The sequence below is a fragment of the Gossypium hirsutum genome, chromosome A07 (genome assembly GCF_007990345.1).
Source record: "Gossypium hirsutum isolate 1008001.06 chromosome A07, Gossypium_hirsutum_v2.1, whole genome shotgun sequence".
Lineage (NCBI taxonomy): Eukaryota > Viridiplantae > Streptophyta > Magnoliopsida > Malvales > Malvaceae > Gossypium > Gossypium hirsutum.
Window position 1 is genome coordinate 16,240,193 of NC_053430.1, and position 72,089 is coordinate 16,312,281.

The 72,089-nt window shown below is 34.1% G+C and overlaps 2 protein-coding genes, 2 non-coding genes and 1 pseudogene across 4 annotated transcripts in view; 3 read left to right on the plus strand and 2 right to left on the minus strand.

Annotated features, from left to right (window-relative positions):
- Positions 1-10,125: 10,125 nt before the first annotated feature.
- Positions 10,126-10,232, plus strand: LOC121204341 (small nucleolar RNA R71). Its single transcript, XR_005899268.1, has one exon. It is a non-coding gene; the product is annotated as a small nucleolar RNA R71 (small nucleolar RNA).
- A 5,901-nt stretch (positions 10,233-16,133) lies between these two features.
- On the plus strand, positions 16,134-16,240 carry LOC121204190 (small nucleolar RNA R71). Its single transcript, XR_005899119.1, has one exon. It is a non-coding gene; the product is annotated as a small nucleolar RNA R71 (small nucleolar RNA).
- An 11,904-nt stretch (positions 16,241-28,144) lies between these two features.
- On the plus strand, positions 28,145-29,098 carry LOC107932911 (uncharacterized; annotated as a pseudogene).
- A 2,229-nt stretch (positions 29,099-31,327) lies between these two features.
- On the minus strand, positions 31,328-34,935 carry LOC107932930 (receptor-like protein kinase HERK 1). Its single transcript, XM_016865052.2, has one exon. It carries the CDS (start codon positions 34,230-34,232, stop codon positions 31,752-31,754), a length of 2,481 nt encoding a protein of 826 aa, XP_016720541.1. The 5' UTR covers positions 34,233-34,935; the 3' UTR covers positions 31,328-31,751.
- Positions 34,936-71,766: 36,831 nt separating this feature from the next.
- Positions 71,767-72,089, minus strand: part of LOC107932935 (ankyrin repeat-containing protein At5g02620) — a 3,011-nt gene continuing 2,688 nt past the window's right edge. Inside the window, exon 4 of the mRNA XM_016865056.2 lies at positions 71,767-72,089. This exon is cut by the window's right edge and continues 581 nt beyond it. Within this exon, the coding sequence (XP_016720545.1) occupies positions 71,792-72,089 (298 nt within the window). The 3' untranslated portion in view covers positions 71,767-71,791.

Consider the following 72,089-nt stretch of genomic DNA (forward strand, 5'->3'; position numbering starts at 1 on the left):
CTTCTCGCTTTTAATTCCATAGCTATTTAATCCTTATAACTAATAGAATTAAACTTTGACATTTTATTCAGTTTAGTCCTTTTTCCAATCAGACACATATTTGATAAATTTTTTCTATAAAAATTTTCATGCAATATTCTGATACGTGATATTCGTGACAGGTTTTAAATATTTATAATTATCATTCTTGAAACTAACTATTATCACGATGAATGCAAGTGTACCTACCAAACAGTAGTATAGCTTTAGCAAGACCGGATTGTCGAACCCAAAGGAACCAAGAGTACTAGTAATTACCTTCTTTTTATTATCTAGCCTAAAAATTAAAGGATTTGCTTATCTAAATTAATTACTAAACTAAGAGTGCACAGAGAGAAGATTGGGAAAAAGCTTTTGGGAAAACTCAATTGATTAAGACAATACTCAAGGAAAAATCTGCCTAGACTTCACTTGTTATTTAACTCTGAATCAGATGATTTATTTATTTGACTTGATCCGTAGAAATCCCTAAGTTATATTATTATCTCTCTTGAGACTAATAACATCTAACCCTAGGTTGATTAATTCAAATCTCTTTCTAATTAACACCTAGTGTTGCATTAACTCGATCTATGGATCCCCTTATTAGGTTTCACCCTTATCCGGCAAAATCTTATCACCCTATCTCTAGGCATGCAATCAAATCTGCTTAATTATGACAAATTTACTCTTAGACAGGGTCTATTCCTCCTCTGAATAAAAGTATTAACTCGAATCAATATCCTGGACTATTAAAACAAGAATTAAGAACACATAATTAAGAACAAGTCAAGTATTTATCATACAATTCAAATAATAATAACAAGATTCGTCTTAGGTTTCATTCCCCTTAGGTATTTAGGGGGTTTAGTTCATAATTATAGAAGAAAACATCTCAGAAGAATAGTGAATACAAAACATAAAGAAAATCCAAAACCCCTGAATGGAAATTGAAGGGAGATCTTCAGTCTTGATGATGAATCAGGCTTCTGAGATGGTCCAATCGGCTTCCCTTGAGTAATTCCTTGCCTCCTACTCTGCGTCTCCCTTCCTAAGTGCCCACCCAGGTGTTTAAACAGACTTTAAAATGCCTAAGAGCCCTCAAAATTGGCCTTTTTCAAATAGGGTTATACTTGGGCTCGGTAGGGACACTCCAGTGTGACACGCATGTGTGCAATTACTCCAGCCCGAGGTCAAGGCTGTTGAATAGGCACAGGCGTGTAGTCTACTCGTGTAAGTCGTGCTTTGATCCTGCCAAAGGGACACGGTTGTCGGACATGCCCGTGTGAGGAAGTCCAGGCCGTGTTAATTTCTCATGTGGGTCTATTTTCTCCGTTTTCAGCCTGTTTCTCGCTCTTTTTACTCTCCTATGTTCACCAGCATCGAATTCACCAAATCTAAGGAGAATCATCAATAAATGTGTTAAACATGGGATAAAAATATGTATAAATTACGGTTTATCAAATACCGCCACACATAAGCGTTTGCTTGTCCTCAAGCAAAATCCTCAACTCACAATGGAAACAAATTCTTCTCAATTTATAATCCCTATCAATAATGTCTCAAAATAATCCATCAGTATTCATACATTGAAAATTCAACTAAAAGTACATCAAAGTTTCAAACATTCCAAGTTGAGTATTTTATCATGAAAACATAGTTGTCTCCCCTTATTTAAGTGATTACCTTTGATCAAAATATCACAGAGTTTAACATCCTCACTAAAGATTCACTCAAATCACTCTAGGTGTTTAAGGACATCAATTAAAGCACTCATTAGTCAATATGAAAAGTTATGACCATAGGCTTGCTTGAAAATCAAATCCCCACCACTATATATTGAGCTGATACATCAATCAAAAAGGTCTCTAGAGGGTTGTAATGTGGCTTTGGTTAGGGGGTGTGGTCACAAGCTGAAGGAAAAGGTTAGAATCGAGATTGAATTGAAAAATTACCTAGCTAGAAAAATAACTAGTCATCAGTTGAATACAAATGAGCTTCTTCTCAGAATATGGAATTAACACTCAAACTCAAAAACGACGAATTACTACTAATATGTATTAAAGTAATTTTTTTTAGAACAAGTCAAATACATAGAAGAGCAAAACATAGCTAAGCAATTAGTTCAAATCAAATCTCGACAAAAATAGGGATCAAATTAGGGGATTTCAACAATAATGGGTTATGGGTTAATATTGAGGGTAAATCAATTAGTGGCTTGTTAGGCTCAAAGGGGTTCACTAAGGGTTAATTATGAAGGTAGGCTTTTGTGGAGTGAGTGGGTTAAACCTAAGTGCCTTTATCATCTTGACATATCAAATCAAATGGTGTGGTCTTGACATGCATAATCAAGCAAGTTCTAGAATAACAATTCAATATTGAAACACTCAAAGCAACAATAAAAGTGAGCATAAAAGAAATAATAGATGCTCTAAAGGCTCAAGATCTCACAAAAATTATGGCTTTTTGATGTTTAAACTTGTGAATTTCAACTCACGATAATGCCTAAACTTAGGGAAATAACCTAAAAGTTTATAATTCTTCAAAAATTAACTTATCATAATGTCTTAAAGTTTAAACAATCAATGCATAAATGCCTATGTTTTAATTCAAGACATATCAATAAAAATCATAAATTAATTAAAATTCGTTCTAATAGTGATATGAGTGATTCACGTGAGAATAAGACAAAATTCAGCGATTTCTAATGATGATATAAGAGGCCCCCCACACGTAAGATGTACATTGCCCTCAATGTACAAAGATATATATAGTGAAAATTATAGATAAATAATCATAAGATAGGGAAAAGGGTGAAACTTTCTGAATGATGAATGAATTCCTTGAATTAGAGTTATGGAGAATAATCGGGCAAGGCAATGATGAGAGCGGAGGAGGATATTCCGGTGGTGGTAGAGGTTTATTAGTCCATAAATCCTGCCATTGGAGTTTTTAGTTCCTATTTGATGATGAGCTTTGGAGCTCTTTATGACTGTGATAAAATCAGGAACTCTTTAGAAATATAATGGAGCATAATTACTCGTAATGAAATAGTCGAAATTAAAAATTATAAAAACTCAAGATAAAATAGTATTAAAAGGAAATAAAAAGTAATTTCAAAATATAAAGATAAAAATAAAATAAATAATAGGATTTTATAGAGAAATTGGGGCACATAGTCGTGGGGCACTCTCGTGTGCCTTCATTTCAGCCCGTGCATTTCGTGGTTTTCGAAATTGGGCGCATTGGTGTACACGGCCATGTTGCACATCCGTGTCAATCTTCGTTCACTTCTCCCACGCCCTTGTATGCAGGCACATGCCTATATTATTTTGACAGATTCGGCCACGATCAGTGGGCACGGTCGTGTCGCTCGCCCGTGTTAATTTGGCAGGCTTCCCACGGTCATGTCACACGGTTGTGGAAACTTTATCGGATTCCGTGTTGGGGAAACATCCTGTGCTCTATTTTCACATGGCTATTTTGCATGACGTGGTATGTGCACGGCCTACGGCACGCCCGTGTGCCTGGTCGTGTGGTTCTGAAAATCCTGTGTAAAGTGACTCAGTTAGTTAATTAAATGTTAATGACTGAAATTTGAAGAAGTTAACACCGTTGTGCTCGGGGTGCCTCTTGAGAATTGCTTGGTTATAGTCTAAGCTCGACTCTACCTTGTACGTATATTTAGGTAACTTCATGGAGCAGTACCTCCTCTTTATCTTCTTTGAAATTCTTACCGTTATACATTTTGAGATGATGTCTATTTACCTTAAAAGTACCTTGTGATGGATGAATTACCTCTACTGTGCCATATGGAAACACAGTTTGAACTATGAAAGGACCTGACCATCATGATTTAAGCTTTCTAGGAAATAATTTGAGCCTCGAGTTATATAACAGGACAAAATCTCCAATTTCAAATTGCCTTCATTGCTTCAAATGGGCGTCGTGGTGGCGCTTCATCGCTTCCTCATATAGGCGCGAATTTTCATATTTATTGGCTCGCCACTCATCTAACTTGTTCAACTGCATCAACCTGTTTTCACCTGCAAGTTTGGGGTCAAGGTTTAGAAATTTTATAGCCCAAAATGCCTTGTGTTCCAACTCAAACGATAGGTGACAACTTTTCCCATAAACAAGTTTGTAAGGTGATGTTTCTATAGGAGTCTTAAAAGCAGTTCTATAAGCCCATAAAGCATCATCTACTTTCATCACCCAATCCTTCCTATTTAATTCTACTATCCTTTATAGGATACGTTTAAGCTCTCGGTTCGCTACTTTGACTTGGCCACTAGTTTAAGGGTGATAAGGGGTACCTGTTCTGCGATGAACTCTGTATTTCTTGAGGGTCTTGTCAAATTGGGCGTTACAAAAATGAGTACCCCTATCACTGATAATTGCTCTAGGTGTACCAAATCGAGAGAAAAGTTTCTTAAGGAATCGTACTACTACTCTAGCATTATTAGTAGGTAAAGCTTGGGCTTCAACCCATTTGGACATATAATCAATAGCTACTAAGATGTATTTATTCCTGAATGAATGATCGAGATTTTCATGATGACAGGTTTTAAATATTTATAATGAATCGTTCTTGAAACTAACGATTATCACGATGAAGGCAAGTGTACCTATCGAACAGTAGTATAGCTTTAGCAAGATCGGATTATCAAACCCAAAGGAACTAAAAGTACTAGTATTAACTTTCTTTTTATTATCTAGCCTAAAAAATAAAAGGGGTTTTATTTATCTAACTAATTAACTAAACTAAGAAATCATAGAAAATAGAATTGGGGAATTACTTTTGGAAAAACGATTGAATTAAGACAATACCTAAGGAAAAATCCACCTAGACTTCACTTGTTATTCTGACTCCGAATCGGACGATTTACTCATTTAACTTGTTCTGTAGAGATTCCTAAGTTATGTTATTATCCCTACTCAAGATAATAGCATCTAATCCCTAGATTGAATAATTGAGACTTTTCTCTAATTAACATCCTAGGGTTGCATTAACTCGACCTATGGACCCCCTTATTAGGTTTCACCCTAATCCGACAAAATCTTGTCACCCTATCTCTAGGCGCACAATCAACTCCACTTAATTATGACAAATGTACTCTTAGATAGGGTCTATTCCTCCTCTGAATAAGAGCTTATCTTGAATCAATATCCTGGGATATCAAAACAAGAATTAAGAACATATAATTAAGAAGAGGTTAAATATTTATCATACAATTCAGAAAATAATAACAAGATTCGTCTTAAGTTTCATTCCCCTTAGGTATTTAGGGGATTTTGTTCATAACTAAAAAGGAAAACATCTCAGAAGAATAATGAATACAAAACATAAAGAAAACCCAAAACTCCTGAAGGGAAATTGAGGGGAGATCTTCAGTCTTGATGGTGAATTCGGCTTCTGAGATGGATCAATCGGCTTCTCTTGAACAGTTTCCTGCCTCCTTTTCTCTGTGTCCCCTTTTCCTCCTCTTATAGGGTGTATTTATAGGCTTTGGAATGCCTAAGAACCCTCAAAATTGGCCTTTTTCGAATTGGACTAAACTTGGGCTCGGTAGGGACACGCCCGTGTGGGATTACATCAGGCTGTGGTCAAGCCTGTTAAATAGGCATGGGCGTGTGGTCCACCCATGTGAGTCGTGCTTCGATTCTTCCGAATTGACAGGGCCGTGTGGTCTGCCCGTGTGAGGAGGTCCAGGCCGTGTTGATTTCGTACGTTGGCCCATTTTCTCCTTTTTGGCTCGTTTTTCGTTCCTTGCACTCTCCTATGCTCACCTAAGTATAAAACATGAAATTCAGGCATTAAAAGTATTGAATTCACCAATTTTAAGGAAAAATCATCCATAAAATGTGCTAATCATAGGATAAAAATATGTATAAATTACGATTTATCAAATACCCCCACACTTAAGCATTTTTGTTTGTCCTCAAGCAAAATTCTCAACTCATAATCAAAATAAATTCTTCTCAACTTATAATCTCTATCGAAAATATCTCACAATAATCCATAGGTAATCATACAATTGAAAATTCAATTAAAAGAACATCAAAGTTTCAAACATTCCAAGTTGAGTATTTTATCATGAAAACATAGGTGTCTCCCCTCATCTAAGTAATTACCTTTGATTCAAAATATCACAGAGTTTCACATCTTTACAAAAGATTCACTCAAATCACTTGAGGTATTTAAGGACAATGAATGAAGCATTCAATAGTCAATAATGAAAAATAACTACTATAGGCTTGCATGAAAATCAAATCTCCACCACTATAAATTGAGATGAAACATCAATCAAAAGGTCTTTAGAGGGTTGTAATGTGGCTTTGGTTAGAGGGTGTGGTCACAAGCTGAAAGAAAAGGTTAGAATCGAGATTGAATTGAAAAATTACTTAACTAGAAAAAGATTTAATCATCACTTGCGTACAACAGAGCTTCTTCTCAGAACATGGAATTTACATACTTAAGCTCAAAAACAAAAGATTACTATTAATGTATATACACCTCTTTTCTTTTTCTTTTTCTTTTTTAAGAACAAGTCAAATAACATAGACTAACTATTAAGAATAAGACATAGCTGAGCAACTATTTCAATTCAAATCTCGACAAAAATAGGGATCAAATTAATTTAGGGGATTTCAACAATAATGAGTTATGGGTTAATATTAAGGGTAAATCAATGAATGGGTTGTTAGGCTCAAGAGGGTTCACTAAGGGTTAAATGTGAACGTAGACTTTTCATGGCATGAGTGGGGTAATCCTAAGTGCCTTTATCATCTTGACATATCAAATCAAATGGTGTGGTCTTGACATGCATAATCAATCAAGTTCTACAATAACAATTCAATACTGACGGACTCATAATGAAAGTGAGCATGAAAGAAATAATAGATGCTCTAAAGGCTCAAGATCTCACAAAAATTATGGCTTTTTGATGTTTAAACTTTGTGAATTTCACTTCAAAATAATACCTCAACTTATCATGTTTGATTCCCTAATGTCTTAAAGTTTAAACAATCAATGCATAAATGCCTATGTTTTAATTTAAGAAATATCAATCAAAATCATAAATCAATCAAAATTTATCCTAAACATGATATGAGAGCTTTTTAAGAGAACAAAACAATCATTCAGGGATTTTTCTGATAGTGAAATGAATACCCCCCCACACTTAAGATGTACATTGCTCTCAATGTACAAAGATAGATATATAGAAAAAAATATAAAAATCAGATAGGGAGAGAAGTGAAACTTCCTGAGTGATGAATGAATTTCTTTAAACTGAAGGTTTGGAGAATAATCGACTTGAGGGTGGAGGAGGATACTCCGGTGGTGGTAGAGGTTCATTAGTCCATAAGTCCTGTGCCAAAAGAATATTATATCTGAAGTTGGTTATGGTCGTGGTCGACCAGGATATGGCAGTCATGGAGAACCTTTCCCAATGGAGTTTTGAATTCCTAAGTAATAGTGAGCTTTGGAGCTATGTCTGACTGTGAGCAAATCAGGAATTCTTTAAGAGGTATACTGAAGCATGCTTACTCGTAATGAAATAGCCGAAGAATAAGAATTGTAAAAACTCAGGATGAAATAGTATTAAAAGGAAATAAAATAAAAAATAATTTCAACATATAGAGATAAAAATAAAATAAATAATAGCTGTTTAGAGAGAAATTGGGGCACACGGCGTGGGGCACGCCCGTATGCTCTAAGCTCAACCCGTGCATTTCATCTTTTTTGAAATTAGGCGCATTGGTGTACACAGCCATATTGCACGGCCGTGTCGCTCTCCGTTCGCTTCTCCCACGCCGGTGTATGAAGCCGTACGCCCGTGTTAAATTGACAGGTTTGGCCACGGTTTCAAGGCATGGGCGTGTGACACGCCCGTGTTGTTTTGGCAGGTTCGCCCACTGCCATATCGCACGGCCGTGGCGATTTATCGTAGCCTGTGCTGGGGAAAATCTTTGCCCTGTTTCCACACGGTCTAAGGCACGCCCGTGTGCCTGGCCATGTCTATGTGGGAAACCTGTATTCAAGAGCTCCGTTAGTAAGTTAGATATTAAACACTAAAATTTAAAGAAGTTAATACAGTTAGTGCTCGGGTTACCTCCCGAGAAGTGCTTATTTATAGTGTAAGCTCGACTTACCTTTCCATTGAATGGTCATGGTGGTTCGAGGAGTTTATACTCCTCATTCTTGCTATCAATTTTATCAAAATAAGGTTTTTGACGGGTATTGTTTACCTTAAAAGTGCCGAACTTGCAATAACTTACCTCGACTATACCGAATGGGAAAATGCTAAGTACCGTAAGAGGGAATTCTTCATTCAGTTTGGTAGTGACAATGTGAGGATCTACGGCATCTAATAATACTTTATCTCCAACCTTAAGTTGATTTGGAAAGGTATTGAGCTCGTTCTGGCATAGTTTTGGTTTATCGTTTGTTCTCGGTTTATGTGTCTGCCATTCATCTAGCTCCTCAATTCGTAGCCTTCGTTCTTCATGAATAGGGCCTCTACTATTGCTTGAAAATGGCTCATGTACTTCCTTCAAACTCATTTCCTGCAAAGTAGGTTGCACCATATTGTCAGTTTTAGTAGAATGGTTTAGACAATCACCTTCAAACTCGTCTCCCACACGAAGTGTGAGCTCACTTGTGCCAACATCAATAATCGTTTTAGTAGTTGCTAAAAAGGGCCTTCCTAAAATTAAAGGAGTGTTGCTATCCTCCTCTATGTCTAGAACAATGAAGTCAACGGGAAATATAAATTTATCGATTTTAACTAGCATATCTTCAATAATACCCCTAGGAAATCTTATAGTTTTATCTGCTAATTGAATGCTCATCCTAGTCTGTTTGGGTTTCCCAAGACCTAATTTTTTGAACATTTTGTAGGGCATGAAGTTAATGCTAGCCCCTAAATCAGCTAATGCATTATTAACATCTAAACTACCAATTAAGCAAGGAATTGTAAAACTCCCTGGATCTTTTAATTTGTTGGGTAGCTTATTCTGCAGAATAGCTGAGCACACTGCGTTTAGCTCCACATGCGACGCCTCGTCCAACTTCTGCTTATTTGCTAAAAGCTCCTTTAAAAATTTCATTACTTTTGGCATCTGTGATAGTGCTTCAATAAACGGTAAGTTAATGTGTAATTTTTTTAAGAGTTTAAGGAATTTACCAAATTGTTCATCGGAGCGATCTTTCCGTGTCGCATTAGGGTATGGCATGCGAGTCTTATATTCGACATTCATTGATTTATTTTTATTATGAATTACCTTACCTTGACCTCTGCTGACCACAGTTTCTTGCCTCGGTTCTGGCTTAGGCTCAACGAATCCTTCCTCATCTTGAACATTAATTGCGTTGAGTTGTTCCCTTGGGTTGGGTTCAGTATTACTTGGCAAGCTACCTTATGGTCGTTCGGAGATTAGTTTGGACAGCTGGCTTATCTGAGTTTCGAGCCCTTGGATCGACGCTTGTTGATTTTTAAATGTTGTCTCGGTATTCTAGAAATGAGTTTCTGACATTGAGATAAATTTAGATAGCATCTCTTCAAAGTTCAATTTTTTTCCTGTTGATAGGGTGGTTGTTGAAAACCCAGAGGATTCTATGGCCTTTGATTCCCTTGACCACACCAGGAGAAATTTGGGTGGTTGCTCCAACCTGCATTATAAGTTTTACTATATGGGTTATTTTGGGATCTAGAGTTATTGTTACCCATATATTGAACTTGTTCCTCCTTGATGCTAGGGTTGAAGGGTTGATATTTTGTGCACACTCCTCCTCCATTCGAATCATGCCCCATCACTGGATGTAACTGAGTAGAACCAAGTAAAGCATCAATCTTTTTATTTAGAAGTTCTACCTGGTTTGACAGCATAGTAACTGAATCGACGTTGAAAACACCGGCTACTTTTGTCGGCTTTGTTCTCGTAACTTGCCACTGGTAGTTATTCAGTGACATCTCCTCAATAAATTCGTAAGCCACCTCAAGTGTTTTATTATTGATAGTTCCTCCAACGGCTGCATCAATCATCTGCCGAGTCAAAGGATTCAGGCCATTATGGAATGTTTGAACCTATAGCCAAAGCGGTAACCCATGGTGAGGGCACCTTCTCAAAAGGTTCTTGTATCTCTCCCATGCATCGTAGAGTGTTTCTAAATCCATCTGCACAAAAGAAGAGATATCATTACGTAATTTGGCTGTTTTAGCTGGTGGAAAATATTTTAATAAAAATTTTTCGGTCATTTGTTCCCAAGTAGTGATTGACCCTCGTGGTAATGAGTTCAACCACTGTTTGGCCTTATTCCTTAATGAAAAGGAAAACAATCGAAGATGGATAGCATCATCAGAAACGCCATTGATTTTAAATGTATCGCAAAATTCTAGGAAATTTGCCAAGTGAGCGTTGGGATCTTCGTCCTGCAAACCATCAAATTGAACAAACTGTTGTATCATTTGAATTGTGTTAGGTTTTAGTTCAAAATTATTTGCAGCAATAGCAGGTCTAACTATACTTGACTCAGTTCCTGTTAAATTAGGTTTAGCATAATCATACATAGTGCGCGAAACAGGATTTTGATTAACAGCAATTGCAGGAGGTAGCGAATTTTCTTGGTTTTCAGCCATCTCCTCGATTGTGGTTAAAGTATCGTCCTCTTGCTCGTTCTCTGTGTATCTTAAGCTTTGCCTTATTTCTCTCTAGTTTCCGCGAACTATTCGATCGATTTCTTTGTCAAAAAGTTGTGGTCCTGACGGGTTTCTTCTAGTAATAAACTATAAAAACCTGCTAAGAGAAAGAAAAAGTAAATTAATAAATAATAATAAAATAAAATTAACTTGAAAGACAAATAAATGGATAAAGTAATAAAAATTGAGTGTTCCTAATATCTTAGTTCCCCGGCAACGGCGCCAAAAACTTGATTGCAATTTTCGTGATGACAGGTTTTAAATATTTATAAAGAATCATTCTTGAAACTAACTATGACAGGTTTTAAATATTTATAAAGAATCGTTCTTGAAACTAACTATTATCACGATATAGGTAAGTGTACCTATTGAACAGTAGTATAGTTTTAGCAAGACCAGATTGTCGAACCTAAAGGAACTAAAAGTACTAGTAATGACTATCTTTTTATTATTTAGCCTAAGAATAAGGGGGATTTGTTTTAACTAACTAATTATCTAAACTAAGAATTCACAGAAAATAGAATTGGGGAATTACTTTTAGAAAAACGACTGAATTAAGAAAATACCTAAGGAAGAATCCACCTAGACTTCAGTTGTTATTCTGATCCGAATCGGACGGTTTATTCATTTAACTCGTTCCGTAGAGATCCCTAAGTTATGTTACTATCCCTACTCAAGATAATAACGTCTAATCCCTAGATTGAATAATTGAGACTTTTCTCTAATTAACACCCTAGGGTTAACTCGACCTATGGATCCCCTTATTAGGTTTCACCCTAATCTGACAAAATCTTGTCACCTTATCTCTAGGCCCATAATCAACTCCGCTTAATTATGACAAATGTACTCTTAGACAGGGTCTATTCCTCATCTGAATAAGAGCTTATCTTGAATCAGTATCCTGGGATATCAAAACAAGAATTAAGAACACATAATTAAGAACAAGTTAAATATTTATCATACAATTCAGAAAATAATAACAAGATTCGTCTTAGGTTTCATTCCCCTTAGGTATTTAAGGGTTTAGTTCATAACTAAAAAAGAAAACATCTCAGAAGAATAATGAATACAAAACATAAAGAAAACCCAAAACTCCTGAAGGGAAATTGAGGGGAGATCTTCAGTCTTGATGGTGAATTCAGCTTCTAAGATGGATCAATAGGCTTCTCTTGAGTAGTTTCCTGCCTCTTTTTCTTCGTGTCCTCTTTTCCTCCTCTTCTAGGGTGTATTTATAGGATTTGGAATGCCTAAGAACCCTCAAAATTGGCCTTTTCCAAATTGGACTAAACTTGGGCTCGGCAGGGACACGTTTGTGTGCTATTACTTCAGGCCGTGGTCAAGCCTGTTAAAGAAGCACGGGCGTGTGGTCCACCCGTGTGAGTCGTGCTTTGATTCTGCCAAATTGACACGGTCGTGTGGTCTGCCCATGTGAGAAGGTCCAGTTCATGTTGATTTCGTACGTTGGCCTATTTTCTCCGTTTTTGGCCCGTTTCTCGTTCTTTTTGCTCTCCTATGCTCACCTATGTATAAAACATGAAATTCAAGCATTAGGAGTATCGAATTCACCAATTTAAAGGAAAAATCATCCATAAAATGTGCTAAGAATGGGATAAAAATATGTATAAATTACGGTTTATCAATAAACTAAGGAATGGACCCATGAAGTCGATACCCCAAACGTCAAATATTTTACATGAGAGCATATATGTTTGAGGCATTTCATCACGTTTGGATATATTACCTGTCTTTTGACATTTTTCACAAGAAGTAACATACCTGTTGGCGCCTTTGAATAGAGTGGGCCAATAAAAACCTGATTCGAGGACTTTATGTGCGATCTTTTTTCCACCAGAATGTCCTCCAGCCAGTCCTAAGTGGCAATGTTCCAAGATTTTCAATGCTTCTGTCCTTGTAACTCATCTCTTAATAATTTGATCTGTACATTTACGGAAAATAAAAAGGGTCTTCCCAAAAGTAGTTTTTCACATCAGTGAAGAATCGCTTCTTTTACTGATATGTCAACCCTTTTAGGATAATGTTAGCGGCTAAAAAATTTGCAATATCTGCAGACCAAGGTACCTCAGAATCAGATATAGCAAAAAATTGTTCTTCAGGGAATGAATCATTTATTTCAATGTCATCTGGTTCTTTGGTGCTTGAGTTTTCAAGCCTAAAGAGATGGTCAGCCGCAAGATTTTCAGCTCCTTTCTTATCCTTAATCTCTAAATTAAATTCCTGCAATAATAAGATCCATCGAATGAGTCGAGGTTTTGCATCAGTTTTAGTCAAACGGTGGCGAAGAGCGGAATGGTCAGTATAAACGACAACTTTAGACAATATTAAATATGGCCTAAATTTATCGAATGAAAAAACCACAACTAGCAGCTCTTTCTCCATGGTGGTGTAGTTTTCTTGTGCGGCTGTCAAAGTCTTGCTAGCATAGTAGATAGGTTGAAAATGTTTATCTCTTCGCTGTCCCAAAACTGCACCTACTGCAAAATTACTCGCATCGCACATTAGTTCAAAAGGTGAATTCCAATCAGGTACAATTATAATTGGAGCTTTAGTCAGTTTATCCTTTAAAGTATTAAATGCTTCTAAACACTCCTAATCGAAATTAAAAGGCACATCTTTTTCTAGTAATTTAGTCGAAGGCTTAGCTATTTTAGAAAAGTCTTTAATAAATCTTCTATAAAACCCAGCATGTCCTAAGAAGCTTCTAATAGCATTAACTGAATTAGGGGGAGGTAGTTTTGCAATGGTTTCAATTTTAGATTTATCGACCTCAATCCCTTTACTAGAAATTTTATGTCCTAACACAATACCTTCTTGAACCATAAAGTGACATTTTTCCCAGTTAAGCATAAGGTTTGTTTCCTCACATCTTATTAACACCAGTTTTAAATTTCTTAGGCAAAGATGGAAAGAGTTACCGAAAATCAAAAAATTATCCATAAATACCTCCATGACGTCTTCTACGAGTTCGTCAAAAATGGCCATCATGCAGTGCTGAAAAGTAACAGGAGCATTACATAATCCAAAAGGCATTCTACGATAAGTAAACATACCGTATGGACATGTAAATGTCGCCTTTTCTTGATCTTCAGGGGCTAAGAGAGTCCGTCTAAAAAGCGGTAGTACATGTGTCCTGACAATCTTTCCAACATTTGGTCAATGAATGGAAGGGGAAAGTGGTCTTTTCTCTTGGCATCATTTAGCTTCCTATAATCAATGCACACTCTCCAACCTGTGACTGTCCTTGTTGGGATTAATTCATTCTTCTCATTGGCTACAACAGTCATGCCTTATTTCTTAGGAACAACCTGTACTGGACTCACCCAAGAACTGTAAGAAGTAGGATAAATAATTCCAGCATCTAGGAGTTTAATTACCTCTGCTTTAACAATTTCCTTCATGTTGGGGTTTAGTTGTCTTTGGGCTTGCACGCATGGTTTATATTCGTCTTCCATTAAAATTTTGTGGGTGCAAAAAGAAAGGTTGATCCCTTTAATGTTAGAAATTTTCCAAGCTATGGCTCTTTTATGCTCTCTAGTAATTCCCCTTTCTCCTTGGGTTGCAAGTTGGATGAAATAATTACCGGTAATGTAGAATTATTTCCAAGGAATGCATATTCCAAGTGATTCGGTAATTGTTTAAGTTCCAGTTTGGGAGGTTCTTCAATAAAGGGTCTTTTCTTAAGTTCATATTTTACCTTAATTCCCTCATATTCTACTAGGTTTGGGGAGGTTTCATTGGAGTTTAGTTCATTTCCTACCTCAGAATCATCATCCACCCCCTCTCCTTAGGTGAGACACAGTTCCATCGTGTCCTTGTGCACGATTTCCTGAAAAGAATCTTGAGTAGCATGATCAATAAAGTCGATAAAATAACATGAGTCATCCTATTCCCTAAAAAATCTTATGGCATCATAAATTTTAAAAATAATCTCTTCGTCACCTACTCTAAGTACCATTTACCATCATCCACATCAATTACAGCTCTAACAGTGGCTAAAAATGGTCGACCTAAAATTAAAGGCACCTCAACATCTTCATCCATGTCAAGCACAACGAAATCAACAAGGAATATAAATTTATCTACTTTTACAAGTACGTACCTTATAATTCCCCTAGGATATTTAACAAATCTATCAGCTAATTGAATACTCAACCTAGTGGGTTTAGGTTCCTCAAGACCAAGTTGTTTAAACATTTTATATGGCATCAAATTAATGCTGGCGCCTAAATCAGCTAGTGCTTTATCAACATTCAAACTACCAATTAAACAGGGAATAGTAAAACTTCCTAGATCTTTCAGTTTGGTTGGTAGTTTATTTTAAAGTATGGCTGAGCACTCCTTATTAAGTTCCATTGTGGATAAGTCTTCAAACTTCCTTTTGTTTGTTAGAAGCTCCTTTAAAAATTTTGCATATGTAGGCATCTGCGATATAGCTTCAACAAAAGGTAAATTAATATGCAGTTGTTTAAAAAGTTCAAGAAATTTACCGAATTGTGCATCCATGTGGTCTTTCTTCAACTTTGCTGGGTATGGGATTGGTGGTTTATATTATTTTGGCATTAGATTGTCATTATTTTCGGGTTCGACCTCCTTTCTATCAGCTTCTTGTGGTGGCTTCTTTTCAGATTCAGCTAACACTTTCCTACTCCTTAGTGTAACTGCTTTCACGTGCTCTTTTGGGTTGGGTTCAGTTTTACTAGGTAGACTTCTTGGTGGTCTTTCAGAAATTAATTTAGCGAGTTGACCTATCTGATTTTCGAGCCCTTGGATCGATGCTTGTTGATTTTTAAGTGCTGTCTCGATATTCTGAAAATGAGTTTCTGACACTGAGATGAATTTTGTTAGCATCTCCTCAAGGTTCGGCTTTTTCTCTTGTTGGTAGGGTGGTTGTTGGAAGCCTGGAGATGGTGGTGGTCGTTGATTTCCTTGGCCTTCCCATGAGAAATTTGGGTGGTTCCTCCAACCTGTATTGTAAGTATTACTATAAGGATTATTTTGAGATCGAGGATTATTACACATGTAATTTAACTACTCGTTCTCAATGTTGTGGCCATAGGGTGGGTAATCTGGATTGCTCGATCCACCCCCACTTGCTTCGCACTACATTACTGGGTGAACCTGTGAAGAACTAAGAAAACCGTCAATTTTCTTATTCAAGAGTTCTACCTGATTAGAGAGCATGGTGACCGAATCAACATTATAAATACCAGCTGCTTTGTTGGCTTTGTCCTCATGACTTACCACTGATAATTATTCAGTGACATCTCTTCTATAAATTCATAAGCATCTTCAGGTGTTTTATTATTGATAGTTCCACCATTGGCTGCGTCAACCATCTGTCGAGTCGAAGGATTCAGGCCATTATGAAACGTTTGAACCTGTAGCCAAAGTGGTAACCCATGGTGAGGGCATTTTCTCAAGAGGTCATTGTATCTCTCCCATGCATCGTAGAGTGTTTCTAAATCCATCTGCACAAAAGAAGAGATATCATTACGTAATATAGCCGTTTTAGCCGGCAGAAAATATTTTAATAAAAAATTTTCGGTCATTTTTCCCAAGTAGTGATTGATCCTCGTGGTAACGAATTCAACCACTGTTTAGCTTTGTTTCTCAATGAAAAAAAGAATAACCAAAGGCGAATGGCATCATCAGAAACGCCATTAATTTTAAATGTATCACATAGTTCCAAAAAGTTTGCCAAGTGAGCGTTGGGATCTTCGTCCTGCAAACCATCAAACTGAACAAATTACTGTATCATTTGAATTGTGTTAGGTTTTAGTTCAAAATTATTTGCAGCTACAGCAGGTTTAACTATGCTCGATTCAGTTTCTGTTAAAGAAGGTTTAGCATAATCATACATAGTGCGTGGAGCAGGATTCTAATTAGCAGCAATCGCAGGAGGTAGAGGATTTTCTTGGTTTTCATCCATTTCCTTGGTTGTGGTTGAAGTATCGTCCTCTTGCTCTTCCTTTGTGTATCGTAAACTTTGCCTTATTTCTCTTCGGTTTCTGCGAACTGTGCGATCGATCTCACAATCAAACAGTAATGCTCCCGACGGGTTTCTTCCAGTCATACACTATAAAAACCTGCCAAGAATGAAGAAAAGAAAAATTAGAAAAGAAAATAAAAATTTAAATTACAAATAAAGTAGAACGGCTAAAGTAATAAAAATTGAGTGTTCCTAATATCCTACTTACCTGACAATGGTGCCAAAAACTTGATACGTGATATTCGTGACAGGTTTTAAATATTTACAATTAATCGTTCTTGAAACTAACTATTATCATGATGAAAGCAAGTGTACCTATCGAACAGTAGTATAGCTTTAGCAAGACCGGATTGTCGAACCCAAAGGAACCAAGAGTACTAGTAATTACCTTCTTTTTATTATCTAGCCTAAAAATTAAGGGATTTGGTTATCTAAATTAATTATTAAACTAAGAGTGCACAGAGAGAAGATTGGGAAAAAGCTTTTGGGAAAACTCGATTGATTAAGACAATACCCAAGGAAAAATCCACCTAGACTTTACTTGTTATTTAACTTTGAATCAGACAATTTATTCATTTGACTTGATCCGTAGAAATTCATAAGTTATATTATTATCTCTTTCGAGACTAATAATGTCTAACCCTATGTTGATTAATTGAAATCTCTTTCTAATTAACACCTAGTGTTGCATTAACTCGATCTATGGATCCTCTTATTAGGTTTCACCCTAATCCGGCAAAATCTTATCACCCTATCTCTAGGTGTGCAATCAACTCCGCTTAATTATGAAAAATTTTCTCTTAGACAAGGTCTATTCCTCCTCTGAATAAGAGCATTAACTCGAATCAATATCCTAGAATATTAAAATAAGAATTAAGAACACATAATTAAGAACAAGTCAAATATTTATCATACAATTCAAATAATAATAACAAGATCCGTCTTAGGTTTCATTCCCCTTAGGTATTTAGGGGTTTAGTTCATAATTATAGAAGAAAACATCTCATAAGAATAATGAATACAAAACATAAAGAAAACCCAAAACCCCTGAATAGAAATTGAAGGGAGATCTTCAGTCTTGATGATGAATCCGGCTTCTGAGATGGACCAATTGGCTTCCCTTGAGTAATTCCTTGCCTCCTATTTTGTGTCTCCCTTCCTAAGTGCCTCCTTAGGTGTTTAAATAGGCTTTAGAATACCTAAGAGCCCTCAAAGTTGGCCTTTTCTGAATAGGGTTATACTTGGGCTCCGCATGGACACGCTCGTGTGACACGCCGTGTACGATTACTCCAGCTCGTGGTCAAGGCTGTTGAATAGGCACGAGCATGTAGTCTACCTGTGTAAGTCGTGCTTCGATCCTGCCAAAGGGACACGGTCTTGGGACACGCTAGTGTGAGGAAGTCCAGGCCGTGTTGATTTCCCATGTGGGTCCATTTTCTCCGTTTTCGACCCGTTTCTCGCTCTTTTTGCTCTCCTATGCTCATTTAAGTATAAAACATGAAATTAAAGAATTAGGAGCATCGAATTCACCAAATCTAAGGAGAAATCATCAATAAATGTGTTAAGCATAAGATAAAAATATGTATAAATTACGGTTTATCATATTCCTATCATAATACCTATTATTTTATGAAATTTAAATAATTTCATTTTTTAGACTCGGATTTGTGGTCTCAAAACCACTATTCTGATTTCACTGAAATTGGGTTGTTACAGGTTTGTACCCAATTGAATGAATGTGCAATTTTATGTGATTAGGACTAAATTGAATAAATGTGAAACTTTAGGGGCTAAAGTGTAAAAATGCTCAAATAGGTATTTTTGGATGAAATTGAATGAATAGGTGATTAAATAAGTTAATTTTGAATGTGTATAGATCAAGAATGAAATAAATCGAATTTAGATCGGGGGAAATCGAAAGTTGTCGAGTAGTCGACCTGATACATCAATCCCTAATATGTGGTAAGTTCATATGCAAATAAATGTCTTTAAATTGAATTATACATGTTTAATTGTCATTGAATCATTATGAATGTTGAACGAGCAAATACGAGAAAGAATACAAGCAAGAATCGACAGAGATACGACATCCAAAAGTCTCGTACGAACATTAAGAATGGTATAGGAGACGAATGTCGTGACATTAGGTTACAGAGATGTGATTACATGTAAGACCATGTCTGGGACATTGGCATTGTATTGTGATTACGTGTAAGACGATGTCTGGGACATTGGCATCGTTATTTGATTTCGTGTAAGACACTGTCTAGGACAGTGGCATCAATATGTGATAACATGTAAGACCATATCTGGGATATGGCATTGTACAAGCTTTATGTGATTTCTGAGTATCCTTAATGATTCTGAATGGTTCAATGAGAAAAGTCAAGTCGAGAAAGAATTTGTGAATGAGTTAAATTATTCAGGTACTTACGAGATTCATACGAGTATTGAAAAGGGAAGTATTTGATGAATTCAATTATGATATTGAATATGTGTACAATGAGAAAGGTTTGTGAACTTAAATGTGTTTAGCTATGCTTAGCATATATGAATTGATAAGCAAATATTCATATGATGGCTTTATTTCTATATGGCTTGCTAAGCTTTTAAAGCTTACCATGTTTATTTTTCACTATTTTATAGATCATCGAAGCTAGCTTGGACTCAGGGATCGTCAGGAAATGTCACCACGCTACCGATCATCTTGTTGGTACTTTTGAAGCTTTGTATATATGGTATATGGCATGTATAGGCTAGTGTCATTTTGGTATGTTTTGAACTTTGAATTTAGCCATGTGAGTTGGCTTGTAAATGGTGTTGTTGATGAAGTTGAATTTGACTTATGTTATGAGTTAATATGTGATATGTAATGTATTTATGATGCCTTATGTTTTGGTAGACATGATATGATTATTTTGATGGGTTGACGATTCAGTAATTAGAAAATTGTTAATGATGTGTTATGGTTTGAGAAATGGTAAGTTTTGGTATAATTTAAAATGATGTTTGGATGCCATTTTGGTTTAGTAAATGCTTGATGATTTTGATTATGTCTAAATGTGGATATTAGTTAAAGTATCGATTTGATTTGGTATGTTTTTGGTTGTGGAATTGAGTAGTGAAAAGGATGATGTATAAATGGCATGAAATGTGGATGAAATAACATGTTTTGGTTGTCTATTAATGTATTGAAATGGTACTATTTTGGTTGCTAGGTATGCATGAGGAAATGGTGGCAAATTGGCTTTGCAAATAGCCTATTGTTTCCACACGGGCAGAGACACGAGCGTGTGTCTCAGCCGTGTGTGACACACGGTCATGCTACACGGTCGTGTGTCCCCTAGGGTACCCTTTGAATTTAAGTTAATATACCCTACAGGTTTGACACGGTCTAGACACACTAGCGTGTCTACTGGCCGTGTGTGGCACACGGGCTGGCACATGGGCGTGTGGCCGACCGTGTGACCCAAGTCAATAACCCTTGCAGTTTCCCATGGCTAAGGCCCACGGGCGTGTCTCCGGCCATATGGTGCAAGTCAGTATGTATGCCTTGTTTTCACACGGCTTATGACACGGGCGTGTCTGGTGGTCGTGTGACCTTAAATGCATGAAATTTTTCTAAGTTTCCCAAAGTTTTCAAATGTTATCGGGTTATTCCCGAACCTCTTCTAAGCATGTTTTACGGTACCGTAGAGCCTTATAAGGGACAATGTGAATGTATTGGATGAGTTTTATATATGAATGCATAAATGTATGTGTTATGTATGTGAATGATGTGTATTGATTGGTAATGCCTCTTAACCTTATTCCAGCATCGGATACAGGTTAAGGGTGTTGCAATATGGGAAAACATACAAAGAGAAACTCTCGAACCAATAAAACAGGTGTATTAGATCGCTATGTAACCCAAGATATCAAAGACAAAACATGAAGGATGAAATGAAATGAAAGGATCATTAATTTAAACCAAATTAACAATTTTCGACAAAAAGACCAAAAAGTAATCAACCCGTAGGTTAACTCTCTTATTTATCCCCAGCAGAGTTGCCATGCTGTCGAAACCTTTTTTTGAAATCGACTATTTATTTAAAAAGAAAATGGAGTAGCCATCAATCCTTTTTAATTAAGTGCGATCGGATCACCTCAAAGTTTGGTCATTTTAATAAAATGTTAGATTTATTAAAATTATTTTTGGTCTATAAAAATTCGAGAAACATATTCGAGAGTCGGTTACGTATGAGGAAGGATTAGCACCCTCATAACGTCCAAAATTGGTACCTAGTTGATTACTTGTTGTTTTAATGTCGGAAGATGAAAACTCGAAGAGAAATTAAAATACGATCCCTCTTTGCACGATTTTTTTTAATCACTTAACTAAATTAGAACTTATGTAAGAGGTCTTCTTATCTCGAGGTAACCAAAACAAAAAAGTCATGTCTCGTAAGTTAGGGCAGGACATCTCGAATTCTCAAAAACAAGATTGCTCATTATTTAATTATTACCTAAGTCTTATATATTTTGAATTTTAAAAGGATGCTCGTTTATCTTGGTTTAAGGAGAAAATCATACCCTGTAAGTTAGGGCATCATTTATCAAATCCCTAAACAAAGAACATCGCCTCAAAAAAATTCATTTTTTATGTATCAAGTAAAACGAATATAACATTTAATGCGATGTACATTTGATTTATTTAGGCATAGTATAAAAATGGATAAATATATTTAAACACGACTCGTGGCATAATTGTAGCAAAATAAAATACAATGGAAATGTGTAAAAAAAGAAACGATGATATACAAAAAATAAAAATAAAAATGTCATGCTAGTAAATGACAATGATATAACTATAATAGTAATAAAGCACCAATTCATAATAATAGTGGCCTTAATCATATTATAATTACTATTCTAATACTAATATAAATAGTCAAAGAAAGATAAATAACAATAACAACAACAACAACAACAATAACAATAATAATAATAATAATAATAATAGGGGCAACATATGTACAAATAAAAAGAAAAATGAATAACATAAATTTTAAATATAAGAATGGTAAAGAAACAATAAATAAACAGTTCCTAAAAAGCTGAAATTAAATAAATAAAGGACTGAATCGAAATTTAAATGAAATTAAAAGCATAAATTGTGATAAAATAAATAAACAAGTAAATAAAGGACTAAAATGTGACCCACAAAAAAGAACAAAGACCAAATGGGAATTATTCTTAGCCCCATTAAACGCTTCATTCATTTGCCAAATCAAGGGACTAAATTAAAAGTAATTTAAAATTAAATGGTGCAATCTAAAAAACAAAAAGAAATAAAGGAATTAGGACCATATTAAAAAAGGTTCAAAAGCGGAAGGACTAAGGAGCAAATAGACCACTTTACAAAAACATGCAGATCCCAGGGGATCCTAGGTCGGGTCTGCGGGTTAAGCTTTGAAACGACACCGTTATGGGATTTTTGAACACCGGCCAAAACAGCGTCGTTTAGTCCTGTCTATATAAATCAATTTTTTTTCAAAAACTTCATTCTATTTAGGTTTTTTTTAAAAAAAACTTTGAAACTCGATTTTTTTTCTCTTAGCCTTTCCCTTAGTCCAGCCTTTGAGCCGCCGTGGGACACCATGGTGGCCACCGGGTCACTGGCGATGGTGGCTGCTGCCTCCGGTGGCTGGAATCCAAAAAATACCCTTTTTAGCCTCGTTTTAACCCTTTTTAACCTTTTTTAAACCTTTTTCACCCTGATTTGAAGTAAAAATGACAAAAAATTAGAAAATCTTTAAGAAACCTTTCCATTTCTCCTCCTCCAATGATATTGTCTTTCATCGAAGACAGTGGCCTTAGCCTCACACAGCGAAGAACAAACGGGGCAAGTAAGAAGAGATTCTTTTAATTTTATTTTTGCAAAAACAAAAGAAGAGATTCTTTTAATTTTATTTTTGCAAAAACAAAGTAGATAAAAAAACAGATTACAATAATAATAACAAATTACCTCTTTTTTTTTAAACTTGTTGATTTTTTTTTGTATATTTCTCTGTCTTTTTTCATTGTAAAAAATACATCTCCAATATCTGGCTTTTATAGCCAATTACAAATATATTTTTTTTTCTTTCTTTTGTTGTTTCTTCTATTTTTATCATCTGTCCTATTTTCTTTTTCTTTGCAGGTGTTTATGGTCAACGACGATAGGAGTTACTCCCTTGCCATTTTGGTGCAATTATGGCAGAGGAGGCAGTCCTCGGGTGACGCATCTGCTGACGTGGCCAGGAGCAGCGGCGCAGGGGTCTAGGGTTTTTATTTTTTTGAAAAAAAGTTTAGTTTGTGGGCTATTGGGCTTTGTTTTTGGGCCATTTTGTAATTGGACTTTTAATAATGGACTTTGTTTATTTATTTATTTTTGGTTTAGTTTGGGTTGGGTTGGATTGGGCCGGGCCGGGCAAAATTGGGTTGTTACAATATTTAATAGATTAAATGTTACAATTTTTCATTTTCAGTGAAATGAAAATTTTCAAAAATAAAAATTTACAATAATTTATCAAACGCACTTTTAGTCCTAACAATATTAAAAATCACAACTTGAATTTTTCTTCCTAAATTTTAAATATTAAGATATTAGAAAATAATTTGAAAAAATATATATTTGAAATATAAATATCATAAAACTAATTAATGATCATTAAACATATCTTCTATTAATGATCATTAAACATATCTTCTATCTCTCCTCAATGTCGTTTTTATTTGAATATGGTAAAATAGAAACTAATAAATAATCAAATTAATTAATTTTTTTATAATCAAAATCAACATGCCCACTAATAAGAAAGTTTGATTCTCCATAAAATAATGCAACATTTAAGGTCTCCTTGATATATCTTAGGATCTTTTTTACAACATTCCAATTCTCTTTACCTAAATTCGCCATGTACCGACTAACCACTCCCACTGCTTGTGCAATGTCTGGTATTGTACAAATCATAGCGAACATTAACTTTCCCACCACTGATACATACAGTACTTAAGGCATCTCCATCCTCTCTTCTTCACTGTTAGGATTCATATTGGAGGATAATTTGAAGTTAATAGGAAAAGGGGTAGAAATTGACTTACAAGCTTGCATGTTGAATTGTGACAAGATTTTCTTTAAGTAATTCTTTTGTGAAAGCCAAATCTTCCTATTACTTCTATCTGGGTTTAATTGACCCCTAGAATCGTGTTTGTTGGTCCCAAGTCTTTCATTTTGAATTCCCTAGCTAATTGTGCCTTTAATTTTTCAATATGATCTTTGTGTAGGCTTGCAACCAACATGTCATCTACATATAGCAACAATATAACAAAATATTTTTCATCAAACCTCTTGAAATAAGCAGAAGGGTCTACACTGAGTCTATTGTATCCAAGGCTCATGATGAAGGAATCAAATCCCTTGTACAAACACCTCGACACCTGTTTTAGACCGTAAAGAGATTTGTTCAACATGCAAACTAGTTCTCCTTTCCTTTTTATTCAAATCCTACAGGTTGAAGCATATAAATTTCTTCTTTAAGATCTCCATGAAGAAAAGTAATTTTAACATCTAACTGCTCTAATGTAGCACACATTGTCAAGACTACCCGAACTGTTGTCAATCGTACAACAGGAGAAAATATTTCATTAAATCAGTCTTCTTTCTGAGCATATCCTTTTATCACCAGTCTTGCATGATACTCTCCACTTGATTGTCACTATTTCGTTTGATTTTGAAGATCCACTTGCTACCAATTGTCTTCTTTCCTTGTGGTGGAGACACAAGTTCCTAGGTATTATTTTTATGAAGAGCTTCGATTTCTTCTTTCATTACCGCCATCCATTGAAAAGCATCTAAGTTATTCATTTCCTCCTGAAAAGTTAAGGGCTCTCCATCCTCCGTTAAAAGAAAAATATGCAATATTGCCTTCCATAACATAATTTGAGGGCCAATTGAGACGCCTTTTTACACTATTTGAATGGCGAATTGTTGGAACTTCAGAATTCTCTAGTTCTAATTCCTCGTGCTCAAGTTCTACTTCAAAAGAATCATTTTGTTCAAACTTCTTTCCACCTATATCATTACAGCCATTGACTTTTCTTTTGAATTGTTATCATATTTTTTTGTAGTTTATCTTTTACAAAGATAACATCCCTGCAGATTCTAACTTTGCGGGCAATGAGATCCTACAAGCGATACCCCTTTACTCCATAACATATCCCAAGAATTTATATTTTTTGGATTTTGGATCCAACTTTGTAATTTCTTGGGCATTGTACGTCACGTACACAATACTTCCAAATATATCGAGGTTTGAATAATTAACTGGTTTACCAGTCCACATATCCAACGGTGTCTTCAACTCAATTGCAGTTGATAGAGCCTAATTTACCAAATAACATGCGATATTGACTGCTTCTGCCCAAAAAGTTTTCTCTAGGCTCGTAGCTCCCAATATTGTTTTTTTTTCTTTCTAACAAAGTTTTGTTCATCTGCTCTACCACTCTATTTTATTAAGGAGTGTATGCCACTGTGAACTGTCGTTTGATGCATTCTTTTTTGCAAAATTCATCAAATTCATCACTTGTATATTCTCCTCTATTATCTGTTCTGAAACACTTGATCTTATTTCCAGAATCAAGTTCCACTCACACTTTAAAAGTTTTAAAGATCGAAAACCATATGCCTTCCTCTTAATTGGGTACACCCAAAATCTCCTTGAGTAGTCCTCAATGAATGGGAAAAAAATACTTTGCTCCTCTTAGGGATGAAACTGGTGCCTTTCATACATTAGAATAAAAACATCAGTTTCTAGAACAGCCTTGTTTCTACAATTTGATGTGTTGAAACTTAAACTATGTTACTTACTTGTAATACAATGTTCACACAAAAGAAGTGATACCTTTGTTAGACTTAGAAGTATCTTTTGTTCCCCAAGGATTTTCTTTCCTTGTTCTGACATGTGCCCAAATTTTCTAATGCCATAGCATTGCAGAATCTGAACTACACGAGGCAACAAATGCTACTACTTCTTTCAAAGTCTCTCCCTTCAGCATATATAATTTTGCAGCTATATTTTCTCCTTTCATTACCACAAGTGCTCCATGGAACACTTCCATGACTCTTTTCACACTTTCAATTTTACTAGCACTATTATTCAACAATTCGTAGGATAATACACTTTTCTTTAGGCATTCCACATGTCGCATTTCTCAAATAGTTTGAATTATTATATCATACATCTTCAATTTGATAGTCCTAATGCAAATGATCTCCAAGTCATGATCATTGCAACTTTACGTAGATTCTTCTGAGACAGGTTCATAATAATGAAACTATTTTCTTCTAGAGGTCATGTGATATGTGGCTCCCGAGTCAATAAGTCATACATCTGTAAATCTCCTTTGTTGTCTTCATCTCTTCTATGCTTGACAATACATCATCTGCTAATGTTAAATGAAGATATGCAATAACATTCCCGTCCATCTTTCTCCATTTTTTATCATCTGTAAAATTTATCAACCTGTCACTAGTAGTTGCTAGGCAAATTTTGTCTTTCCTCGAGATATCCTTTTATCTTTTAACTTCCACAATGAGAAATTACTCATGTTGAACCTTTCAATCTCAAATTGTGTTGTCATTGCTTCTATAACATATAGCTCCCACTATTTCACTATTTGATGTGAATAGTGCCCATCAACTTTAATGAGTAAGTATTAATCTAACTTATTTTCTATTGTGGAGGATCTACTTTCAGTGGCAACCATAGAGAATGTGATAAGTAGATATACATACTCAAAGTTGGCTCTGATATCACTTGTTGTGAATACAGTCGTTGAATAGAGCAAAATTGCAACTGATAATTTGAGAGAATAACAGTGAAAATAAGGATGACATGCATTTTACGTGGAAAAACCCTTAATTAATATAATGAAAAAAACCACGGGCAAGGATAGAAGAAATTCATTATGAGAAAACTAGGAGTTACAATTTCTCTCAATTGAACAAAGAAAAAACAATTAAAATTCTATCTCAATTTCTCTCAATTGAACAAAGAAAAAACAATTAAAATTCTATCCTAATAAAAAGAGAAACAAAACTCTCTAAAACTTTCTAACTTCTCAGTTTATGGAATGATTTTGGGATTGAGATTATTTTAAATGCTAAAATGGTTAGGCTATTTATAGTTGAACTTCAGGGACCAAACTTTAAATAACCCATTAATGTAAGAGACTAAAACAACAATTATCCCTTTAATAATTTTCCAACTTGCAACAACTAGCCTGGTGGCTTTTTTTTTATGGCTTTCAATGCAACCAACTTTATCTTGGCATTAATTAACAACAATGGCAAATCAACAACAAGATCTTCCCCAAAATTATCTAGAAACTAACTTTGATACCAATTGTTAGTGATGAGATGTTGATCGATTGTATTATGAGTTGCAACTAAAGATACGACTGAAATTGAGAAGTAAAAATAATGCACATAAGAACTAGTTAAGCAATTCAAAACCATTTCCTACGTCTGCAAGGCTTTGCCAATAGAGTATTCCACTATGAATCAACACTACAAGATGTGATTTAAACATAATTCACTCACCATGTTACAACCTCACTCCTATATATTCAACTAGATTCACTTCCTACTAAGTCTTTCCTTCTTGAAAGCTTATTTACAAACTGAACAAAAATAGTTTGTTAACAAGTTCCTATACTGAATAGAGCAGCACTGTCTCAAATTCGCACTTAACCCAATAAAATAAGTCATAATATATCGGTAGTGTTATACTTGTAAATCTCCAATTAGTATGATCGATCAATACTCCTTGAATTCCTTTCATGTAAGTGCTCTAAAAAGGCATAAAATAACGGTTTATCTTCTTTACTTCTTCAAAATTAGTATCTCACGAAATATGGTAAATAGGTCAGACTAGGACTCTTCAAAAATACTTTTAACTCAGTGAATAATTGTATTAATCACAAAATCTTGTATATTGTTGTTGAAAATCTTTAAAAATATATATATAAATGAATAATTAAGATATTTAAGTAAAAATATATCAACAAATAAGGCAAGCTGTACAAACTGAGTTGGAACCAACAATATTAACATTATTAAAATCAATTGTAAAAAATAAACATCAAATCAAAATCACTCAAACTCTAATTTGATAGGCTCATAAAGTCTCCGAAATTTCAAAATACTGGAGAAACATACATCAAATATCGTATTTAATATTAGATAACTAACATAGAACAATCAAATGAAACTAGCTTAGAAAGAGAACTACTTGGTTTATTAATAAATACATGGACCCAAAATAACAAATCGTTTTCTTCATGCATACATTCAGCAAATGATGTCGAATCATTACATTTTTCACATAAAAGAAACCACTGTATAACTATAAACCCACTCTAGGAAAGCTTCTCCCTTGTATCTCTATCTCTCAATATATCTCCATTATCTTTCATTTCAAGTAGTCTTTCAACTCTATCTATAAACCTGAAGAGAGGAAGGAAGCTAGCTGAATCCTGACAGCCTAATCCCAATGGCTAAAACCTGTATCTCAAACTGCATCAATGACACCAGGGTCCCTCTCCCAGTCAGGCCAACCTACGTGAACCTCTATAAGTGGCCGGAATCTGATGCTGAGTTTGTAAGATCACTGAGCTCTGACTGGCGCAGTAATGGAGGTCGTGCACACCCCACGGTTGTTGATAGCATTTCATGCAGGCAAATATACCTGAGGAGCTACACGTTTCATAGGAACAACCAAACCGAGACTGAAAACACAAATGTTTTGGCAGATCCTCAGTTAATAAGGAGGAAAGGGCCGGAAAGATCAGTCCTAGAAGAAAAAACAAGTCCGAAACTGTGGCCAAAAAGAAGTGTACGGCTCTCAGAAGGGCCAAAGAGGTCTCTTGTGCCGCCCTTTTGGCCATGTTTCGGAGGCTGTTGGCCTGCACATCCAAGGTTGATGTGGCTGATCATCATGGAGATTGAACATTTCTTTTTCCTTTTTTAATCAATTTCGGCTTTCAGTGCTTCCTCTTTTTTTTTTTCAGTTTTTAAATAACTTTCTAATAGTATTAAGTTGTTATTTATTTGATGCCTTTTTGCTCTTCCTATCTATGTTTTTTTTCTTTGTTAATGGCTTTTGCTGATATCATGATATGTTAATGGTTAAAGTGCGAAAAGCATTATCAGGAAATGGTTTAAAATTTAAGCAAATGTATTTGGTTGATGATGACCGGTATCATATGTAAAATGCATCCGTCTTGTAAAATCTTTCAGCTATTCAAAGTTATATGTCTAATGCATATATTCATATCCAACATTCAACTTCAAATCCAAGTATTGTATTTTCTTATGATCAAGTGAACAGGCCTTGCCAGGTTGAGTCACCTAGGAATTATGATTCAATGGCTGCTACAACATTCTTTATAGAAATCAAAGTCTACAGGAGAAATTAACTATATATTCGATTTTTTTTAATATATATACGGGTTATTATTTATTAATTAAAATTTATGGTTTCCAAGTCATTCATGTATGTAACAATAAAAATTAAGAATATATAAGCCTTGTTGGTCCATGAACTATGACATGGAATCAGATTACTCAAGGCTAAAAGTCTTTAGTCTAAGGTCAAAGAAAATCACAATTACTAATTCTTAAAGAGTAAAGCAAATTTGTGACGTAGTAAATAGAAATGATGGTGGCATGGTGGCTATAGTGATGGTGGAGGTGGGTGTGACAATTGGGGCCGGCTGAATGCTCAAACACTTTTAACTCTTATTTTTTTAATGTTTTACAGAGTTGGTATTCATTACCAGTAGATAAATTTATATATTTTCAGTGAATCATGTAATTATAATAAATTTATACAAGAATAATGTATTAAATATAATTTTTTTTATATTTTCTATTGACTCTTTCATGTCTTGAAAGGGATGGGGAAGGTCAGCACCAGTTGAGAAATATTATGAGCAGAAGAAGTAATCCAAAAGAAAAGAAGCAAAAAGAGGATTTGAGACTCAATCATAGTATAAGCAATCATGAAGAAGATAATGTATTTTTAGTGTAAAACAGATCAAAAGAGAGAATGTAACTTACAATGCAAGTTTTCTTGGATTAATCGACCATGGAATTTTATATTTTTCTTAATCCTGTTTATTTTGTACTAGTTATTTGGAATATACTAAATCATAACTTTGGGTTGTTATAGTAATTAGTTAACCAATCTGAATTTTCATTTCATTCCATATTTATGTTCAATATATATATTTAAAATATGATGTTTTTAAATATATAAAAATTTCAATATACACATATTTTGAACCTTAATAGGATTAGTGTTTAATGTGAAGAGTTGTAAGACTAAAGTAGATAAACAATTGGTATATAATAATCTAATTAAATGCATAAATAATAGATTAGTTATCACTTACCAATAATTCTCCTTGTATTACCCGAGTGTTTAGCCTTCCTTTTATTTTACCTTTTGTCACTCTCACTCTTGTGGGACATACAACAGAAATAAATGCCAGTAACTACCATGATGATTCTGGGAAAAAAAAATATTTACCATGATGACATTGACATAATTGCAATTTCTTATGGTGATAATAATGGGATAGTAGGTAAACTGTTTGAGGTACAATGTTCTGAAATCTGAGTTTCTAAACCTTTTAAAATAAGAAAATAATGAACTGCAAAAAGAAAAAGACTATGCAATATTTACATCACTAATAACACCATGTTTCTTCTGGAACAAAAGAGAAAGGAAGTGTATGATATTATCAAATATTTACTTAGGTGCCAACTCATTTACTGTCCGATCATGAACATCATTATAGTACTGGTGTTTTTGTTTTCCTTAATTTTGTCAATCGAAAACATAATTAACATTACTGATTTGTCTTGAGGCTCCTGGAATGTTCATGGATACTTCTTTTCAATTTTATAAGAAATAATTGGTAAGCAATAAATATGTTGCCATTGACCCTTTGATGAATCTTTTATCTACAAGTGAGGTGGTTACCTTGTATGCTATGGTTCAAGATATTCGAATATGAATGTGAATATGATTCTTCAAATATTCCAGTCGGAGTTACCTACAAGGTACCTGTAGAAGCTTTGAAACTAGTCTTGTTTTAAGCAGGCTTACATCATGAAATTGCTCGTTTCCAGCCTATTCTAGTCCCAAGTTTGGGCTGGATCCACAAAAATTTAAGACAAATTGGTGCATGCATGTGCATTCATGCTCCACCCATCATTTGTTGCTGTTGATGCTACTGCAGCCTGCTCTCTAATGGGTAATGGATTAAAGAGTGCTTTGAGAAATTAATTATTCTCGAGTGATGGTTATAGCAAATATACTAACTGGCCCGTTTATTGCCAACAGACTTTTATTTTGTTCTAATAATGTTTTTGAGTGCTTTTTATGATTATAATCTCTTCCAATATGAGAAATTCAAGGGTGATAGAGATTCATAAACAAATGAAGCATGGACTCAATGATTCACTCGCTGATTTACATCAATGCTGGAAGGAAAAAACGTAGGATGCTTCAAGCTAAAATCATGCATTGTCTCTTAACAGGCCATCAACCAGGAAGAACAGTTTTATCTCATGTGTTCATGTTGATGCAGAAAGATAAAAGTAATAAATTATACCAGAACTGTGGAGAATGGAATAAGAACAAGAAAACGACCAATCACTGTCGACCGATTAAAGTAAGATGTGCACCTTAATAGCAAATCCGAAACAAACAAGCAACGAGAACATTCTTAAAGCTCTCATTAAGATCCCCAACCCTGCTGTACATGAAAGAGTTCACAAAATACACGTCCACTTTAGAACAAAGCTTATGCCTGGTTTGTTTGATGACTAACCAAAGAGACCACATTATGGTGTATAGCATGACGAACCATTCCACCAAGCTTAGGTGGACCGGAGAAAACCATGTAATCTTTGGCCCATAACATATAATTCACCTGCCTTCAGACTTCACCAGCTGTGAGAACACTTTACTCATTGAAGCACCTGAGAGGTCATCCACACTTGACAACACAAACTGTTCAGAAGAAACTGTTGGATCAAGCTGACTGAAATTGTTAATTTGTGGAGAAAGTTCACCGATCATGTTCGTACTGTTCTTTACAGCCTCCTGAAGTTGAAGAGCATACTCCAGATTCCATAAAACATCCCCCATGGAAGGCCTGTCAACACCGAAATCAGCTAAGCATTTCTCGGCAGTTTCTCCAAACTTCCTAAGAGAATCAGGCCTGATCTTTCCTTTGAGATTAGAATCAATTATTTGCACCAACTGTCCTCTTTTCTGCCATTTCATTGCCCATTCAGCTAGATTTACCATTTCCCTTGGAAGAGTAGGATCTATTACTGGTCTTGCACAAAGAACTTCAAACAAAACCACTCCAAATGAATATACATCAGATTTTTCTGTCAGTTGTTGCCTTCTGAAATATTCTGGATCAAGGTATCCAAAACTTCCTTTCACGGCTGTACTGACATGGGTCTGATCAATTTCAGGTCCTGTCTTTGACAGCCCGAAATCCGCAACCTTGGCCATGAGATTCTCATCAAGTAAGATATTCGCGGACTTCACATCACGATGAATAACTGCTTTCGCATAGCCTGTGTGAAGGTAATGGAGTCCTCTAGCTGCTCCAATGCATATTTCAAGCCTTTGTTTCCAACTTAAACTTGGATGGCCCGAACCATAGAGATGACTCTTGAGTGTACCATTCTCCATATATTCATAAATCAAGATCATCTCATTCTTTTCATCACAATAACCAATTAAAGAAACTAAATGGCGGTGACGGAACTGGGATAGCATCTCAATTTCAGTCTGGAACTCAGCAAGTCCTTGTTGGGACTGGGGATTTCCCCTTTTAACTGCAACTTTTGTACCGTCATTCAGTTCTCCCTTGTATACCTTACCGAAACCGCCAATCCCAATGACCAAACTTTCATCAAAATTATTGGTGGCTTCTTGAACAGCCAGAAAAGGAATGTGATAGCCAGTATTCGAATTGAGACTAGCAGTTGTTCCTTCGGAGTATTTGCTCCCTATAGTGTGGGAAGTTCCTCCATTAGTTGAAAAAGGAATCCATGTCTTCGATTGCCTCCGGTGTGCCACACGTCTTCTTTTTCTACAAAACATAAATAGAAGTCCTGCCAACAGCAGTCCAAAAGCCACCCCAACACTGGCACCCACTATGGCACCAACTTTCTTCTTTGAACTTGAACCAGAAGTATTGGCAGTTCCCAAGCCAGTAAGACTGCCATCAGAATTGTTCAATTTCATGATTTCAAGCCCATTTAGTATGGCATCAGGGTAAGCACCACGTAAATTTGATGGACCGATGCTTACTCGAAGCTTGTTCATAGTAGCTGAGTCTGTAACAAAATCCATATAATATGCAGCAGCCAAAACATTACCCAAATAAGCACTCAGATCAAGGTCCCTCACAACCATTGAGGAGTCGATGAAAACATTGAAATAGAGCTGGTTAAGAGAAGTGCTGACAATATCACAAAAATGAAACCTAACTAGATGCTGAAAACCGGGATCCACATTGAATTCCCAGGTCACATTGAAGTTGCTATTGGGGTCACCTAAGGAGTTCATCTTGGTGCAGCTACCATAAACAGAAACTGGAGCAATCTCTGGTGTTGATCCACCATCAACATACTTGACAGCTCTAGTATTTGATACAGTTGATGCAAGATTCTTTTCTATAAGGAAACTCTGATCAGGCACCCATGTTCGATGAAGGGTATCGTTCTTGAAGGACACCATAGGTCCCCCCATATTCACCCTAGCAACCGTCTCCAGTGCCTGCCACATCAAGCCTTGGAATCCCACTGATGATTTAACAGTACGGGCGTGGTCTGGAATGAGCTGATCAGGAACTGAAACAACTTCCAGGGCATTTATAAAAGCAAATGAATTCTCTGAAGGAGTGAATATGATGGCAAGGCTATCGGTGGTGATATTAACAGAGAATTCTTTGACAAGATGAGCTCCAACACTGAAACTGCTGAGAAGGACATGGTTTTCAGTGGAAACATCGAACTTTGCCGAACTCATATTGTAAGTAGCATAAACAAATGGACTGAAATAAAGGCGAATCCAGAGTCTCCCCCGTTGGCTGATTGGAAATGTATACTTAGAAACACCGGTAAAGATTCTAGCTGTTTGATAGAGCCGTGAAACGGCAGAAGAGATGATTGATTTCGAAGTGTTCCCAACAACACGTTGTGGTGTAGAAAGGAGTTTAGAGGCTAAGTCATCAGCCATGAAAACTCGACCACCCACTGTACTATTAGCTAGTGATCCACAATCAATAAGGTAGTTGTCTGCTGGTGTAAACCCTCTAGCAAAGCATTGAAAACATAAGACTGAAGAAACCCAGATGAGCAATTCAATTATCTTACAACCCATCTTTTCAAATCCTAGCAAGTAACAGTAACACCAAAGCTTTGAATCTTAACAGGAACTGAAATCCTGGATTCTTACATAAACTACAAATGGATTAATAGCAAACAATAATAGAAATTAAAGAAACAACAACTAAGAGATCTGAATTAAAGACAAAAGCTGGAACAAAGAAACAGAAAGAGAACCGAATCAAAGAGATGAAAAGATGAAACCTTTGAATTTTAGATGAACCAGACTCAAAAAATCAAATCTTCTATGCAGCCGTAATGGAAATTTGGCAGAGTTTTCGTTGCAATTTCCAATGCAGATAGAGCAGGGTGCATACATAAGCGGGTTTAACTTCAAACTAGATTACAACGTCTCCCACTTAATTGTTTCTATTTTTTTTTCCCCATTTTGGTTCATATTCTTAAATAAACAGAACACAAAGAGGCTAAAGGTGGTGTAACAAAAATACGAATAAGCAGAACAAATAATAAGAAAAACACTGTTTAAATGTCTAATTTCTGGTTTGGTAAATCAACGATAGATGTAAAGTGAATACAATAAAAACAAAACAATAACATGCAGAAGAGATAAGAGCAAATTTAAAGTTAGGAAATTTATGGAGAGAGAGGCGTCTTTATGGGTTTTAATGACGGTGGGTAGAAAACAGAGTTTTAAGTTTTCTAGTAACATAAAGGTTATTTACTCTCCATCCTGCTAGTTGGGGGTGGTTTTGAGCGGTGACTGGGGAAAAGCAAATGCCTTCCTCTATAAACTTTAAAGTCTTTTTAAGTTTTAATGGATTGATGTCAATCTCTTTCCTTTTGTTTAATAATTGATATCAAATTTCAATAAATAAATTGAAACTGAAAATTATAAGAAATGAAATAAAACGTTTTGTGGGAGGGTTATGTAGCTACGTAAAAATTTATTTTGGTTGTTAATTGAGACGATTTTTGAAAATTTGAAAATTAATTTTCGATTTTATTAAAAAAGGGGAGTCGTCACTAATCTTTTCTTCTAGATGTGATCGGAAATCTAATAAATCTTCTTTTTAGAAAAAAATATTTTTGAGTAAAAAAAAGGTCGAGTTTAGGTCTACGTCAAAATCCAGAAAAAAATAGGATTCGGAAGTCAGTTACGCACGAGAAAGGTATTGGCACCCTCGCGACGCCCAAAATTGGTATCCCTTTAAACACGCGTTGTCTTTAATTTCAAAAAAAAAATGAATTCAATTTAATATTTAATCATGATCCTATTGAAACACGAGAATTTTGAAAACACGAAAATTTTGAAACTTGAAAATATTTTTTTAAAACCCGAGAGATTGTGAAAACACAAAAATTCTTGAAAACCTGAGAATCTTTGAAACCTGAGAAATTAAAAAAAACGAAAATTTTTGAAAACACGAAAATTTTTGAAACCCGAATTTTTTTTATAAAAAACACAAAAAATTTACAACACTAGAATTTTGACAAATTACATATCCTCATCTACATTTTGAAAATAAAATTTGATCACTTACCAATAATCACTAAAATAATTATCCTATTTCAAAACACGAGAATTTTTAAATTTTTCGATTTTTTTTAAAAGGACGTCCCATTTTTAACACGAGCCAATGATGTTCACCCAACATAGCGATGAAATCAAAGACTTAATGTTAAATCGACACGTTGCCTTATTTATTGAAATTAATTAAAAGAAAATAAAAATATTTCTAAAATAAAAAAAACTAATAATAACGTTGCAATAATATGTGATCTAAAATATATATTAAATTGGAATGGGTAAATAATAATAAAAAGGGTAAGAATATACCGAAGCCCAATGTTATGGGTTACTGAAATTAATTTCTTTTCTCCTCGGGTTGCTGAAATGGACCTTTGTTGGTGATCGTCACTGGATCAGATTGCCGCAAATAGGGTCGGGTTGACCCAGCTATTTTAAAATTTATTTTCGTCTTTTTTAGACTAAATTTTTGCTTGGCCCACATAAAATTTACATAAAGACAAAAGATTCAAATCATTTCAGCCTATTACAAAATAATCTCAGCCCAACTAACTTAATATTTCAAACCAAACTAAACCCAACTCACTAATTTAAAAAAAAAATAATACAAACCAACCCAACTCACTAACTTAAGAAACCCAACACAACCAACTCAACCCACTAATTAACCCAAACCAAATTTAACCCATCAAATCTAACATAAACCAAGCCATTAACTAAAATATTTCTTTTTTTCAATACTAAACCCCCTAAACAAACAAGTTTCCAGCAGCAAACAAAGAAAGAAAAAAGATATCCAAGCTTCAAGCAGCCGAACCCCTTCTCCTTCTACCGTGCACGCCACCAATAGCCATCGTGTGCGCCGCGTGAAATCAAGCTACAGGTAGTTGAGGTTTGGATTTCGGGGTGGCTGATAATCGATTGGCTCTGCTATTTGGAATGGGTTTCGGTTTGAGAGCTTGGTTGTTGTGTTAATGGTGGTTGGGTCTTGGTTGCTTGGTTGCTTGCCGGATATTGGAGTTTTTTTTTTACTTAGATTGCAGAATGTTCTTTTTTTGTTTTTTTGCTGGAGAATTTCTTTTGCTTTTTTTGCTCTTCACCGAATATCAAATGGGGGAATCCTCCTCCTCCTTTTTACCGAAAAAAAAAGCTCTCTTTTATGGTGTGGTTTTTTCTTTTTTATTTCTACCATTTTGCTTGTTTCTCATGCTATTTGCAGGTAGTGGGTGAAGAAGGAGCAACCACTCATGCTGATGGCCTGAAAATCCGGGGAGTGGATGCCCCAAATCACGTAATCTGTCAGAAGGACCAAATCACAAATGCAGCAAAACTTCTAGAGCTAAAGTGTAATTTTTAGAAAATTTAGGGTTAAAATGCAATTTAAGGAAAGTTTAGGGGTCGAATTGAAATTTAAAGAAATTTTAGGGTTAAAATGAAATTTAGGAAAAGTTTAAGGGTTAAAATGTAATTTTTTTATTTTTTAATTTTTTTTTTGAAAATTTGAAAATTAAACACAAACTCTAGTCGGACAAAAATTTAGTGCTTACAGCTGCCCCTTTGTTTCATGACATGATGCACAAAGAAATAGAAGTCTACATCGATGATATGATCGCCAAATCTAAGGGGGAAAGAGAGCATGTTGGGAACCTCAGGAAGTTGTTCGAAAGACTGAGAAAGTTCCAGCTGAAGCTTAATCCAGCCAAGTGTACGTTTGGGGCTACCTCGGGAAAATTGCTAGGCTTCATCGTCAGCGAGAGAGGCATTGAAGTTGATCCAGATAAGATAAAAGCCATACAAGAACTATCACCTCCGCGCACGCAAAAAGAAGTCAGAGGATTTTTAGGAAGGTTGAACTACATTGCTCGATTCATTGCTCAACTTACCAACCAGTGTGACCCAATTTTTTGACTCCTTTGAAAGCATAATCCAGGAGAATGGAACGAGGAGTGACAAATGGCTTTTGACAAGATAAAACAATACTTATCTAGTCCCCCGGTGTTAGTACCGCCAACTCCAGGAAGACCGTTAATATTGTATCTAACTGTGTTCGAAAATTCAATGGGTTACATACTAGGGCAACATGATGAGTCGGGGAAAAGAGAAAAGGCGATTTACTATCTCAGCAAAAAGTTCACAGAGTATGAAGCAAAGTATTCGTCAATTGAAAAATTTTGTTGCACTTTGGTTTAGTTAGTTCGGAGGCTCAGACAATATATGTTATATCATACGACATGGTTAATTTCAAAGTTGAACCCAATAAAGTACATGATGGAATCATCTGCACTCTCAGGAAGAATGACATGATGGCAAATCCTACTGTCAGAGTACGACATCATCTATGTTAGCCAAAAGTCGATAAAAGGGAGCGCAATAGCTGACTTCTTAGCAACTCGAACAACGGAGGAATACGAGCCATTGAGATTTGACTTCCCAGATGAAGACTTGATGTGCATTACAGAAAAAGAATATGAGTCATCAAAAGACAAGTTATGGAAGATGAGCTTTGATGGTGCGTCAAATGCATTAGGGCATGGGATTGGAGCAGTCTTGGTATCACCAGAAGGGAACCATTATCCGCTAACTGCCAGGCTGAATTTCTTCTGTACCAATAACATAGTCCGGCTTGTATCATGGGACTTCGTGCAGCCATTGAACGAAATGTCAAAATCCTATTGGTGATTTACCAAATCTACGGAGATTGGGAATGGGAGATCCAAAATTAGTTAAATATAGCAATCTAGTGGGGGAATTGGTTAAAGAATTCAAAGAAGTGACATTTAATTACTTCCCACGAGAAGAAAACCAATTGGCTAATGCCCTGGCCACTTTGGCTTCAATGTTCAAAGCAAACAAAGAAACGAAAATAATGCCTCTCCAAATGAGCATATATGAGGTCCCTGCACATTGTTGTAGCATTGAAAAAGAGACAGATGGATGACCTTGATTCCTTGATATCTTAGAATACGTCAAAAATCAAAGGTATCCCGAACAGGCAAATAAGAACGAAAAAAGAACAATTAGAAGAATGTCGACGGGATTTGTTCTTGATGGGGATATCTTGTACAAAAGAGGAAATGATCAAATGCTCCTAAGATGCGTGGATGCTGTTGAAGCCAGAAAAATACTTGAAGATGTCCATGAAGAAATTTGTGGAACGCATGCTAATGGTTTCACTATGGCTAGACAGATTATGAGACTCGGTTATTACTGGCTGATGATGAAAAGCGACTATATTAGTTATGCATGAAAGTGCCACAAATGTCAGATTTACGGCGATAAAATTCATGCAGCCCTTTTGCCCCTTCATGTCATGACTTCTCCGTGGCCTTTTTCTATGTGGGGCATGGATGTCATAAGGCTAATTTCCCCAAAAGCTTCTAGTGGACACCGGTTCATTTTTATGGTTATAGATTACTTCACAAAATGGATAGAAGCTGCTTCATTTGCTATTGTGACGAAGATTGCAGTTTGTAGGTTCTTGAAAAAGGAAATCATATGTCGATATGGTTTGCCTGAGAGAATCATTTCGGATAACACCTTGAACCTGAACAACAAGATAATGAAGGAAGTGTGTGAGCAATTTTAAATAAAGCATCATAACTCCTCACCCTATCGCCCGAAAATGAACGGAGCTATGGAAGCGGCCAACAAAAATATTAAGAGGATTATTGGGAAAATGATCGAGACATATAAAGACTGGCCCGAAAAGCTACCATTTGCTTTGTATGCATATCGCACATCTGTGCGGACATCTACGAGGGCAACTCCTTTCTCTTTGGTCTACGAAAGGGAAGCTGTGCTGCCCATCGAAGTTGAGATCCCCTTCCTATGAGTGTTAATGGAGTCGGAACTAGAGGAATCAGAATAGGTTTGAACTCGATACGACCAACTAAATCTTATCGAGGAAAAACGCTTGAAGGCAATCTGTTATGGAAAGATGTACCAAAAGAGAATGATCGCGGCCCATGACAAGAAGGTACGACCAAGAGAATTCCGCGAGGGAGAACTTGTACTGAGAAAAATTCTCCCAATACAAAAAGACTTTCGAGGAAAATGGGCACCAAATTGGGAGGGACCATACGTCGTAAAGTAGGCCTTCTCAGGTAGAGCTTTGATTCTCACTAAGATGGATGGGAAGGAATTACCTAATCCAGTGAACTCAGATGCTGTGAAGAAATATTATGCCTAAAAAAAAGGATCAAGATGAAAACTCGAAAAGGGTGTCTTGATAAACAAAAGGGTTAGGATGAAAACCCGAAAGGGGCGTCCCAATAAAGCAGATTTGGGTTTGAACAGTGAGTCCAACAGTGAGACTACAGTATTTGAAGCATTTTCAGAAGCTCGAAATCTTCTACACAAGAAGCTATGCTCAAAAAGATTCTTGATTAAGAAATGTGGAAGAGTTCATGCATTGAATATCTAGAGCATTTGTAGCCACTAAATACGATCCCCTTTCTCTTTATAACGCTTTTAACTTTTCTTCGTCAACTTTCTTTATATGTTACTTTTGAAATAAATAAATGTGAGGTATCCCTTTTGTACCTACTTTACCATTTTCATGCATCTCAGTGTGTGGTTTAAATAATAAATAGTAGAATGACATACTCTAAACAAAAGAAAGGTTGAGCATTACCCGGATGAGAATTCGATAAGTACGAGGCCTCAAAGCAAAGACAAAGTTCAACAGGGGGCAAAAGAGTGATATCTGAAAAACACAGATTACTCGTAAAGCTGGAGGACGGGTACAAAGCCTGAAGAGAAAGTCAAGAATCAAAGCAATGAATGCAGATCATCACAAGAATCGTGACAAAAAAAGATATATGACAAACAAGTCTAAGGCGCATAGCATAATCATGTAGGCATACAGGCATTTAGGACAAGTATGTGCATATCATTATAACATCATGCATGACATATGCAGGTACTCTAGCAGAGCGAGAGGTTTTGATGATATTTATACTAGATCAAGGAAAAAGACACCTGAAGTTCCACCAGATGATATGTTTTGGTATCCTGATATTTTTATTTCTGTTTTTCAAAAATCAACTCATATTGCGAGAGGTGAGTTGAGCCTCGGGTCACACGCTGAGGTATTTTCAACTTCTATTTTTCAAAAAAAAATCAACTCATATTGCGAGAGGTGAGTTGACCCACGGGTTACACGCCGAGGTACTTTTCAATTTCTGTCTTTCAAAAAAATCAACTCATATTGCGAGAGGTGAGTTGATGCTCAGGTCACACGCTGAGGTATTTTCAATTTCCGTTTTTCAAAAAAAAATCAACTCATATTACGAGAGGTGAGTTAAGCCTCAGGTCACATGCTAAGGTATTTTCAATTTTTTGCTTTTTCAAAGATCAACTCATAATCCGAGAGGTGAGTTGAACTTCGGGTCGCATCTCGAGCTATTTTCAATTTTTTTTCAATAAAGAATAAAGATTGGACAATCGAACAAAATTTAGTGCTTTTAAGTCTTTGCACTATCCCTGTTTCACAACGATGAGCAAAGAGGGGCAGCTGTAATCACTAAATTTTTGTCCGACTAGAGTTTGTGTTTAATTTTCAAAATTTCAAAAAAAATAAAATAAAAATAAAAAAATATTGAAAAATAAAAAATTGCATTTTGACCCCTAAACTTTTCTTAAATTTTATTTTGACCCTTAAACTTTCTTTAAATTTTATTTTAACACCTAAGCTTTCCTTAAATTACATTTTGACCCTAAATTTTTTGAAAATTACACTTTGGCCCCAAAAGTTTTACTGCATTTGTGATTTGGTCCTTCTAACAACTTATGTAATTTGAGGCACCCACTCCCCAAATTTTCAGGCCACCAGCATGGGTGGCTGCTCCTTCTTCACCCACTACCTGCAAATAGCATGAGAAACATGCAAAATGATAGAAATAAAAAAGAAAAAACCACACCATAAAAGAGAGGTTTTTTTCGGCAAAAAGAAGGATGAGGAGGATTCTCCCATTTGATATTCCATGAAGAGCAAAAAAAGAAAAAAAATTCTCCAGCAAAAAAAAAAGGAACATTCCGCAATCTAAGTAAAAAAAACTTTAATATCCAGCAAGCAACCAAGAACCAACCACTATTAACACAACAACCAATCTCCCAAACCGAAACCCACTCCAAATAGCTGAGCCAATCAATTATCAGCCACCCCAAAATCCAAACCTCAACTACCTGTAGCTTGATTTCACGCGGCGCACATGATGGCTGTTGGTGGCGCGCATGGTGGATGGAGAAGGGGAGTTCGGCGGCTTGAAACTTGGATCTCTTCTTTCTTTCTTTGTTTGCTGCTGGAAACTTGTTTGTTTGGGGGGTTTAGTATTGAAAAAAGAAAATATTTTAGTTAATGGGTTGGTTTATGTTAGATTTGATGGGTTAAATTTGGTTTGGGTTAATTAGTGGGTTGGGTGATATGTTAAGTTAGTGGGTTGGATTGGCTGTGTTAGGTTTCTTAAGTTAGTGAGTTGGGTTTAGTTTGGTTTGAAATATTAAGTTAGTTGGGCTGGGATTATTTTGTAATAGGCTGAAATGATTTGAATCTTTTGTAGCGTTCTTTAATCCGAACGGCATCACCTTATAACAAAATGTTCCCTACATCGTTACGAAAGTAGTTTTCTCCATATCCTCAGGAGCCATCTTTATCTGATTATAACCCGAGAATCCATCCATGAACGAAAACAATGAATGTCTGGCTGTGTTATCCACCAATGTATCGATGTGTGGCAAGGAAAAATTATCTTTAGGACTTGCTCGATTCAGATCGCGATAATCTACACACATTTGTACCTTGCCGTCTTTCTTCGGTACTGGTACTATGTTAGCTACTCATTCTGGGTACTTGGAGACATGTAGGAAGCCAGCGTCAAACTGTTTCTTGATTTCTTCTTTTATCTTTAACAGTATTTCAGGTCTCATTCGTCTTAGCTTCTGTTGAATGGGTTTGCATTCTGGTTTCAGTGGGAGTTTATGGACCACTACATCTTCGTTCAAACCTGGCATGTCCTGATACGACCATGCAAATACATCTTTGTACTCATGGAGCAAAGCGATTAAATTACGTCTGGTGTCATTTGAAATGGTGGTCCTAATTTTCACTTTTTGCCTCTTTTCTTCATTTCCCAAGTTTACCGTCTCGACAACTTCTTGATGAGGTAGAATTTGTTTATCTTCTTGTTCTACCATTCTTAGTAAGTCAGGAGACGAGACACAGTCTTCAGCGTTTTCCTCGGCTTCAAATTCTCCTAAACAAATAGCTTTCTCGAAGTCGATTTCAAGACTTGTAACGGGTTTGTTCATATCGTTAATATCTGAGCACCTGAAAGTTGAATGAAAAAGAAAACTATAGAGTAGCATCAAAGTATTGGGACCAACAAGCAGAATTTTATGGCATGATATGAGGTACATGTAAAGACAGGCCGTGAGAAGAGGAAAAATTATGAAGTTAATGAGAATGAAAAGACCATGACAAAATGCATCTCCATTAATGTCCATTTAAATGATAAAGAGCAAATCATAAGCTCTTACGAAAGAATCTCTACTATTACTTAGGGACACACAAAAAGAAGAGTGTTAACATTGAGCATTACTTTGGAAAAGACTTAAAAACTACAAGGAGATCCACATCAGTCCAATTGTTCAAAACGAATCCAGGAGGACAAGGGCGTATCATTGAAACATCTTTAATTGTATCATTTCCTTTGTCAATGACATTTATACTGACATTGTGAAGACCCCTTTCAATTAATAACAGTTTGCTTCGTGGATTATCTTGCCCGGGGTATATCATTCCTACAGATGTAAATGTTTTTGACAAAGGAGGGTACGTTATGGGCTCCCATTCTAATTCTCGGCCTAAGGCTCTTGCAATCCGCCTTTCTTGATCTTTCTGCAACTGTTTTCTTCTTTGTCGCATATCCGGTTCGAACCCTAGACCGTATCGAGCCTTGTGGGGTATTGGTTTTAGCGCTCTAACTATCCCTTGCTGATATCTTCCCAAACCTTTCTTCGTTCGGGCTCCTTTTCCTACAGTCAGCTTAATTCCCATATTGGTATTTCTTGACAGCTTGGGCACGAGAATTTTATTTCCTTCAGCAACGAACGTAGCATTGATGAATTCGAAGGAACGGAAGGAACATTCTACTACATCCTTGCTTATTTTGAGGTATGGTGTATCAGCAGAGATAGATGCGACAATGTCTTCCTCACCCACAACAGCGACCAAAAGACTATCCATGATAAAATTTACTTTTTGATGGAGAGATGAAGGAACTGCCCCAGCAGAGTGGATCCAAGGCGTTCCTAAAAGGCAATTATACGAAGGCGTGATGTCCATGACCTGAAACTCGATGCCATATATATAGGGGCCCACTTCTAGAGGAATTTCGATTTTTCCCATGACTTCTCGTCTTGTCCCATCGAATGCCCTTACTGTAGAGTGACAAGGCCTCAGATAAGATATATCAATTGGAATTCTAGAAAGCGTGGCCAAAAGCATGACATTGAGTGCCGACCCATTATCAATGAGCACATTCGGTATTATATAACCCTTGCAACAGGTTGTGATATGCAATGCTTTTACGGAGCCTCTACCATTTGGCGGTATTTCGTCATCACTGAAAGAAATAAAATTATCCATGTTCAGGTTATTCACCCACCTATCAAGCTTTTCGACAAATATATTGTTTGCCACGTACGCTTGATTTAACACTTTCAGCAAAGCATTCCGATGTGGTTTTGAATTCAACAGTAGGGATAATACCGAGATTCTTGCCGGTTGTTTGCTTAACTGTTCCACGACGTTATATTCACTATGCTTGATGAACTTCAAGAATTCATGTGTTTCCTCTTCATTCATAGGCCTTTTAACTTCTTGTTCAGAAGGAGTCTCAAGTTCAACCTCGACCTCATGCATCGGTGCCTTTCCTTTCTATTTCGAGTCATTAGTCTTCTTCATTGGTTCGACCACTTTAAAATAACACCTCCCACTGCGGGTGAAGAGTCCTACTTCGCCAACATTTCCAGTCGTGATTTTGGATTTTTCACCTTCAGGTATGATAATGTTGACATCATATTTCCATAGTACTGTCTTGTTATCTTTGTAAGGGAAAGAAGATGGTACTTCAATTATCATCTTTGGTTTCACTTGCTCATTTTTTGCATCGTAATAAATCACCAATGGTCGACCGGCACTATAAGGGAAACCTGATGATTGATTATCAGAAGTGCATATTTCTCCTTCATCGGCCTCTTTTATTTTATTAAAGATCTCGACTTCCTTATTGTCCATCATGTCTTGAAATAGTTTTCTGAATCCTTCATAAGACAGGATGTCATGCCCCTCGATCCTATGAAAATCACAAAAACATTGACTATTTGTATTTTCTTCTTTGAAAATTCTATTGGGATGACAGAACAGCCCCTTTTCAACCATTACCTCCCAAATCTTTCGCAGCGGTGTCTTAATTTCAGAAACACAACTTTTGGCACGCCACCTGTCTTCTTTTGTCACCACGCTCACGTTCCCTTCAGTATGGTTAGGGAGCGAATTTCCAGCCGTATTGCCAGCACCATCGAATCGTAGAATGCCTGCATCAATAAGACCTTGAACCCTCCTTTTAAAGGCCAAACAATTTTCTGTAGAATACCCCTGGTTTCCAGCGTGGTACATGCAACTAGCATTACGATCGTACCATTTTGGGTATGGAAGCTTCAGGGGTGCCATATAATGTGGGGATATTAATTGTTTTTCCAACAATTTTAGGTACAGCTCTCCGTATAACACGGGAATTGGGGTGAACTGGGGTTTTTCAAGATTGGATCTTGCCGGTCTTTGTTCATTTTTGGGTTGGCTTTGAGCAGGTATGATATTTGGTGGGAACATGGCAAATGGTCTTTGGTTATCTGTGGCGTAAACGGTGTAAGGAGGAGGTGCTTGATAGTAAAGGTTTTAGGAAGGATAATAAAAGTTTGGAGGTGGGCAATATCGAGGTCGTGGCTGGGTTGGGTAAGGATTAGAAGTGTGGTGGCTTTCAGTTCCCACCATATGGGCTTCTACCTCTTTTTTCTTTACAGGTGCTGCCCTTTTCGAGCTCTCGAAACCTTCCATACTTCCACTCTTGATGGTATTTTCTATAAGTTCCCCGGATATCACAATATCTGCGAAGTCTTTCGGGGCACTTCCTACCAACTTATCGTAAAACGGCACTTTCAAAGTGTTGATGAAGAGGACCATTATTTCAGTTTTAGTCAATAGGGGTTCTACTTGAGCCGAGATATCCCTCCACCTTTGCGCGTATTACCTAAAAGTCTCCGTCGGCTTCTTTTCCATCATCTACAGAGTTAGTCGATTAGGCACCATGTCGGATACATGCTTGTATTGTTCACAAAATGCTGATGCTAAGTCTTTCTATGATCGGATCCTTTCTCTACTAAGTTGATTATACCATCGAAAGGCTGATCCGATCAAGCTGTCTTAGAAATAGTGGATTAGCAATTTGTCCTTATTCACGTAACCAGTCATCTTCCGGTAAAACATGATAAGATGCGCTTTTGGACATCTCATTCCATCTTAATTTTCAAAATCTGGTACTTTGAATTTCGGAGGGCACCAAACTGAGCTCTTTGGCAGTCAATGCAGAGAAGGCTTCAGTACCTTCTATCGCTTTGAGTCTTTCTTTCAAACTCCTATACTTATCCTGAACATTATGATCATACGTTTTCAATCTGGCTATTTCTACCGGATCATCCAAATCTAGAACATTAGGATCGGCAGGATTAGCTCCGGGGTTATATACGAAAATACCTTGCCCTAGATGAGTAGGGGGTACGGGTCGTAGCTCCAAGCTTGCAGGTTCTCCTCGAGGATGTTCTCTTTGTATTATATGTGGATGAGGTGGAGTGGATCCTAGGGGATAGAGCGGATCCTGATCATGATTAGTTCTTAGCTAAGGCTCCATAGTGTCAAGGCTCTGTATAGGTCCATTTCCTTTAATCAGAGACGTCATCATTTCCATCATTTTGGCCATTTGATCCCTTTTCTCGAGTGATTCCTCTCAAGATCTTACCATCAAATCCCTTGTTTCTTATTGTGACTTAGCCAACTGCTCTTGCAATTCTCTTTGGGTCATTTCCATCCTTTAAATTCTCTCATTGAACTCGGCTTCCATAATTCTAGTTTTTCAATGCGTTCTATAAGAATGACGTGATTCCAGACTTGTAGTGTTGCAACTGCAGATTATACAGTTTTTAGCCTCAGTGAATGATTATGGTGATATGTACATGCAATGAATGGATGAATGAATAAATGTCAAATGAATGTTAGTCATGAATAAATATGCAAGAATTTGGTGTTGATTTCAGGATAGCCCCATACTAGGCATTTCATTAATCAAAAGAGTCTATTACAAAACATTTTGCCATCTAATTTAGCAGTTACACAAGTTTCCTAGCCATATCGCCTTGTTTCTTCACTCGTTTTAAGAACTCTGATATGTTTGACATTTGGCTCGGCAGGAATTGGCAACTGAGAGCTTCGGCTTCATCTGATATTTGTACAATTTGCATAGCTGCCTTGCGAATTTCATTGATCAAATAGCCTAGATGCATTTCCTTTTCTTGGAGAGCTCTTTCGTAAGTGCGAGTGTCTCTGTCGTACTGATCATTCTTTTCTTCTAGAGCTTTTAGGAAAGTATCTAACTATTGCTGATGAGATTGCAGCATATTTTCTAGATATCGTATTTTCTTTCTTAGCTCTTGACATTTGGACTGACTAGTCACAAATTCTGCAGACATAGTTTCATACTCAGCATTCTTCTTCCTTAACTCTATCATAGCACGTGCAGCTTTTTCCTCTTCTTTCTTTGCTTTCCCTTTCCAAAATTTCATCCCACCTTTGATGTTGCTTAATTTTTCCTTCCATTCTGCCGATGATTTGCCCAACCCACTATTTTTTATAGTGCTTCTTAATTTCTTATTTTCTAAATGAAGATCCCTTAAATCGTTTCTTACGATCTCAGCCTCTCTTTGAACTTTTCCTGTTTTAAATTTTTCAATTTGAACATCGATCTTCAGCTGGTAGTTTTCCTCTTGAAGAGAACTGATATCTCGTAAAAGCTTAGCCTTTTCATGTTCAAATTCATGTCTTGCTATTTCCAGCTCAGACGACATTTCTTCTGAGAGAGGATTCTGGAAAGTATAATCTATCGGCGAGATTTGTTGACTATTCACTCGTCATTGTCTCCATATGTCATAATCTTGAGTGATGGTATCAGCGTAGAGAGCTAACTCCATTAGGTGAATTTCCTTCTAAGACTTTGCAGTATCTCGGACTCTTTTCATGTAACCCTCACCTGTAAAGGCAAACTCAGACTGTGCCAATCCTCCGGTAGCAGGTATGAACTGTCGTGAAACAAACTGTCTTTGAACCATTAATGGGGCATATCCAACTCCTCCTCATAATCCTAGTAAAGGCACCCAATCTTGGCTTCCACATTTGTATAACAGAACTGAAGGACGGATCCATGGTGCTCTCCAGGTTATCTTTTCGGTGCGAAGGTTTTGAAAAACTGAAACCCAGTGCTGTTCGGTGACATCCTTTAGCCAATCTTTCTCAAGATAAGCTTTCAATGGGGCAAATGTTTTTGAAAACATGTGGAAGGGTGTGCGCTCTACTTTCCAGAAATGGCTCAGAATCCAAACATTAAGTAACTACGCACATCCGATAAAACGTCCTTCCCCTTTTCTCCTACAACTGCTTAGAGATCTAAAAGTCTCAGCCAAGATAGTCAGGACGGGGTTGATCCCTTGACTTAACCTTTCGAAGAAATCCACTACTGCAACTTCTACATGCCCGAGAACCTTTGGGAAGACAATTAATCCATAAATGGCCAAAGCAAACAGATCCACTCTCTTCACAATATCTATATGGTTTTAAACTAAATCTTGCAGAGAAAACCACGAAACACAACTAACTTCGTTCTTTTTCTTTATTTGTTTTTCAGCCCACATATCAGTCATTCCCGTCAACCTCACTAACTTTTTCTTGAAGGTCATTGGTTTGGGCTCTTTCACATATATCTTGCTGAATTATACATTGTCAATACGAAGCAAGGCAGCATACTCTTCTATGGTCGGAGTCATATCTTCCTGATTGAAAGTGAAACATTGGTAAGCTAGATCCCAGAATCGAACCATGGCTTGAATCAGTTGTTCGTCTACATTGACGGCGATCAAGTGAGCTATATCCCCGTACTTTTCGGTGAAGATGTCCCTAGTGTCTGAATCCCACTATTTCCAAATTCGAGTCAAATCTTCAAGGTTATTCTGAAGAGCATTTAAAGTTACTTGCTCGGGAAGATTGGAGATACATCCTTCCGTTAAATTGTCCCCTTTCGCTTTCTGAGTTTTCAAAGACCAGTCTCGAATCACGGCATTTTTCTTGGTCACTTGTGTAATTGACTCCTCCATCAGAAACCCGTTTTTGGCAACCAATCTCTAACCAACACCTTCCTAATCAAGATGACTATGATACATGATGAAAAATAAAAATAAAGACAAACAACCTTGGTTAGTAATCACAATAAATATGAACCGAGAAAAACTATAGAAAATCTAACAAATTAAACTACCCAGTTCAATTTCTTTACATAAACAGTGTAAATGTAAAAGAAATGAAAGGCAAGAGAGGTTTCTCCTGTTTACTTATTTTGGTGACTATTAATGGACAGAGGTTCGGCATAGCTCTAATTAGGTGGCTCATACGGTTCACTACATGTGGTTTCGGTTCTAGACAAGTATTCGAATTGTTCGTACTGTCATCTGCTAAGATTAGTACAGAACCTCGGTCATTGCTCATCACAGGCTTATGAGTTCAATTCGAGGGATTACATTTACTTATGCCTATGCGGAAGGACAAGTTAACTCACGAAAGCATAAGTCATATGTAACTCGAAAGTATTCACTAGCCTGTGCGGAGGGACGAGTTAACTCACGAAAGCATAGCGTTTACTTCCATTTAAACAGACAGAGCCTGGGTAGAGAGCTCATGTTATGCAAAAATGTAAGTGCACGGTGTGTGGGGAGAAACTCACAAACCTTTACGTTTTATTTAAAAACTAAACTAAAAAAAAACTAGAACCATAAAAACTTAGAGCTGAAAAACAACAAGATAAAATAAGTTAAAAGAATATTTACAACATGATGCAAATGCATGACTTTTCAAAAACAAAATTTAAGGATCACGACTAAATATTAATTTGAACAAGGAATTTTAAAAAATGTCCCCAGCGGAGTCGCCAGCTGTAGCTACATAAAAATTTGCTTTGGTCGCTAATTGAGGCGATTATTGAAAATTTGAAAACTAACTTTCGATTTTATTAAAAAAGGGAGTAGCTACCGATCTTTTTTTGTAGGTGTGATCGGACACCTAATAAATCTTCTTTTTATAAAAAAATTATTTTTGAGTAAAAAAGAAGGCCGAGTTTAGGTCTACGTCAAAATCCAGAGAAAAATAGGGTTCAGAAATCGGTTATGCACAAGGAAGGTATTGGCACCCTCACGACGCCCAAAATTGGTATCCCGTTAAGCACGCGTTGTCTTTAATTTAAAAAAACAAATTCAATTTAATATTTAATCATGATCCGATTGAAACATAAGAATTTTGAAAACGCAAAAATTTTGAAACTCGAATTTTTTTTTTGAAACCCAAGAGATTTTGAAAACACAAAAATTCTTGAAAACCTGAGAATCTTTGAAACTCGAGAAATTAAAAAAAACGAAAATTTTTGAAAACACGAAAATTTTTGAAACCTGAATTTTTTTTTATAAAAAAACACGAAAAATTTTGGAAACGCGAAAAGTTTACAACACTAGAATTTTGACAAATTACATAACCTCATCTACATTTTAAAAATAAAATTTGATCACTTACCAATAATCACAAAAATAAATATCCTACTTCAAAACACAAGAATTTTTAAGTTTTTTTTATTTTTTTTAAAGGACGTCCCATTTTTAACACGAGCCAATGATGTTCACCCAACATAGCGATGAAATCAACGACTTAATGTTAAATCGATACGTTGCCTTATTTATTGAAATTAATTAAAAGAAAATAAAAATATTTCTAAAAAAAACTAATAATAACGTTGTAATAATATGTGACCTAAAATATATATTAAATTCGAAATGGGTAAATAATAATAAAAAGGGTAAGAATATACCGAAGCCCAATGTTATGGGTTACTGAAATTAATCTCTTTTCTCCTCGGGCTGCTGAAATGGGCCTTTGTTGGTGATTGTCACTAGATCAGATTGCCGCAAATAGGGTCGGGTTGACCCGACTATTTTAAAATTTATTTTCATCTTTTTTAGACCAAATTTTTGCATGGCCCACATAAAATTCACATAAAGACAAAAGATTATAATCATTTCAGCCTATTACAAAATAATCCCAGCCCAACTAACTTAATATTTCAAACCAAACTAAACCCAACTCACTAATTTAAAAAAAATAATATAAACCAACCTAACTCACTATCTTATGAAACCCAACACAAACAACCCAACCCACTAACTTAACATATCACCCAACCCACTAATTAACCCAAACCAAATTTAACCCATCAAATCTAACATAAACCAACCCATTAACTAAAATATTTCTTTTTTTCAATACTAAACCCCCCAAACAAACAAGTTTCCAGCAGCAAACAAAGAAAGAAATAAGAGATTCAAGCTTCAAGCCGCCGAACCCCCCTTCTCCTTCCACCGTACGCGCCACCAACAGCTATCGTATGCGCCGCGTGAAATCAAGCTACGGGTAGTTGAGGTTTGAATTTCGGGGTGGCTGATAATCGATTGGCTCGGCTATTTGGAGTGGGTTTCGGTTTGGGAGCTTGGTTGTTGTGTTAATGGTGGTTGGTTCGTGGTTGCTTGCTAGATATTGGAGTTTTTTTTTTACTTAGATTGCGGAATGTTCCTTTTTTGTTTTTTTTGCTGGAGAATTTCTTTTGTTTTTTTTGCTCTTCACCGAATATCAAATAGGGGAATCCTCCTCCTCATTCTTTTTGCCAAAAAAAAACTTCTCTTTTATGGTGTGGTTTTTTCTTTTTTATTTCTACCATTTTGCTTGTTTCCCATGCTATTTGCAGGTAGTGGGTGAAGAAGGAGCAGCCACCCATGCTGGTGGCCTGAAAATCCAGGGAGTGGGTGCCCCAAATCACGTAATCTGTTAGAATGACCAAATCACAAATGCAGCAAAACTTCTGGAGCCAAAGTGTAATTTTTAGAAAATTTAGGGTCAAAATGCAATTTAAAGAAAGTTAAGGGGTTGAAGTGGAATTTAAAGAAAGTTTGGGGTCAAAATGAAATTTTAGAAAAGTTTAGGGGTCAAAATGTAATTTTTTATTTTTCAAAAATTTTTTATTTTTATTTTTATTTTTATTTTTTTGAAATTTTGAAAATTAAACACAAACTCTAGTCGGACAAAAAATTAGTGCTTACAGGTTAAAATCTGCTTTTAGTCCTTGTATTTTAACAAAATTTGAGATTTAGTCTTTATACTTAAAAAGATAAAAATTAAGTCAATCTTATTTTTTAATTAAAAATCTCAATTCAATTAATAACATTGTGTTATAGAAAAATTAATAAAACAATAAATAAAAATGGATGAAAATACAAGAGAATTTTTCTCGTTTTTTATTTCACTCGGGTAAGGATTCTATTTATAATTTATAAGTAATTAACATTCAATGCAATATCATAAATCAAGCTTACTTAAGTGCTTTATTAACGCATATATTGAACATTGCATAATGAATGGGAGTTTTTATCTCATAAATGAGGGGGGTTAGAATACGGACATTCACATTTAGTTATAACACTCCCCCTTGAATGTCCACTAGAGAAAACAGTGCCTCATTAAAGCCTTTATTCGGAAAACCCCGTGGGATAAAAACCTAATGAAGGAAAAAGAGTACACAATCTCCTATTACAAGTTGCCTCATTAAAAACCTTTACCAGAAAAACCCAATGAGACGAAACCTTGGTTGAAGGAAAAGAGTACGTGTTTTAGACTCCCCCTAATGATGACATCACATTATATCTTTGAGTCGATGTATTCCAATCTTGTTTTGTACTCTTTCAAATGTTGAAGTTGGCAATGCTTGGTAAAAAGGTCTGCTAAATTATCACTAGAACAAATTTGTTGAACTTCTATGTCACCTTTCTTCTCAAGATCATGAGTGAAGAATAATTTTGGTGAAATATGTTTCATTATGTCACCTTTGATATAACCATCCTTTAATTGAGCTATATATGCTGCATTATCTTCGTATAAGATAGTTGGCATATTTTCCTGTAAAGGCAAATTACATATCATCTGGATATGTTGGGTTAATAACCTTAGCCAAACACACTTTCGGCTTGCCTCATGCATTGCAATTATTTCAGCATGATTTGAAAAGGCAGCAACTAATGTTTGCTTTTTTCAAACACAATGATATGGCAATACCTCCACATGTAAATAAATATTCCGCTTGAGATCGACTTTTATGTGGATCCGATAAATATCCAGCATCAGCATAACCAACTAATAAGGATTTTGAATCATTTGAATAAAATAACCCTATATCAATGTCCTCCCTAAGATATCTAAATACATGTTTAATTTTATTCCAATGTTTACGTGTTGGAGAAGAACTAAATCTTGCTAACAAGTTTACAGCAAAAGCTATATCAGGTCTTGTGTTGTTTGCAAGATACATCAATGCTCCTATGGCACTTAGATATGGTACTTCAGGACCAGGAAACTCTTCATCATTCTCACAAGGATGAAATTGATCTTTATTCACATCTAACGATTGTACAACCATCGGGGTACTCAATGGATGTGTTTTATCCATATAAAATTTATTTGAGATCTTTTTCATATAAGTTGACTGATTGACATGAATCCCATCTTTTAAATGCTCGATCTGCAGGCCAAGAAAAATTTTTTTCCAAGATCTTTCATCTCAAATTCTTTCTTTAAATAATTTACTGCTTGAAGCTCTTCAGGAGTTCCAATAATATTTAGATCATCAACATAAATAACAATTATCACAAAGTTTGATTCAGAACCTTTTATAAAAACACATGGGCAGATTGGATCGTTTTTTATAACCTTCTTTTAACAAATATTCACTAAGACGATTGTACAACATACGTCCAGATTATTTTAATCCATATAAACTTTTCTTTAATCTGATTGAGCAATTTTCTTGGGAAACTCTATATCCTTCAGGGATTTTAAATCCTTTAGGGATTTTCATATAAACTTCACTATCAAATGTACCATACAAATAGGCTATAACAACATCCATTAGACGCATGTCAAGTTTTTCACATACTGCCAGACTAATAAGGTATCTAAACGTGATTGCATCCACCACAGGAGAATATGTCTCTTCATAATCAATGTTGGGTCTTTGCGAAAATCCTTGTGCTACAAGCCGTGATTTATATGTTACAACTTCATTTTTCTCATTTCGTTTTCGTACAAATACTCATTTATATCCTACCGGCTTTACATATTTAAGGGTTTGGACTATAGGTCAAAAGCCTCACGTTTAGAAAGTGAATTTAATTCTGCTTGAATTGTGACTTTCCATTTTGGCCAATCTTTTCTATTTCTACATTCCTCAACAAATTTAGGCTCAGGATCCTCATTTTCTTTTGCTATTTCAATGGAAACATTATAAGAAAAATTGTCGTCAGCAACTATATTTTTTTGGTTCCATCTTTTTTCCTGAAGTAACATAACTTATTGAGATTTCTTGGTTATCAGCATTTTCAGGTACCTGAACCTCTTCTGGGGTTTTTTGATTAGTTATATCTTTGGCCTCTTCTGGGGCACTTGCCTCTACAATATTACCATATTGAATAATTGCTCATTTCCTTTTACGAGGATTTTTATCTTTGGAATCAATTGGCCTTCCATGTTTCAAGCGCGGATTACTTTCTTTTGCACTAACAATTTGCCTTATTGGGATATCAATTTGTATTGGAGCATTTTCAGCTGGTATGTGAGATTTTGTAATTCTCTTTAGGTCAGTAAATGAATCTAGAGTTGATTGGCAATTTTTTGCAAATGTATAATCCTTTGAACTTTTTGTTCACATTGACTTGTACGAGGATTTAATTGAGATAATGATGATCCATTCCATGTAATTTCTTTTACCAGTTGTATTTTCTCTTCCCCTAATCTTGGAAATGTTCTTTCATTAAAATGACAATCAATAAATCGTGCAGTAAATAAATCTCCAGTTAATGGTTCAACATATTTAATTATAGAAGGAGATTCATAACCAACATATATTCCCAACCTCCTTTGAGAACCCATCTTTGTGCATTGTGGTGGAGCAATTGGAACATATACTGCACATCCAAAAATTCTAAGATGGGAAATATTTGGCTTCTGACCAAAAGCTAATTATAATGGGGAGTACTTATTATAACTTGTTGGCCTTAAGCACACAAGAGCTGTTGCATGCAAAATAGCATATCCCCAAGCTGTAACAAGGAGTTTTATTCTCATGAGCAATGGCCGAACTATTAGTTGGAGGCGTTTGATAAACGATTCAGCTAAACCGTTTTGTGTACGAACATGAGCTACAGGATGTTCAACTTTTATCCCAATTGACATACAATAATCATTAAAAGCTTATGATGTAAACTCACTAGCATTATCAAGATGAATAGTTTTGATTGCATGATCTGGAAATTGTGCTCTTAATTGAATTATTTGAGCAAATAGTCTTGCAAACGCCAGGTTGCGAGTCGATAATAAACACACATGTAACCACTTACTGGATGCATTTATTAATACCATAAAATATATGAATGGTCCACGTGGTGGATGAATGGGCCCACATATATCACATTGAATATGTTCCAAAAATACGGGAGATTCAATCCCAACTTTAGCTGGTGATGGTCTAATAATCAATTTTCCTTAAAAACAAGCGACACAAGATAAATCCTTGAATTCAAGAATCTTTTGGTTCTTTAATGGGTGTCTAATTGAATTCTCGATGATTCTTCGCATCGTAATAGATCCGGGATGGCCTAATCAGTCATGCTAATAGTAAAAATATGTGGTTCTACAAACTTTTGGTTTGTAGTAACATGTGACTCAATTGCACTAATATGTGTATAATATAAACCTGATGAAAAAGCAGGTAGCCTCTCCAAAACATATTTCTTTCCACATTCAACATTCGTAATTTATAGATATTTAACATTTTTCTCATTCATAGTCTCAATATGATATCCATTAAAATGAATATCTTTAAAACTTAATAAATTTCTTTGAGACTTAGTGGAATATAAAGCATCATCAATGACAAATTTTGTACCTTTAGGTAATAATATAATAGCTCTTCCAGAGCCTTCAATAAGTTTTGAACTACCCGGTATTGTATTAACATGGGCATTACTCATTGTCAAATGAGAAAAATATTTTTTATCTTTGAGTATCGTATGTGTTGTAGCACTATCTGCAAGACACATATCTCCATTGATTTTGGGTCCATCGAAATTTTGTTGAATATTCATATTCTTCATAAAAACAAACAAAATATAATATGAGAAATATTACAAATATTTATTAAATATATAAATTATTCTTCATGTAAGAAAATAAAATATACTTAAAACAACATAAAAATGTCAAAATAACATCAATTTTTCTAATGATTCTTAAAGAAACTGCCACATCTAAGTGAGTTATATTATTAAGGTCATTAAATTTATCACCCTCGTAGGCATGGTCAGTTTTAGTGTTATAGTGAATATCTTCATCTTTTGCCTCCATTTCATCATTTTGGGATATAAAATTTGTCTCCATATGCTTTCCCTTCTTTTTAATAGATGCTTGATAAAGTTTCACTAAATGCTCAGACGTACGATAGGCACATGACCAATGGCCCTTCATACTACATCGGTAGCATATATTCTCAATAATCTTTGAAGGATTATTTTGACCACTTCTTTCTTGTCATTCATTGTTATTCTTTTTCTGGTGGTTAGAAGTACCATTCCTCTGGCCACCATGATAACGATTATTAATACGTCCTTAACCACGTCCCACACTACGTCTACGACCACGGCTGCGACCTCTATATTTTCTATTTTCATAATTATTGTGTACTATTACATTCACTTCAGGGAATGGTGCAGAACCAGTGGGACGAATTCCATAATTTTTCATCAACAGCTCATTATTTTGTTCAGCCACCAAAAGGCATGAAATCAATTCAGCATACCTTTTAAAACCTTTTTTCACGGTATTGCTGCTGTAAGAGCACATTAGTAGCATGAAAGGTTGAAAATGTTTTCTCTAACAAGTCCTCATCAGTTATGTTTTCTCCACATAATTTTAGTTGAGAACTAATTTTAAAAAGTTCTGAATTGTATTCACTTACAGTCTTAAAATCTTGCAATCATAAGTGCATCCAATCATAACGAGCTTTAGGGAGTATCACAGTTTTCTGATGGTCAAATCGTTCTTTCAAAATTTTCCACAACTCAAAAGGGTCTTTCACAGTGAGATATTCCACTTTTAATCCTTCATGCAAATGATGATGGATGAAAATCATTGCTTTGGCCTTGTCTTGATTAGATGCTTCTTTATCTGCTAATATAGTATTTCCTAGACCTTTAGCATCTAGGTGAATTTCAGCATCTAACACTCATGACAAATAATTCTTGCCTGAGATGTCTAAGGCCGTAAATTCAAGTTTGGCAAGATTTGACATTATAATAACTTGAATCAAAATAAAAAAATTAGTAAAATAATAACTATTCTTAATCGTAAAATAATTCAATTATATATACCAAATTTGCTAAATAATATGTATGTCAAATATTGGCATAAAGAGGAATAGTCATAATAATAACTTAATCAAATTAAATTAATTGAAATTTCTTTTAATAAAAAAACATGTATATATAATTATCATTATTAGATTTTAGTTATAAAAATAAATGTGCAAATGTCACCCAAAGAAAATATTTCATCTAGAAAATACAATAAAAGAATTATGAAAATACGTATACTAATATAGTTTAATGAGAGTTATACGGGCAAATTATATAAAGTCGAAATGACATGAACTTCACTATGAACTCGTAGAAGCTCGTGCTGATAACGTGTTATAGAAAAATTAATAAAACAATAAATAAAAGTGGATGAAAATACAAGAGAATTTTTCTCGTTTTTTATTTCACTCAGGTAAGGATTCTATTTATAATTTATAAGTAATTAACATTCAATGCAATACCATAAATGAAGCTTACTTAAGTGATTCATTAACGCATATATTAAACATTGCATAATGAATGGGAGGTTTTACCTCATAAATGAGGGGGGTTAGAATATGGACATTCACATTTATTTATAACACATTGTTAATATTACACATCAAAGTAGGATACTTGATATGTTCATTGGGCTATTCTAATATTACATGGCATATTATTGAAAAAAAAATTAAATTGATAAATTTTGACAAAATTTAACAACAAAGATAATGATTGGATTAGGATTTTTAATTTGAAAATGTAAAAAAATTGAGTTGTTAGCTTTTAAAGTATAGAAACTAATTTTGAAATTCTGTAGAAGGGACTAATAACATATTTTAACCTTGTGAATGTGATGAATGGAAGTGCTTTCTTTCTTTTGATTTTTTTCTTTTTCCATTTGTATGGAAAAAATAATATGAAATAAATATAATGCATTTTAATAAATATAAAAAGATTATTACATTTAAATGTCACATATACTACTCGGATATGGAGAGTGTGATTGATAAATTACTAAAAATCTTCGATTTATTAAAAAATTATATTTTTAATTTTTTTAATTTTGCACTTATTCTTTTAAATTAAATTTAGACAATTTAATTTAAATAATAAAAACATTTTGATACTAAATTTAATTATAAAATATTAATTATAAAATATTTTTAAATATTTTATTAATTTTTAACAGCAAAATGAGCTTTTTTTGTGTTGACCTAGGCATGTAAATTTTTTTGAAACCAAGATTTAGCCCGATTTAGCTCATGAATAACTCTAATTCCAGGCATTGTATAAAAAATAATAATATCACTCAAGGTACTGGTATCCCTTTTTGTCAATGAGTTACTAGTATAATGGTAAATTATTTGTGTTGTTTAATTTATGGGTACATTATTTAGTACGTCACCTAACTTTTAATGTGTTTTCATTTTAATCACATTAAGCACTAAATCTCTAACAACGATTGATTGTATTTTGACCACCTAAAAAAATATTTGTTTAAGTATTGATCTAGGTAAAAAAAAAACCAACTAAAGATTAAAGTGAAAAAAGGGTAAAAATTAAAATAATGCATTAAAAAATTTGTCATGTTTGCTTCCTTGCCAAAATTTCTAACTTTTTTTTTCAATATTTAAATTTCAAAACATCAAAAATGATTAAATAAATTGTTTTAAATTTTTTTTATCTTACATTAATTTTGATGTTCTGAAATTTAAAATTTCAAGATTGAATGTTTCGAAATTTAAAATTTCAAGATTGAATTTTTTTTAATTTTCAGCAATAGGATAAACAAATACAATTTGACAAATTTTTAATGCATTATTTTAGCTTCTACCACTCTTTCACTTTAATCTTTTTTTTTACCCAAATTAAGACTTTGAAAAAATTTTGTGACCAAAATGAAAATGACTTAGAAGTTGGGTGACCAAAATGAAAATATAAATATAAAGTGGATATGATTTGGCCTATATATTAACCACTATTAAATTGCTAGAATTATTGTTGAGTGACTAAAATGAAAACGCGTTATCAATTGGATGATAAATGAATAGTTTACCCTTAAATTATTAACATCAAGGTTTTTTTTTTTGAAAGGGTGGATTTCTATCTTATAAGTTATAATAAATAAACATTTAAATATAACATTATAAAATTATTAAAAATTATTTAAATCCAAAAATTTATTTAAAATCCATAAAAACATTTAAAATTACCAAATTTTATAAAATTAGAAATATTATAAAAACTTACAAACATTTGAAGTCTAGAGTAGAGATCATGGCAGATCCCATCCATAACACCTTTCAAATGATATATTTATTTAAACTAATAAGTAATAAAACTATTCACTAGTATTAGATGCAACGGGAAAATACATTATATTTTTAATGAGAGATAAGTTTGAATATGAGAGATAATATTATTAGTAGGGACAGCTATAAACCCCGAACATGATTTATAAAACAGACATGAAGAACAAGAGCAAAATAATAATAATAAATAAGATACTTATTATAATTTTTAAAAATATAAAACTTGAATTTTTATAATTTTTTTGAATTTTTTGTAACTTTTGTTGAGAAAGATCATTTTGGTCACCCCTAATAAAGAATACCAAAAGGAAAATAAGAACTAAAATTGTACTACAATTATTTACTTTAAAATATATTTTAAGAGGACGTGGGTACGAAGTGTCAAAAATTTGATGAATTGTTATTGCTACAACATAGTTGGACTAGATGAGTCTTTAGACAAAATTACTTCAATAATCACCAGCAATGTTCGCCTTGTTGGAAAATATGGACATCACATGTATAATAATAATTACATGTTATTATTTACCATCATAAAAGATTAACCCAAATTAAAAGTGATTTAATTTTGTTAAAGTGTTTATTGGATTTTAGTTATTAAAAAAAGTTTGTGTCAAATATGTGTAGATATTCTTGTAACTCATTTCTAATTGATGATGGCATGAGCCTTGTTATGTTGAATCATTGAGAACGAATTGATTCTTTATTATTTTTGGATTGATTCTTTTTTTTTTTCAAATTTTATGGTTATGATATTTTGATTATATACTATGTTGAATCTTTGAGATTCCTAATAAATTTTTTGGGGTTTTGATTCTTTAAAATTAAAGTTTTAAGATTTTATAAATATAAATTAGTTTGATATTTGCATATGCTATTTGAAAATTTATAATCTATGCGATTCTTGATTAACCTTTTAATCTGTCGTCCAATTGCTCTGCCAATTGTCAGTAATTTCGTTCCAATTTACTGCTGCTAAATGTCGATCATCCCTTGAATTTGCTCTTTTTTGCTGCAATTTCATTCATATTTGTTGTACCAATCCATCTAAATATCAACTACTTACCTTTTTTTTTTTGCTTTTCTTTATGATTTACATATGGTAAGTGAGTAATTCATAACAAACATGATGTTCATACTTTGGGAATTTGAGTTTTTGTTGGAATTTTTATTTGGTTCTTTGTTTTGTTGACTTTTGATTACTAGTTCTGGACATGTTTTTCCCTCAGAGCATGCTCTATTGTTGTTTGTTTATTTGCAAACTCCACGTTTTTCTTTTCTGAGAATTTTGATGTTGGATGATTTAGTGTAAATTTAAACGAATTATGTTTTTTAAGCATTAGTCATGGCATCATAATGATGGAATTGTCTAGTCGGTAAAAGGAATTGTTTTCATTCTACGAGTAATTCATCGTCATTATTTTTAATTAAATCAGTCAAAATTAGTCATTATTTTTTAATTAAATCAGTCCAAATTAAGGTTTTTTGTTCTGATAATGGCATTAAGAAAACTTTATTTTGAGTTATTTCAGAATCTATAAAACAATAAAAAATTAGTTTTGACCTTTAACTATTATGGAAATTTTAAATTTTAAATTTTAATATTTGTATATTTATATATATTAAAATAAATTAATTAAAATAATAAGTTGCCAAAGTGATCTCTGTTGTTGAAATTATTTTGTTTTAAAATATATAAAATGTTGTGTGCATATAACTTAAGTTACATTAATACTGATCGGCCCAAAGGATGGTTAATATTTAACAAAATTACATGCGCAAAAGTGGTAATAAATATGTGACGATTATTCATTTTTACATGTGGGAAATAAATCGGCCCAAAGGAATATTTATTGTTGGACATGTTTTTATTGTCAGTCTTTGATTACTACAATAAGATATCACTCATAAGTTGATATTTTTGTCCAAAGATGGAATATTAATGGAGTGTCTGATATCTTGAGATGAGATTTACCTTTATACAAATTATTTTAGTTTAAATTTGAAATATTTTGAAACAAATAATTTCATATTTTAGCGTTGGGATTTAATTAAGGATGTCTAATATTTCAAATATATTAGTTGAAACAAAATGCCACCAAAGTGACCTCTTTTGTGTAGATTAATTTATTTAAAATATCAAGATAATTATATGTTTTTGTGATTCATGTGTTTATTAATTGACCCAAAGGTAAGTTAATATTTGGCAAAATTTCAATGACATATGTGATGATAAATGTGTGACAATTATAAGGTATTTTATATTAGCAATAAGTTAGTCCAAAGATTGATTCATTGTTTGACATAATTTATTGTCAATGTTTGATTGCTACAATAAGAATATCGCTTACTGTTAATATAATTGTCCAAAGACTTGATATTAATGTTGTGTTTGGTATCTTGAGATGAGATTAACCACTATTTTGAATTTATTATTTACTAATGAATATTCATGTGAGCTTGTTTTTATTTATTTTATTCTATATTCAGCTATTTCATCTTCTGCTGCCACAAAATCTACTAATATAAAGTCTATACCCATGCTTAATGGGACTAATTTCAAAGAATGGAAAAGGCACTTACATATAGTGTTTGGTTGTATGGATACAGACCTTACACTAAGGGAAGAACAACATGCACTTCTCACTGTGGCAAGCACCCCTATTGCTAAAAGGAATTTTGAGAGGTGGGATTGTTCAAACCGCATGAGTTTAATGATCATGAGAACAACATTCCATAAGCCTTTAGGGGCACAAAATTGAAGAGATTACTCAAGCCAAGGGTTTCCTTGACGAAATTGAGAAATGTTTTGCCAAAAATGATAAAGTTGAGATAACATCACCTCTGATTTCTTTGATGTTTATGAAGTATAAAAGTCAAAGAAATATGAGGGGGTACATTATTAAGATGTTCCATGTTGCTTCAATACTTAAGGCATTTAAGATCGAGTTTTTTGATAAATTGATTGTTCTTATGGTTTTGGTATTGCTTCATGCACAATTTAACCAATTTAAAATTAGTTACAACTGTCAAAAGGAGAAATGGACTTTAAATGAGCTCATTTTTCATTGTGGGCAAGAGGAAGAAAGGTTGAAACATGATAAGTCTGAAACTACTCATTTGGCCAATGCCTCTAAAGATAACAACTTACATTTTGAATAGAATACCCATTAAAGAAGCTGCAAAAAATACTTTATAAGCTTTGGACAGGTCAAAATCTTAGTCTAAAGCACTTTCACATTTGGAGATATCCAACTGAGGCATAGCCTTACAGGCCACATGAAAAGAAATTGGACTCCAAAATAGTGAACAACTACTTTATTGGTTATTCTGAGGGATCTAGGGGCTATAAATTCTACAATCCCACAATTAGGGATATTTTGATATGAAAACTGCAACATTTTTCGAGGATGTTAAGTTTGGAGGGAGAAATAAGGTTAGAGACATTGCTTTTGAGAAGGAATTGGATTCTAACCTGGTTCCTAATATCACTTTTAATGATGTTCAGGTCCTCATACCTATCATTGATTAAGAAGTGAATCCAAAACCTCAACAAGGCAATGTTGAAGAACTTCTTATTCAAGATGAGATAATTTTTTTATAAGAACAAACTCAACAACCTCAAGAGAAAATGCCATTAAGAAGGTCCACGAGAGAGAGGAGAAATGCTATTTCAGATGATTATGTTGTATCTCTCCAAAAACATGAGGATGACAATGGAATGATGGAACATGATCCAATCAACTTTCATTAGACCATTGAAAGTTCTAATTCTCAAAAGTGGATTGATATCATGTAAGAATAGTATAAGTCTATCCAAGACAATAAAGTTTGAGAACTTGTATCATTACCTGAAGGTGCAAAACTAATTGGTTGTAAATGGATATTTAAAACCAAGAGGGATGCAAATGGTAATATGGAGAGGTATAAGGCTCATCTTGTAGCTAAAGGATACACTCAGAAAGAAGGTATTAATTTTACAGAGGCTTTCTCTCCAGTTTTATCAAAAAACTCTTTCAAAACAACCATGGCGCTTATTGCTCATCTTGATCTTGAGTTAAATTAGATGGATGTTAATATTGTGTTTTTCAATGGCAACATTGAAAAAACAATTCATATAGTAAAACCAGAAAACTTTGAGTCAGGAGACTGAAGAATATGGTTTGCAAATTAACAAAATCCATCCATGGACTCAAATAAGCTTCCTGTCAATGGTACCGCAAGTTTCATTAAGTAATTGTCTCATTCGGTTTTGAGATGAATATCGTTAAAGATAGTGTGTATCACAAATTTAATAGGATTAAGTATATATTCCTAGTTCTATATGTCGATAACATTTTGCTTGCCACTAATGATATAGGATTACTACACGAAACAAAGAGGTTTTTATCTAAGCATTTTGAGATAAAAGATCTTGGGGATACCTCTTTTGTTTTAGGAATTTAGATATATTGAGACCGATCTCGGGTTATTCTTGGATTGTCACAAAAGAGCTATATCTATAAAGTACTCAAAAGGTTTGACATGCAAGGTTGTAGACTAGGTAATACCCTTGTTGCTAAAGGAGACAAATTTAATCTTAATCAATGCCCAAAAAGTAACCTTGAAATTCAGGAAATGTAAAAGATTCCTTATGCATCAGCTATTGGGAGTGTAATATATACTCAAGTATGTACATGTCTGGAAGTTGCGTACATTGTTGGGATGTTAGGTAGACATTTAAGCAAACCTAATATGGACTATTGGATAACAACCAAGAGGGTTATGAGGTATCTTCAAAGAACAAAAGATTACATATTCACATATTGGAGGTCTGATAAGTTAAAGATCATTATGTATGCAGACTCCGATTTTGATGGAATATTGATGCAAAATTTTGGTCACTAGGGTGCAAATCGTGACAATATTTGGTAGTCCTATATTCTAATAACAACAGGAGCATATCAAAGTTAAAGCACATAGACCTTATGTTCCTGGTTGTTAAAGTAAAAGTTCAGAGTAATTAGGTGCCTATAAATCATATTGGGACAAATACATAATTATGGACCCACTTACTAAGGGACTACACCTATGGTTTTATAAGATCACACTGGTCATATGGGTGTAATGACATTTCATGATATTCAGTTTTAATCGGTGTTTATAATTTTAAATGCTTTTCTATTATAGACACATTTTTTCAATTATTTCATTTTATGGATATTACGGATATTTTCTGCATAAATAAAATTTATTTAGTTTATTCACACTCTGATTTTAGTAGAATTTGATCTCACTAAAACTAGGGTGGACCAGTTAGAAATGGAAATGTTCAGATCACATTGCATGTAATTTCCATGCTACACATCTATACTTAATCTATGTCATTTGGTTATGTTAATATATATGATCAGAGACGGATTTAGTTATGATATATGTAACGAAAGTTGCTTTTGTTCTATGTTAACATAATTAATGGACATGATTGTTTGGAATACCTTTTGGATATGATAGTAAAGTTTTGAGCTCATAACGTTATATAATGACATGTAATTATAGAGTAATTAATATATATATATGTGGTCTAAGTGGGGGATTGTTGGAAAATATAAACATTACATATATAATAATAGCAATTACTTGTTATTATTTACTATCATAAAATATTAGCCCAAATTAAAATTGATCTAATTTGGTTAAGGTTTATTAGACTTCAGTTATTAAATAAAGTATGGGCCAAATATGTGTAGATACTCTAGTAACTAATTTCTAATTAATGATGGGGCTGATTAGAAATTAGGATTAATGTGAAAAAGTTATATATTAGGGTTATGGTCCCCAAATTATACATATGTAACTTTTCTAATATCCCATGTTTAGAAAAAAAAGAGCCATATTCTCTAAATTACTTGTGTGCTAATTTGGAAGATCAAAACCATAAGATCGAAGATTCCAAAAAATCAATGGATTCAGGTACGCTTCCACATTTAGTTTTATTATTGATGATTTGACATATAGATTCAGGGTAATAAAGTTTTATATCAGATCTTGTTTTTACAGCTTGTTACATGTCTTTCATCGTTAGTAAAGGATAACATCTATGCCTGATCCCTTATCGCTACATATGCCACTTTATTTACCATTGCTACAAGAAACTGATTGCAGACAATGAAAGGGATGCTATCAGCAAGAAATATGTTATGCTAATCAAGAAGGGAGTAGAAATGGTGGAGTTTGACCTCGGCCATATTGTCTATGATAAGGTGGTCAAACACTCTATAAAAGTTTATGCTAGGTACCTTCTACCATTCCCTTCTTTGAATTTTCAAATACTTGTAAAGAAAAATCCAAAACTTTTTCGAGAAAATGAACATCTTGAGAGAACTATTGTTGAGCTCAAATTTTCATCAAAATGGCTTGAGTAAAAGCACACTACTACTAACCCTACAGATCATTCTAACAATGACAAAGGAAAAGAACCCACAACTGAGACTACCCAAGTGGGCCTTGAAGTGCCCACTGCAATAGGCGTTGTAAATAACCCTATTGGTTCCATCAAAAGGATGCTTGATCACCTATCTTTTTCCATTAGCTCTCACAATCAAGCCATAGTAAAGTGATAAGTGCTAAAAGTAACATATTTTAACTACATCCTTAATGTGTTTTTGGGTGATTATTTGATGATAATTGTGAACTTTATGCTTATAATCCTTTAAATTTATGTTTTGATTCTTAATAGAGCATTTAGGAGCAAAAGGAGTGAAAAACGAGCGAAAACTGAAAAATCAGAGCAAGCTACAAAAGCCACACGGGCTAACCCATTCCACACGACTTGGCCAAGCGATTGTGTGACCTACCCGGGTGTGTGGTAGGCCATGTCGATTGCATGGATTTGCACTTTGAATAGCAGAAAAAGTGACTCTTAGGTTTTCTAGGCATTCTAGGATGTGTATATGAAAGAAATAAGAAGATAGGAGAGAGCCGTCATAGAATATTCAAGAAAACAACTCAAAAAACACCATTGAAGTCAATTCTGAAGCATATTTCCATCAAGATTGAAGACTCCTTGTTGATTTCTTAGGAGATTATCATGAGTTTCTTTATTTTTTTCGGTTATACTATCTCTGAGATGTTTTTATTTGCAAGCATGAATTAATTTTCTAAATACCTAGAGGAGATGAACCCTATGATGAATTCTGTCTTTTGATTTTTATTTTACACAATAAATATTTAGATCTTGTTCTCAATTATGGTGCTTAATTCTTGGTTTGATCTTTCTAGATTATTGATCCATGTTTGATGTGCTTAAATTAAAGGAGGAATACACCCTGTTTAAGAGTAGATCTTTCGTAATTGAGTGGAGTTGCATGCAATCCTAGAAATAGGACGACATAAATCTACCGGATTAAAGTCAAATCTAATAGGGGAATCCATAAATCAAGTTAATACGATAATAAAGGTTTTAATTAGAAAGAAATTTCAATTAATCAACCTAGAGTCAGTTGTTCTTACTCTTGAAAGAGATATTAGCATAATTTAGGGATTTCTACGGATCAAGATACTAAGTGAAGAAATTGTGTAATTTAGATTAATAGTGACAGATGAAGTCTAAGTGAATTCTTTCCTAGGTATTGTTTAGCTTCTTAGTTGTTAACCGTTTATTTCCCTGAATTATTCTTTATCATGTTCGTAGTTAATTAATTTAGTTGTTTTAGTTTTTAATCAATCACTCAATTTATTTTGTTAAATAATAGAAAGACAGTAATTACTAGTACTTTTAGTCTTCATGAAAACAAAATCTTTGCTCACTGTAGCTATACTAATTGATAGGTGCATTTGCCTTAGTCAAATTTTTAGTTAGTTTTGTGGACATCACAAAGTTTCGAGCAGAGATCATGGTCATCCAGCAAGTCAAAGATTAAGAGATTTTCTTACGCAATGATTTGCTCACTTACCCCAAGAGGTGATGGCTTAGCACTTCTTTTGAACAAAAAAGAGGATTAGTAAGCTAGAGATGTTGATTTTTTTGGATGATTTTCTTTTACTAATACTAATAGGAGTAATTTTCTTTACTTTGTTGTTACATAAAACAGTCTTTTTCAATTATTTTCTTTATAAGCTCTGTAACTATTGAACTTTGAAAATCTTATTGTTGATTGGTTGGTTTTACATTGTTGCACATGCTCTTATCATCATTTTACTTAGATATAATTATAGTATTTTAATTGTTGATGCAATTACTTACAAGGAATTAATGTTAAATTGTTTGATTATGCTTTAAGATAAGTTTGATAGATTAAGAGAATTGTGCTAAGGGGAGCAATTGTTGTTTTGTTGATATGCTTATTCACTTATATGATTTTGTTCAAAAAATTATCAAAAGGAGAGATTATTGAGGGAAGTGTTTAAAGTGGCTATCTATGTGCCAATTGATGTGGCCACTATGTTTATCAGTACAACACATCAGCTCACTTGCCATATTTGAAGTTAATAATTTCTTAACGAAATCTTTAGGTTATAATTGATGTTAATATTATGGAATTATACAAGTCCATTTATGAAGATCAATTTATTTGGAGAAACACATCTTAAGGATTATATCAAAGTTAATTATACATATCAAATCCCTTAAATCAAGGAAGTTGGATTGAGATAGACATTGAAGACTTATCTCCAACAGTTCAATTTACATTGATATTTATTATTATATCTTCTGTTTTTAATTGTTGTTTAATAGGGATTGTATTGAAATTTATATCTAGAATATTTAGGAAGTCTCAAACCTCTTATATATTTGAGAGGCTTATATAGGTTTTGTATTGAGTATTGATAGAACTTCTTTATTCATAATAGAACGTATTTTGATAGTGCATTTGAGAGAGTAAATTCGTGTTGTTTATTGCCCAAATTCTTCGGAGGAGAAAGAAACTTAGAGGTAAGTGATCTAAATCCTTAAATACAAAAGTAAGGTCACATAGTGAGGTGTAATAAAACTTAAATCACTTATTATATTCATTCAACTAAGCTCTTCAAATATGGAAAAATCCAACCTCATAAATAGTCTTATGCGTTTTTTTCCCTGTTGTGTTCATTACAATAACATTTGAAGTGTCCACTGCAACTATCAATTTTATTGAAACACTATTTTTCTTAGCACTTTCTTTGGTTTTAATTAATGGATGCAATTTGATGGTTTTCAAGCCTCGTAGAGGATTGCGAGAAGAAGATATTCGTTTTTATTTGTAATCAAGGTTTTCTTATCTAATCAATCAAGAAGCGAGATCTTTGGGGATAAGTGGCTCTTACGACTCCTTCAATCGATGGTGATATGATATTCTTCTATTTCAAATAACGTTTACTTGAAAGTCTAATTAACCATGATTCACGGGGATGGAATATTTTGATCCTATACATTCCTATTTTGGCTCAACCCACACCAATAATAATAACAAGTCTGAATTGTAAAATAGAAAGCCAAATGGATTACGATTGTATATGCTTTCATTTTTATTTATTTTGCTTCCTCTATTTTTTAAACCTACTTAATATTGTTAACTATTTTAATCAAAATGCTACTTTAAATAAAAATTTATCATGACCAAAAAAAACCATCATCAATTTTTTTTCTTAAGAATGCTACTCTGGAAAAAATTTTATCATGACAAGTTAATTTATTATTATTCAATCTTTGGTTTTTGTTTTTTTTGTTTTTATAACACAATCAGGGATAATCTATTTGATTTGGTTGTTTTTAAATTATGTCCGGTAACATTTTAACTTAATAATTAAGTAATATTTTATATTTAATTTGATGTATTTATTTATAAATAAATCATTATAATATATATAAAAATAATATAAAATATTAATTTATAGATATAAATAAACTCAATTAAACAATGAAAAGATAATAAAATTTCAAATGTATGTTTGTTTTATTGAAAACAGCTTTATGAAATATTTTTAGAAAATCTGCCAAACATCAAAAAATATTTTATACAAATTCATTCAAATACCAAAAAATATTAACTTTTAAATATATATATATATTTAGTAAAAATGAATCCTAAAAAGTGAAAATATATAAAATTAGAAAAAGCCAAGAAACTTTGGGTTTAATGTGTGAACTGAGTTGGCCAATGGGCCAAAATAGAAAAGCCCAAAGCAGTTGGAAAATGATTTTTTAAAATCCAATTATATTATAGTAATTGAATCATCAAATCAATCTAGGTTGGATTCGATTCTAAATATTAGTTTTAATATAGGAATATGTAAATACGTCTATTTATAAATTATCTGAATAAGCTACTAATGCTTGGCTTGATTATTAATATTAGGAAATTTTTATTTACTACGTATATATTACCATAGTTAAATCTTTTTATATATTTATAAAATATTTATACATTTTTTTACCACGAGCTTTATTTTAATATTTTTATACATTTAAATGTTGTTACAAAAATTGTTTCACTTGCATTGTTTGTATAGATATATATCTATAATGTCATTGATGAGTTGGAGTGCATTTAATATTTTTAATATGAGAGCATATTTATTTATTTTAATTTTCTCTTACACACAATTTAAATCATTTTTATTTTAATTTCATATATATTGCATATGTGTTATTATTATTAGTTTTATTTATTGTATCTTATTTTTAAACGCATACTAGCATTTTAAATATATGGGTTTCATGTGCATACTCGTGTCATAAAATTTTTAATTTTGAAAGAAAAAGTAAAATGAAATTCAAAAATATAAAAGTAGTTTGCAAATAAATACTTATTTCTAGTATTAATTATATATTAAATATTAAAAACTCAAATACCTTTTCATTTTATTTTTAAAATTTAAGTAAATTTTTTATTAAATTAGTGTTAAGGTGACACCAAATTTGATCAAGAGACTTATAAAATTATAGGTGAAATTAAATTTATTTTACTATTGCAATTTGAATTAAATTATAAATAATTATACTTATAATTGAAATCGAGAAGGTAAACTCATACAAAAAATTTATAATAATATAAACTGTATAGCATATAGATGGTTTTAAATTTTATGGAATAGTAGAATTCATTGGGTTAATGGCTTTATCACATCTAAAATTTTATGCTTTTCAAGAAAAGCTATACTATGGATTTTGTTTTTCTTTTTCCTGTATATTTTGAAATTGAAGTAATATGGATGATTATAAATATACTTCAGATAAAATGCCAGAAAAATTCATATATTTATATTTATAAAAGATGGAAGTCGAACTTGAAATTATATTGCTTGGTTTTCCGCAGTGCAGCATATTTGATCAAATACTAATCTATGTTACCTTAATTTTTCAGTTTTTAATATTACATAGATGCTTGTATCCAAGGAACATAAATGCTAACTGCACAATGTTGACTCATTTTTTGCTTGTTTGTAAATGCACTTTTGGCAAAGTTATCACCTTGTCCTATTGGCTCCATTCATTTTTTTCCCTCCTTTCTTTTTTGTGTGTTGATTTGATTGAGTGGTCAAAATCGTATTCTGGATGGACCATCCCAAGTCATAAATCAGCTACCTAGCTTCCCATGTTTCTCTTTTTCTTCAAACATCAAATTTGTCCACATTTTCTTTATGTTTTCTAGTGGAATTCACTATCAGTGTCCAGGTCTTTGCCATCTTTTCTGTTCATTCAGTCAATTTGGAAAGTCTTTAGGGGAATGCTCCTTTTCCTCCAGTACTCAATTTCCCTAGCTTCTTTATTGACGGATCACATCTTGAAGTTCACATCTGATGTGGTTGCATTCATGTTATCAGATTTAAACATTTCTCTTTCATTCATGCAGGTGGCTAAGAAATTTAGAGCTTTCATCATTCTTCACTCATAAATATGAACAATTTGGAAGATATAAAAAAAGATGAGGCATGATCTTATTAAATCGCGTACATTTTCTTAAATTCATTGTTTAGAATCTCAGAATCTGACATCACAGACATTGTCCAGGATCGTGACCGGCTCGCCTGTGATGATCTTCGTATGCTTCTCATATTTGAAGCCTCGATCCGATGCCTAATCACCCAATAACACATAGTGCCTAAAGTAGTGGCCATTATACTTGTTCCTATAATTGTCACTCCAATTGCAAGCCACTTTTCATCTTTGCCAACTACAATAAATGACAAGGCCAAGAATGCCACTGAAACAAGCACACAAGCCAACCACATTAACTTG

Excerpts from the sequence above, each read along its gene's own strand:
- LOC107932930 (XM_016865052.2), bottom strand. The coding sequence starts at position 34,232 with ATGGGTTGTAAGATAATTGAATTGCTCATCTGGGTTTCTTCAGTCTTA.